The sequence below is a fragment of the Musa acuminata genome, chromosome BXJ2-7 (genome assembly GCF_036884655.1).
Source record: "Musa acuminata AAA Group cultivar baxijiao chromosome BXJ2-7, Cavendish_Baxijiao_AAA, whole genome shotgun sequence".
In the NCBI taxonomy this organism is placed as follows: Eukaryota; Viridiplantae; Streptophyta; class Magnoliopsida; order Zingiberales; family Musaceae; genus Musa; species Musa acuminata.
The window spans coordinates 30,301,859-30,371,516 of record NC_088344.1 but is presented as its reverse complement, the minus strand read 5'-3'; the positions used below and the strand labels follow the sequence as shown (position 1 = coordinate 30,371,516).

Below are 69,658 nucleotides of genomic sequence, written 5' to 3'. Positions count from 1 at the left end.
GCGGTGGCACCGCTTGGCTGGGCGGTGGCACCGCCAGTCCACTGTCAATCTGACACTAACAGGCGGTGGCACCGCCACTGACAGGCGGTGGCACCGCCAGCCTCGGAAACCCAAGAGAATTCAAATTTTGGAGCCCAAATTTGAATCCTCTTGGGGCCTATAAATACCCCTCAATTCTCAGCAGAGAATATAACCTTTTGAGAAGTTAGAAGTTGAGAAAAGCTTTAGGAAAAGTCTTGTTTTCAATAGCTTGAGTGTTCACCTCCTTTCTTTTCATTGAAATCTTTGTAAAAGGGCGAACCACTTGTAAGAGGTTGTAAGAGGGGTGTAAGAAGGAGGTTGATCTTTGCCTAGTAAAGGAAGATCATTAGTGGATGCCGGTGGCCTCGACGGAAGAGGAATCGGAGGAGTGGATGTAGGTCACGATTGACCGAACCACTATAAACTACCGTCTTCTCTGGTTTGCATTTATCTTATTGTCATTTATATTACTGCAAACCATCTTCACTTTGATGCTCTACTTCTTTGTCTCCTTCTTACATATGCCTTCAAGTTAAAACGCAATCGAAATGGTTTCAAACGAAACATTGCTTTTATCGTACGAAGTTTCCGTAAGTGTTTAAATCGTCGAAAGTTTATCATACTTTACCGTTGCACTAATTCACCCCCCCTCTTAGTGCCGCTCCGATCCTAACAGGCTATAGGTTGTTAAAGCCTACTATGGGCTGAACTCGTGTGTTGTCAGCCTAACAAACTCTCCCTTCAACCCATAAGGGAGTTTATCTCACAACTCCTCAACGTGAATCCATGTCGAATAACTGTCAGCATATCTCCTACATTTCTTTCGGTAAGGTCATTGTCAACATATCTACTCCATTATCATCTGTATAAATTTTTTGAAGTTGCAACTGCTTCTCTTCAAGTACATTTCGAATCCAGTGGTATTTGATATCTATATGCTTTGACTTGAAATGAAAATTTGGATTCTTACACAAATGGATGGAACACTAGTTATCACAATTCATCACATAGTTTTTCTGTTTCAGTCCCAATTCATGTAAGAATTCTTTCATCCATAATATTTCTTTGTAAACCTCTGTAGCAACAATATATTCTGCCTTAGTAGTGGAGAGAGTAATACACCATTACAATCTGGATTGTCATGATATAACTCCCTTGTAAAAGTAAGTGCAAAACCTGATATGGATTTCCTTGCATCTATATCGCTTACCATACAAGAGATCTTCTATTCTTGGTTTTAATATCATCCAATTATTTCCATTCAAGCTAGTCATACGAGAAACACTACCGTTTTCCATGTTCGAACGCAAAAATTAAATTATAAAAACCTTGCTCTAATACTTGTTGATGAGATATAAAGAGAGAAATTTTTATATACGAACAAATACTAACAGGTCGTAACACGTAGCAGAATTATATGGAATCATAATAAAATAGAATACTAAGATTTATGTGGAAAACTCATTCAATGTAAAGAGTAAAAATCATAGGATAAACTAGAGAAAATCCACTATAAGAATAATGAATATACAAATCTCAAAGTCTCTTGCCCAAAACTCAAGTAACAATCACAAGAGAATAACTGAGATATAAGGATTACGTCACTATGCATAATATTTAAAATGTCCCCAAGTAATCACAGTAAGAATCTACTATAGATTTCATCTAACTTGAGATGAAAACACTATCTGGATGATTGAGAATAGTCTCTCTACGTTTTCCTAATCTTCTTCCATTTCCTTCTCTTATTTTTTTATCCTTTCCTTCTTCGTTTTAGAATCACATAGTTGTAGTATTCTAGCCCTATTCGTAGCCACCGTAGCTCTCTTTTTCTTTTTCTAGCTGCCACAATATTTTGTTAAAAGGGTTGAGTTTTTAGGTTAAAGAGAGGTGGGCTATGGGCTGTTAAAGCCCACTATGCGTTGAACTCATGGGTTGTCAGCCCAACAACCTCCCCCTTCAGCCTATAAGGGAGGCTATCTCATAACTCCTCAACATAAAATAATATCGACTAACTGTCGACACATCCCTTGTCTTTCTTTCGGTAAGGTCTTTATCAACATGTTTGCTTCATTATCATTTGTATTAATTTTCTAAAGTTGTAATTGCTTCACTTCAAGTATATTTTGAATCCAATGGTATCTAACATCTATATGCTTTGACTTGAAATGAAGAATTGGATTCTTACACAAATGGATGACACTCTAGTTGTCATAATTCATCACATAGTTTTTTTTATTTCAGCCTCAATTCTTGTAAGAATTCTTTCATCTATAATATTTTTTTGTACACCTCTGTAGCAATAATATATTATGCCTCTATGGTGGATAGAGTAATACACCTTTACAATCTGGATTATCATGATGTAACTCCCCCTACAAAAGTAAATACAAAACCTAATGTGGATTTCCTTGTATCTACATCTCTTGCCATGTAAGAGATCTTTCATTCTTAGTTTTCATATCATCCAATTGTTTCCATTCAAGCTAGTCATGTGAGAAACTATTAGGACTCTAGCTAGGAGAGTCCTAATTGAGAGGGACATTCCTGTAAAACTTACCTAAACCGACCCCTATTAAAGAGGTGAAGATGTCGGCTAGGGTTAGGAGGTTGTTGTTTAGAGAAGAATAAGGAGTTGTAAAGGAATAGGAGTCTTGAATATGAGTCCTATTAGGAGTTGGTTAGAAGTAGGAGTCCTATTAGGAGTTAGGGTTTAGAAACCCTATAAATAGTCATGTATTCCTCTTTCTATTGATAAGCAATAGATGAATCTTTTCTGCAGCTTTTGAGCAGCAACTTGAAGGGAGGAACCCCTATAGAGTTCCAAAGAGGCCGATCCCCTAAAGAGATCAACCCCAAGTTTAGAATCTGCAAGGGTTCTAACACCTGGTATCAGAGCAACGTTCTTGGCATCTCGCTGCCCTTCCACAGCTATCTATCAACCCTTCACAATCATTCAAAGCAATTCCCACAATTGCTTAAAAGATCGTCGCCGAATTTCGCCATCATCTCCACCACCGCGGATCATCCTTTGATCTCCTCGTGAATTGCAACAGGTTCTGGTTTCCTACCTTACTACTGCTGCAATTTAGTTATCCTTATTCAAAGATCCCAAAAAAAAAAAATTGTTCCTATATTGCTGCATAAACTTTTTGTCATAAAGTTTTCATCTCTATGACGAAAGATACATTGCAGAATTCCAACCGCATAGCACCATCTTTTTGATCTTACTACTGTGCTTTTTCTATCCAAATTTCTACGAAATTTTTATGACATCTTTGACACTTCCTAACAGTGGATTTCCCTTTGGTTTCATAAAAAAATTCTCAATATAAACTACTGATCTTTTATGTCCAATCTGCTACACTTGAAAATCTATGTTGCAAAAAATTTCAATCGCATATTGTTGCCTTAACCCATCTATTTGCAATATTTTTTGAATGAAATTTCTTATACACTTCATAGATCATCTTGGCTTCCATCTAAGATTAATCTATTGAGAAATTCATCTCTAAAAACGATTTTGTGTTGCTGCAAATTTTCATCGTAAACCGCTGAAATTTTTCGACGAGAATTCTGCAATCGCAACTTGCACCAATTTCCTTGCTATTATACTGCCGAAATTTTCTTGATTAAATTAGGCATCATTGCTGTCATATAAACTGTGATTTTTTTATCAATTCTCTCCTCAATTCTCTCATGTTTTTGGTAGAAATTACGTCGAGAAACTATTGGGAAATCATTGGGGGGCGACATCATATACACAGCGGAAGAACAAGAAAACAAAAATCCCCGATTCCCAAAAAGATGTTCGTCGTCGTGCGAAGATTGGTGCGCAAAAATCCACAAAACACAAAACTGCGTATAGAGATTGTGTTACCTAGGGAGATCGTATATCCTTGTTTCCTTGCAGATCCTTAGGAGAGGGTGAAGGAGGTCAAGCGTCCTCCTCTCTAGCGGTGATCCACACAGCAGGGTTGCGACGACGCTCCTCAAAACTCCAGGCCTGCTCTGAGGTGGAGAGGAAGAGGAGAATAGGAAAGGCAAGCAAAGACTCTAGCCTATGAGGCTGTGAATCCCTCCTATTTATAGAGATCCCGTGTCAAACCCTAATGGGTCCTTCCCTAGTGGGTATTGGATCTGCATCCAATAAGACAAGGGCTCCGTCGGATATCTCATATCCGAACCTCTACTCATCGCAATGCCTACCATATGTGTGTGACCCTCTAGGCCCAATATCGAGCTGGCCGTGAGTCATACCTGTCAGAACTCCTTCTAACTCAGTGAATTATTATCTCTGTAATAATTCACTCGACTCATCGACTACGGACGTACTAGGCCACTACGCCGTAGTCCCCAGACGATACAGGAGAATCCAATCCATTGGACCTATCTGTCCTCAGTTACCATGTACCTATAGTCCCTCATCCATCTAACATCCCAGAGACCGTATATCAAGCATGGTGCTGTCAGACCCATACGGTTTCTACTCGAGTCTCGCTCTAATCGGATTCTCTCGGAGAACTCTTTCTCTCTCAACCCGAATGACCCTGGCCAGGGATTTGTCTAAGCAAGAACACATAGGATATTCCTCTCATAACGCCGAGAGTGGATGATCCTCTATTGACACTCAATAGCCCTCGTAAGGTCGACTACCACTCCCAATGACCAGCTATACTAGATCTGGGGACAGCCAAACCTATAAGTCTGGTATCAAAGAGTGGAGCACTCATATAGGACATCCTTGGTGTCTCAAGTCTAAGGACCAGATACACCACTAGGACTACGGAATCGCTGTCTGACAATAAGGCATCATCAACCATCCAGCATTCCGTAAGCGGATCAATCAGTGAACTCATTCTCCAATGAGCACATGTACTGTATCCCTAGTGTCCCTACACGAGCAGCTATGAGACCAGCTGCATCCATCATATGGACGGGTATACAGCACACCAGTCTATCCGGTTATCACGATGTCCCTCTCGAGTAACCTATGACCGGGATTATTTAGGATATGTGTTTAAAGGTGAATCGATCTCATTATCGTGATCTCATCACGATCCGATTCCCATTGCACAAATCCAAGGACATCACAATATATATATGCATTTATGCAATAGTTATAAAGTGATATACGCCAAAATATAATAAGCAAAAAGATTCTGTATCAAGTCACACGTGCCATCACTCACGTGATTGGCTTGCTGGGCACCTATGACTAGCAGAAACCGTTGTTTCTTCGATGATAATTCTACTCTTACAAGATAGCATATACTTGCTGCAACTTCCACTTATTTCTATCAAACCTTTGCTTCCATCTACCACAGATCCAAAACTTTCATCCACAGCCCTAAAACTCCACTAAACCACACTCTCAAACTGCACCCAAAACAGCCACAAAACAAGCCTAAACCGTAACCTACATCTACCAATCCACCAACCCTTTCGACCATCATCTCTCTCAACCTATACACGCCTTTAACCCGACAACAAAAGAGAGATCATAACATCATAGATTTGGAGGCATATACTATGGCATCTGAGAAGGCAATCAATGCTAAATTCGAAGCCTTTGAGGCACGAATGGAGGATACGATTCGGACACTCTTTACTGAACTCAGATTGGGCCGACCACTAAGTCCGAAGAAATCAAATCAAGGAGAGAGCTCTGCCCAATCGCACCAAGCCCGAAGAGATGACTTCCAAAAGAGGGGAGGTTCTATGATCGATCTCAACTATCCATGCATGAGGGTGGACTTCCCTAGATGGGAAGAAGGAGACCCGATTGGTTGGATTTCGCGTGTGGAGCTATATTTTTGGTACCACAAAACCGCGGACGCATCTATGGTGAAAATTATAGCTATACATCTTAAAGGGGATGTCATACAATGGTTTGACTGGTTTGAACATACTTATGGAGTCCTTTCATGGTGACAATTCAAAGAAGGACTGCTGATCCGCTTCAGACCAACCGATTACAAGAATATTGACGGACAACTAGCAAAGATCCGACAAACCTCTACCATTCAGGAGTACCAAACCAGGTTTGAAAGGTTATCTAATCAAACTCATGATTGGTCTCAAAAACAGCTATTAAGGACCTTCATTGAGGGCTTAAAGCCGGAGATCCGAGGAGAAGTTAAAGAGCGACAACCATATACGCTTATGGCAGCCATATCTTTCGCACGACATCAAGGGGAGCAATTGAACCATGAAGCTCAAAGGACTAGGGTCGCTCCTCAACCAGTAATATTAAAGCCCTCAACCCCCCCTACTGTCGATCGAGTCCTTGCACCAAAGAAGTTGACAAGAGAAGAGCTTCGGGAGCAATCTGCAAAGCGGTTATGTTGGCATTGTGACGAGCCGTGGAGTTACAAGCATTATTGTAGAAAAGGGAGACTTCTTTTGATTGAACCAGTAGACGAAAAGGTCATTGAGCATTCAAAAGAGAGCCTTAAACATAATGAAGAAGATGCGGAAGAAGAGCCACAACCGACCGACGTTACAGTATACACACTAGCTGGCTACTCAAACCCGCAAACGATGAACGGGAGACTTCTTATGATTGAACCAATAGAAGAAGAGGTCATTGAACATTCAGAAGAGAACCTTGAACATAAAGAAGATGCGGAAGAAGAGCCACAACCGACTGATGTTACAGTAAACGCACTAGCCGGCTACTTAAACCTACAAACGATGAAAGTTGGAGGCCTTCTCAAACAACAACCGATCACTGTTCTCATCGACACGGGCAGTACTACTAACTTCCTAAATAGTAAGCTTACTGTTCGGATAGCATTACCTATCGAGAATCGCTGTAGATTTGATGTTAAGGTCACCGACGGACGGATTTTGAATTGTGATCGTAGGCACCCGCAAGAGAAACTATTGCTGCAAGACCAAGAGATAATTGCAGATTTCTTCCTTCTCCCTCTTAACAATCATGAGACCATGCTTAGAATTAAATAGTTGACGATATTAGGTAATATTTTCTGGAATTTTATGAAACTAATTATGAAATTTTACAGTAAGGAGAAACAGGTGATATTGCATGGGAAACGTGGGGGCGACATAACAACGATTTGCACACAACAAATGGAGAAGGTTTTGCATAAAGCATGCAGCGGCTTTTTTGTACAACTTAAGCAGCAAACTAAGGGAGAGCCAACAGAATTTGAAGATCCAAATCTACTTCCTTTGCTTGTTGAATTTTCAAATATATTCAACGAACCATGCAACCTACCTCTTACCCGTCGGTATGATCATTGTATAACGATCCTTCCAGGCAAATCTTCAGTAAATACTCAGCCATATCAGTATCCACATCTTCAAAAGGATGAAATAGAAAGGATTGTAAAAGAGAAGCTTGAAATAGGAGTTATTCGGCCAAGTTGCAACCTCTACTCTTCACCGGTGCTACTTGTACGCAAGAAGGACGGAACAAGGCGAATATGTGTTGATTACCAAGCTCTCAATGGCATAACCATCAAGGACAAATACCTTATTCTAATAGTAGATGAATTGCTAGATGAAAGAGAGTATAAATCTTTACAAAGCTGGACCTTTGATCCGGGTATCATCAAATACGAGCGTGCGAAGAAGACATACCGAAAACCACATTTTGAACACACAACGACCACTATGAATTTTTGCTTTCTTCAACAAAAGGTGGAATATCTTGGGCATATCATATCAGAGGAAGGTGTGGTAGTGGACCCCTTCAAAATTGGAGCAATACAAAACTGGCCGACCCCGAGAAACATAAAATTGCTACATGGCTTTCTGGGTTTAATAGGCTACTACCGCAAGTTCATGAAAAACTATGGAAAGATCAATGCACCACTTACTTCCTTACTGGAAAAAGATGTCTTCCAATGGTTGGACAGAGCCTCCGCTTCCTTCGACAAACTTAAGGCAGCCATGACGACAATGTCGGTGCTAACACTACCAGATTTCAACCGACCCTTCATTATTAAGGCCGACGCATCTGGAGTCGGAATTGGAGCCATTCTCATACAAGATGGTCGACCACTTGTATACACTAGCAAGCAAGACATTATCTCCCTCCTATCAAAATAAGTCAATATATGATAAGGAGATGCTCGCCATTATGCGTGCAGCAATGAGGTGGAGACCTTACTTGATTGGTCGACGATTTCAAATTAAAACCGACCATAAAAGCCTCAAGTACTTTATGGAGCGAAAGATATCATCCCCTGAGCAGCAAAAATGGGTAACAAAACTTCTTTGATTTGATTATGAAATAACTTACAAAAAGGGGAAAGAGAATATTCTTGTAGATGTGCTTTCGCAACTACCCGAACAAGCTGAAGTTTCGGCCGTTTCACTTCTGACCAGCTACTTCCTTGAGGATATTAAGATGGAATGACAGGAAGATTTAGAGACTAGTAAGATTATAAAAATTTGGAGGAAGCACCAAGCTCCGTGGCTCATTACAATTGGGACTAAAAAAATTACACTATAAAGGACGTATTGTGCTTATGATAAATTCTACTTGCATCTTCACAAGCAGATTTTAGACAAAGTTATTCTATATACAGGGTACTAAATTGAAAAGGAGTATGGCATATCACCCACAAATCGACTGCGAGACAGAAGTTGTAAATAAGTGCTTGGAGACAGCCTAAAGCCACTCGCCAAATATGACTATCCAAGGAGAACTTCAGACCCAGCTAAGTACCATTATTGATCGACGGATCGTGACTCGATGACAACGACCCACTACTAAAGTGCTAATACAATGGGTGAACCTACCAATAGAAGATACCACTTGGGAGAACTATGACGACTTGAAGATCAAATTCCCAAAATTCATGAATCGTCAGCCTCGATGACAAGGCTGATTTGAAGAGGGCGGGTCTATTAGGACTCTAGCTAAGAGAGTCCTAATTGAGAGGGACATTCATGTAAAATCTACCTAAGCCGACCCCTATTAAAGAGGTGAAGAGGCCGGCTAGGGTTATGAGGTTATTTTTTAGAGAAGAATAAGGAGTTGTAAAGGAATAGGAGTCTTGAGTATGAGTCATATTAGGAGTTGGTTAGAAGTAGGAGTCCTATTAGGAGTTAGGGTTTAGAAACCCTATAAATAGTCATGTATTTCTCTTTCTATTGATAAGCAATAGATGAATCTTTTCTGCAGCCTTTGAGCAGCAACTTGGAGGGAGGAACCCCTATAGAGTTCCAAGGAGGCCGATCCCTTAAAGAGATCAACCCCAAGTTTAGAATCTGCAAGGGTTCTACCAGAAACACTATCGGTCTCCATGTTCGAATACAAAAATTAAATTACCATAACATTGCTTTGATACTAGTTGATGAGATATAAAGAGAGAAACTTTTGTATACGAATAAATATTAGCAGGTTATAACATGTAGTAGAATTAAATGAAAATCATAATAAAATAGAATACCAAGATTTACATGAAAAACCCTTTCAACATAAAGGGTAAAAACCATAGGGCAAACTAGAGAAAATCCACTATAAGAATAATGAATATATAAATCTCAAAGCCCTTTGCCCAAAACCCAAGCAATAATCACAAGAGAATAACTAGGATATAATGATTATGTCATTATGCATAATATTCAAAATCTCTCCAAGTAATCACAGCAAAAATTTAATGTAGAATTGATCTAATCTGAGATGAAAACACTACTTTGATGATTGAGAACAGTCTCTTTATATTGTCCTTATCTTCTTTCCTTTTCTTCTATTATTTTTCTGTCCTTTCCTCCATTTTAGAATCATATACCTGTAGTATTCTAGCCCTGTTCGTAGCCACTACAGTCTCTTTTTTTTTTTTTCTAGCTGCCACACTATTTTGTTAAAAGGGTTGAGTTTTTAGGTTAAAGAGGGGTGGGCTATGGGCTGTTAAAGCCCACTATGGGATAAACTAATATGATATCAGCCCAACAAAGATCCCTATTGCTCTATCTATGTTAGCAACCTGCAAAAACCAATCCTCTTTGGATCATCACTTGAGAGAAATCTCAGAGAGTAGGTAGATCTGACTATAGTCGGAATCGGTGGCTTCGGTTATGTAGAAAATGGAATTAGAGGATTCGGTTCGCGAAAAAAATTGGAACTAAAATGGGATCGATTCCAACCGATTTCGGTTCGGTTCAATCATCAATTTTTTTTTATTTTTCTAAGTTTACTATGTTTAATTTTTAATTCTTAAAAATAAAATTTTAAATAGCAATAAAAATATATTTGTTCTCTTCTTACTTAATTTGTTCTCTTCAATTATCTATCTCTCATCGACTTTGAGTTTTACATTTCGTCATCCGGACTTTGATTACTGTGTAAATCTAACAGCCTACGTCAATTGAATGATCCAAAGATATAGCATCAATGTTTGATTTCGAAATTTATAATGCTTTTATCTCTGAAGAAATGGTGGAGGAATGTGAGAGAGAGAGAGAGAGGAATTATTGATCGAGATGACGATGGTGAGTGCAATTGATCTGCACAGAATCTTCTATCTTTTAATGATCACGATCTATCACGGAGAGATCTCAATGTCATGGGAGTCGAGGAAGAACTTGAATGTGCTCTGCGAGGTCCCATGAAACATCGACTTCATGACGAAGGCCTTCCGCCACTGTTCCGTTTGAGAAGGACGCAGTAGACTGCAGTTGGAGAGAGGGTGGGTGCAGTAATGACGTTGGAGGTTGTGTCTGCAAGATCTGATGGAAGCGTGAGTGTGTGCTCTCCCTGATCTGACACACATCACCACCTCCCATCCCTCACACGAAAGGTGAAACATGAGGCAAACGATCTGTCGTTCTGTTGGCTTCCTTGGAAATGAGTTCATTGTTAGATCCTGCCGAGGGTGACTGATGGGACGACTGCTCATATCCCCTCCTTTATTATCTGCAGCCAATCCACCCACCGACGCTGGTCTCAGGATTTGGACGACCTTCGTCCCAATCTGCAATAAAAGCTGCAGTAAATTTGCTGCGAAGAACGCAATGCGATGGACTTGGATTCCCTCTTGATCCTTATCATCAGATTGAATACCGGGAAGACATTCCTTCTCGTCGGGCGGGTCTTTGGGAACGTCAGATTGATTTCAGACCCTGGAAACTGAAGGTTTCATCTTCTGCCCTCCCTCTTGCGATGAGGAACAGTTCATGTTATATATGCTTTAGCCAGATCGGAATAGAGTCCGTATCCTGGAAACTTCTGCATGATAGAATAGAATAAGACCGATATCAAATAACTTCACGTAGGCTTCTGTCATCGCCTGCGTGACGATTAGTCCAGAAAAAAAGGGCATGCATTAACTGAGTCACCGGTTGTTATCTTTGTCTCTCTGTGCCCGTGCCTTTGGATGGACAGTGCCTTGACAATGTCCCCTCTTTGCGAAGTGCAGTGCAGTATGCGGAGTCGAGTGTTCTTCCACTGGTGAAGTGGTCCAAGGTACATGGCTTTGGTCTTTCATTAAATGGGGACGACATGGACTCAGTGAGGGCAGACAAGGATCTGTGACTGGTCTGCCTCAGCCTCGGTCTCATGAATGCTGAGGCAATCGGGTTGGTGTAGCATTTCCTCTTTGGTTTTGCGTGTGTGCAGGATAGAAATGCCAAACGAAGATGATCCTTTTTGTTCTATTGTTGACTTCCTTAATGTTCTCATCTCATGAACTATCAGAAATAAGCGTCATTCTGTGCATGCAGCAGCTCTTCTCGTTCATCTCAAAGTGAAGCAGCAAGGGGGCAACGGTAGTAAGAAAGGCCCTCACCTTCATTCCTCTGCATCACGACTGTTACGAGGGGAAGAGAAGAAGCCGAAGGGGAGCACTGCATGAGAGTCCGTGAGTTGCACTGTTTCCGTGTGTTATCCAAGACAGGGGCAGAGTCTACACCGAGTAAAAGCTTCCTCCGGCGTACCAAAGAACCAAAAAAGTGGGACAACAGCCCCGTGATCGCAAGTAAGCGGTGATGCGAACGTCTCGGGCGCATGGCATTCAGTGAAACATGAGCTTACCTTTTCCTGTGTCATCCCCACTATGCGTGACAACCACTGCATGCAGCTTCGTCTCGGGTGTTTACTGTCCATCATACTTTTGACCGAACAGTCACCACGTAATTCACAGCTATGTGGTCCGCACATCATTCAGACAAGTGGGGGTTTAGATTCGATCCGTGCATGTTTTTGTGGTCGTCTTTTTGGACTCATCTAAATTTTAGTACTATCACGAAGAATAATATGATGGTGTTAGGTCCAAATCTGATTGTGATATCCATTCAAAATGAATCGAGGTATTATTTTATATTTGTCTTTTATTGGTGCCGAAACCTATAAAATTGTATCATGGGCATGCCCGACAAAGCATCTCTAATACTCGTAGATGTGTATTGATGTTGTGCATGATTTGACGTATCTCTCGACTTTCATAGAGTTATAAAAATTGAAAATATAAGAGATGTGCAACAAATATGATACGATAGATAACATTCAATATTGATATCATATCAGTTATACTTCGTACTAAACTAAGATAGTTGGTCTCAATCTTTTTGAATCTCAAATGATTAAGATAGTAAATCAAATTATTTAAAGATAGGATTATGAGTCTCTCTGTTTTGATTTTTATAAATCTGAAAATCTCTCCTACAGTGACTCATATGAGAATAAATTCTAAATCAAATTGAATTGCTACAGCAAAATAAGAATTTCTATAAATTCCTATAATCATCATAGGAATATGATTTAAATTAAATATCGAAATACCGGATTCTAATATCCTCTTACTCCTACCGAGAATAGAATTTATCTCCACGAAAAAATTCTTTATTATTGCTTTCCTCAACTTCATTCAATAAAGTCACATCGCCATCATACTCGATATAGCTATTTGTTTTTTTTTTGTCAATTTATGATCATTATTATTCTTATTTTCCTTGCTCTCTACGCTCATGAAATTTATTTCTTTTCCATTAAACAATTAGTTCTACTTTTCAATATATATGAGAGCTCCTTTGATCACATTCTTGAATTCTCCATAACATTAGCAATGGGAAATGTAGGCCACAACGTGGATGCTATCACAATATGGAGTTCTTTTGTTGCTTTTAGGTACTGAGCTTCTCAACCTTTGTTGTTTCTTTTGTTGCATTGGTTGGACCGATGCAATGGCTCAATGAATAAATAAATAAATAAATATATATATATATAGTTAAGATATTTAAAAGTGACTTTAACGAATATGATATAATATATTATGTATAGAATATTTATTGGATTGGATTTTAAGTCTCAAAACTTATTATGTAAAAGTGGCATCTTTGGTTTAAAATTTGAGGGGTAAATATTTGAAACCTAAACATGAGGGTAAGTGAGTGGGTTTTAGGCATATCGAAGAGGAATTTTGCAATTGTTTTTGGGGTGCTCAAAAATATATTTGGTATATGACGAAGAAAATCATCATTCATATATTTACTCTACTGTTACAAAGGTGCAAGGAATTTTAATCTCTTGATCTTCTCTATGTACTTGTCGATGTTGTGACGAACTCTTCCGTCGATGACTTATAATCTGATTTATTGATTGTGTTTTTGACAATCAGCTCTTCGTCAATGTTGTGATCAATTGGACATGGTGTCAAGATCATTTTCATTTCTCTCTCTTTATTTTTTCTACCATTACTTCTCTCTTTAATTTCTCTCTCTAAAAAGTCTCTTTCATCTATCTCTCTCCCCTATTTCTCTCTAACAACATCTTCTCTTCTCTCTCTAATTCGATCTACACTCCTTGATTTTCTCTCTCTCTATCAGTATCCCTTAAGTTTTCTTTCTTTAGTAGTATTGTAGAGAGAGAAATAGAAGAGAGATTCTACGAAGGTAAATAGAAAAGAAAGATTGTAAGTAGAGAAAATATAGAGAGTGTGTGTGTACGATAGAGAGAATAATTAAAGAGAAAAAAGATCTTGAGACATTGCCAATGGAGAATTAATTATGATGTCAACGAGAGCCGATCTAATCATAAAAGAAGATGAGATAGTAGAAACAATTAACAGATAGATGATTAATATAAGAGATCCACATTGATAGAGAAACATCGGTGGATTAAAAGATAAAAGATTGGTCATTTTAGGAAGAGCATATCGAAGGTATGGACGATAATTTTCTTCGATTTCTTATCGTTAAGGATTGAAAAGTTGAGTTACATATATTGGATTTGACTCACAACATAGAATTTTAAACATTATAATATCAAATTATATAAATTTACAGTAATATTATTAAATTATATAACCTTATAATATCAAATTGATTATAAAATGAGTTTATACTACACACAAAATATATAACTTAACATATAAGTGTACAACAATATGATATTGTGCAATACGTCATAAAATATATGTTATAATTATTATATATTATATAAATATATAGTAAAACAATTATACATAATATTATTATATTGGCAAAACCTTTGTGAATTAGCTCCATTCTTTTATATTAAAGTATGGCATCCTCAATTCTTTTTTCCTTCACTTAATGAATTTGAGGACAACTTGGTTGTCAGAAACATAAGACAATTATTAATAGAATACTCGTTTGTTATTTATTGTGAACCATTAATACATCATAAGACACTATTCTCTTGCGTTTTTAATTCCTCTTTCTCTGTAAATTATTTATTTTCTGCACATAATCTTACAACATGATACATGAGTTTTATTCCCATGAATGTTAGAATTCTCAACAGCTTCAAGATCTATTTGGCCCCTTCCTCCGAAGCAGATACTTATACTTTGTTTCCGGAGACATAATGTCATGGCTTTTCGATTCTTACGATACTTCAGGATATACGGGATGAGTGATAGTATATACGGGGACTGTCCATTATGCCTACAGTGAATGTATTCTGTTTGAAGCTATTTGATTGTCACCTCTCAATATCGAATCGGCTTATGATGTTGGGAATATGTGAGCACAAACTATATATTTTTTATAATATTAATCTAAAATATATTGAACAAATATTATTTCTTCCATCTCGTTGACTTTTAATCTTTTTGCGAGAAACGACTTGATTTACAATTCGATCATATTTTGATTAATGAGGGTTTACTTCTATCATATTTTGATGATTTTTTATGAAGATATTTTATTATTATAGGTTTATAGGTCTTATGGGATATAATTATGTTATTTTTAATAATTTGATGCCTTTTGTTATTTATTTATTTTTTAAAATTATCTTCTACTTTTGATAAATCGACTAAACCTATGGGAATTGCTCTTACCATGTTAAATGGACAAAGTCAGCTCATAATTGGATTAAATTAAATTATCATGATTCTTAAGATTCTGATTGTGATGGTGATATTGGGTTCATTGCTAGACCTCGATAGTATTTTTATTTTATTTTTTTGTGCTGTAGATAATTTAACAAGCGGGATAATAATTAATTAATGTGAAGCAAAAGTTGTCTCCGAAGGATTACACTTAACTTATAAGGATGATCTCCATCGAATCAATAACGAGACGTATTACGTGGATATCATAAGTAGAGAATCTCCTACCTCATAACGAGTTTTGAATATAGTTGAAAATATTTTATATTTGATATTTATGATGGATGTTTGTACGATGAAAAAAATCACGTAATTAATTGGTCGAGCACTCGTACAAGAGTAGAAAGAATTTATATTATTCAAACTTCGATGCTCGTACTAATGTCAACAAGGTAATTTCATCAATAATAATATTTTTTTAAAAAAAAATTATTATCAATTTATCAATAAAACTTTATAATTTTTCTTTTAAGAAAACAATCTTACCGAAGAGAGAAGCAAAAGAAGTTCGTTATAGTACTTTTTTATTTCTTTGTCATTTTGGTTATGTGGTGTGATTGTATAATTCATGTTGATTATGCCTGTTCTTCACTGATTTGAATGCGAATTGTACGCGAGGAGCAGTGCATGGTAGAGGTAAAAGACGATCCGTCTCCCTCCCGCCCCCATTTTGTCGCTATCATCTTAATCGTCCATCTATCTGGAAGAAGATAAAACACTAGAGAATTAAATCGACCGAAGATAGGACGAGGGTTCTGGACGGAGCATTGAGAACCCGATGTGTGCAGGGAATTCTCCGGACAACAATCCTCGCCATGAATCCATCAGAAATGGCGCACTTAATCGGTGGCAACATTATAGCATAGGATGGTGTGCTTAGCTTTTTGTTAATTTTTAGGGAGGTGATCCAGCAATGAGAGTACAGCTGCTCCCTCGCCTGCTTCATTCACGGGGCAGGTAATGGTCTTCTCAGTTGTTAACGCAGCCGGATCATACATTCACTACGGGACACTATTGTCTCAGAACTGCGTATGTTTAGTATGACAGTGAAGCTAGAAAGAAGACAGAGAGGGGGCGCTGCGCTGGTTCGGGAATCTTATGAAATCTGTTGATCGGAGAGGAGAGGAGAGGTGAGGAGAGGAGAGGAGCTTGGCTTCAAAGCCTCTCCAGAAATGGTGCACCCTCTGCTATTATATTGATGGCAGCGCCTTTGTTCACTTCTCTATTGTGCAGTACGAAAGAGTACAGTCCTGGTGCACTATTCAATAAACCAACTGCCACTGGGTCATCCCCATTTTACAGAGTGAACAGTGCTGCTGCCAAAGAAGCAAAGGCCCCCCTCCTCAAATGGAGAGGTGTTTTCTCTTTTCTTTTCTTTTCTTTCTTTTGTTGACGTAGAGAGTTGAGCAGTGTCTCAGGCCATGTGATCGCAGGCACGGTACATTCTTCTTATGGAAACATGTAGGCCCTTTGTGTGCTTTCTTTTGGGTGTACTCTGCTTGGCACCTTGCAAGGATTGGGTGTGGCTGTGGCTGAGAACCCTCAATCCCCTGCATTATGTTTCTTAATTCTTCTTTCCGAAGCTTGAATCTCGATCGAGCAGACCGAGTTTTAGATTCAACGGTGGATGGCGGTGGTGGTGAGCTGTTCTGCACGATATCTGCAAATGCTGCAGGGCATTTGTTTTCCTGCTGAAAGGCAATGCCTTTTTAGAGACTGTTCCCCATTATTATTATTATTATTATTATTATTATTATCATCATCATCATCATCATCATCATCGTTGTCAAGCGAGAAATCATACTTACTGCACATGAGGTTGAGACAAAATATATTACTGCAGAGGAGGGGGAGGGGGGAATGGGAAGAGGGGGGGGGGGGGGGTGAGTGATCCTTGGTAAGCGTGGCAGGGATAATACAAACGCGCAACACGGGGATGAGCATGAGTTCTTTTTATCTCTTTTTTGTCAAGGAATAAAGGATCGAGCATTCATTAGGTTAGTTTGAGAAGGAGCAGAAGACAGAGATGAAGTGGAAATGTAAGCATGCATCTCACACAGGTGACGGGAAGACACATCCACACGTGTGAGGCAGAGCTTGGTCCTCTGGAGGACTGGGGAGGGGGTTGTTAAAGCAGTGAAAGCGTGACAGCTGGGCCAACCACGCCGGTGAAATGCGAGGAGGAGCTGTGTGGCTTTTCTGCTGAAGCTCTTTGCTGTTTCTGGGTTTTGCTTCTGCTCCCACCCACGCTTCTCTCTTTCGTTTCTCTCCCCCCCACCCCCCCCCCACCCCTCCCGTCTCTCTCCCTTTCCTTTGTTTCCTTCGTTGCCATATATAGTGGCCCTCGACCTTCTGGTGAAAAAGTACAAGGCATGGCGAGCAGATGTCGTGCCGACTCCTCCTGCTCTTCCTCATCCAAAGGAGTCGTGGCCGAGACGGCCTCCCTCTCCATCAACCCGACCTCTTCTGCGGAGAGCCACCAGTACTGCAGCAAGGGCTCGCGGACTACCTGTTGGACCTTTCCGTTTACTGACAGCTGCCTCAGCTTGCAGGAGAACCGGCGTGAGAAGAGTGAGGTGGCTCACCCCAAGTGCTGTTATGGAGAGAACCTGGTGGCCGAAGGCATCGAAGATGATAGCCCGGACGATGAGAACGTCGTTGGCGATCCGTCCGGTGGGAGCGGTGCTGCTGACAGCGGACAGTCGAAGGTCTGCGCCAGAGGCCACTGGAGGCCTGCTGAAGACTCCAAGCTCAAGGAAATGGTAGCCCTCTATGGCCCTCAGAACTGGAACCTCATAGCAGAAAAGCTAGAAGGCAGATCAGGTAATAAGCAAGTCACCTACACCGACTCCTCTCTCTCTCTCTCTCTCTCTCTCTCTCTCTCTCTGTGCAACTGTTAAGCTTGACATGAAGCTCTCACTGTGCTGCTGTTTGGATGTTTGATCTTATGTCATTTGGGTTCCTCTGCGGGTCTGAAGGGAAGAGTTGTAGGCTGAGATGGTTCAACCAGCTGGACCCCAGGATCAACAGAAGGCCTTTTACCGAGGAGGAAGAGGAGAAGCTCATGACTGCTCACAGATTCTATGGGAACAAATGGGCTATGATTGCGAGGCTTTTTCCAGGTAGAACCGACAATGCAGTTAAGAACCACTGGCATGTCGTCATGGCCAGGAAGTATAGGGAGCAATCAGCTGCATATAGAAGGAGAAAGCTTGGCCAAGAAGTACTGCACCACCACAGACTCGACGAAGCTGCTGCAGCAAAGGCCACAGCAGCACCAAGAACAGCCTATGGCTCTACCAGCGGCTCCTTTCCTTCCTTTCCTTTTCTTGCCGCCGTTGATGCCTCCGCTGGCGCTCATCACATGCCGCACTACTCGGGGGATTCACTCTCAAATTGCAGTGGCTTTTCTGCTGAAGGAACACCCTTCGATTTCTTCTCTGGTACGTGCCGTCTATCCTCACCTCCTCCTCTTCTACGCTAGTGCAACTGCTTGTTCTCAGTCTTCTTCTACCTTAAATACGACACATTTATTGTTGCATGTATGGGTTTCACCGTTAAATTTTCTCAAAATGGGAGTTGAAATCACAAGTAGATCCTCCAAGAAGCTAAGCAGGGAAAGAGGGCAAAACATGAGAAGACTAAGCTTAAACCTAAAAGAAGACCTTATGATGGCATCACTTCCTCTTTCTCTAGTCGTGTTTGGTTCTGAGCATTTGCAGATAACAAGGTTCACGAGAAGGAAAGCTTCTACGGCAACATGTCATCGGACATGCCGACTGTTGAGCCCTTCGTGGGCTTTAACCATCATTCTCCGGTCGGCTCGGCGGTGCAGCGATCGAGCCACTTACCCCACGAGTCTGCCACTGAGACACCATCTGAAGACAACAGCGAGAGCAGCCACGTTGATGCCGCAGTCTCACCAACTTTCATAGATTTCCTCGGAGTAGGAGCCCGATGAGTGGGGGGGATTGGAGGGGGGGAGGGGGGGAAGGACTCAAGGCAGGCAGGCAGGCCCGAGAAGGGAGAGAAGAAGGATGCGGAGGCGAGCCGGGGAAGCCGCGTGGTTGGGGACCAAGACGTCATCATCGTAGAAAAGACACCATTGTTGCTGAGTTAGGAGGCAAAACTTGCTTAGCCTCCACCACTTTGTGAGACTTGAACATGCCACGATCTCGGCAGATCATTTTGAAGAGAATAAAAGAAATGGTTCGAGTCAAATCCCATAATTGACTAAAATTTCCTACTGTTGTGGTCGCAGTCAAAGTCTCAGGTTCCTACTTTGACTTGCCCTGCACAATTTTCTCCATAAAAACCCATTTATATTCTAATTCTGAATTTTTTTGGTCTCTAATACAAATATTACTAATCTCTAAGATCTAAAATATATGTTCGGGATATTAAATTTTGTTGATTTCCTCATGCTGAAAGATTAGATTAAGAGGAAAAAACAATTCATGAAATAAAGACTTATCCCTTGATAACTATCTAAAGAATAAAGCTCCCTAGATATTATTTTGATTCGCTAAAAGGATCTATTAATTCCATCAAATGATGACAGCAGCAGTATAGCCTGTTCTGAAAATTAGAAATTCCCTTAATTTCAATATCACTTTATCCTTTCGGATGCAAAATGTTTAGTGTTCTTATTTTCTTATGTACGCGAGAATGGTGTTGTTGATATATTGTACGAAATAAAAATAAATGAAAAAATTATACCATTTGAATCTTACGAATATTAACTATTTTCAACTATTTATTTTAATACAGATTATTTTTTTTAAGAACTTCCCAAAGTCTTTTTCATTATAAAGATAAAATATTTTATTTTTATCATACATATAATTATATTTTATTTTTTTAAAATAAATATGCGACGCGATCAACCAAATCCGAGACTCGACCAATCTTATTCTAGTAACAGGAAAAAAAATTAAAAATATAGACATGATACAGGTGCTTCAAATCATAATCAAAATGATAAGCCAAATTAGCTACTCAACATTATTCCTGAGGATATAGATATCTAAAAAATGTAATTATAAAAACTGAAATATACATTAAGTGGAGTAAAATATGCAGCTTTAAGACATAGAAGTATCAAAATGAGTGAAAGTTGTATCCATTTTAGCCATCGACAGAAGAAATATAAATCATGCTCTCATGTACTGCTGCTGCCTTTTACGTTGTTCATTCTGTAGTAATCTGATGAATGCATATAAATTTAAACCACAAAAGATATGGTTTATAATGTTTGAAAGAGAGAGAGAGAGAGAGAGAGAGTTGAGAGGACTGATAGTTCAATCGGATCAACCTAAAAATGAGAATTTAAAGATAAATTGTATACTTATGGATCTAAAATAAGATAAACAGTGCAAAAAAAAGTACTTGTGCATGAAATTATGATCATTGTACCAAAAAGTTCATACACTCTGTTCACAATCTCAGCTGGTGGTGTCCACCAGATCAGTCTGCTAGATTGGGAGCAGATCACCCTACAGAAAAAAATAATCCTTTTCATGTTTCTCATCGATTATTCCACATTACAACAACGCCAAGAAAAAAGTTGTCAGTAACAGGCAAATAGAAAGCTTGAGCAAATATGGGAGAGGAGATGATTAATTCCTGCTTGTGGGTCTCCTGCAGCAGGATTCAGATGTCAGACACATCTTCTCCCTCTTGTAGAACGGCAAATTGACATGCATTTAAGGCCAAGGGTGGGCAGATGCTGTGCATGCTCAACAACTAGACAACCATGGCAGGGTGTCATACCACCACCTTTCCTCTTCCTCTTCCCCTTCCCCTCCCCTCCCCTCCCCTCCCTCCTCTCTAATCTCTCTTTCTCTCATAAAGCCGGCAAATCTTGTCTTGTAGCCGCTGCGTGTGGGAACAGAACAGTGATCATGATCTTGCAGGAGTGGCTGGGCACACACGCTATGAGCTCCGTGGTACAACATGATGAGATCGTCTACAGTTGTTCTTACACTTGCAGATGCCCTCTCCCTATGCAAGTGTAAATGAATAGCATGCATAAGCTCAATAAGCATATGAAAACATTCGTACACCGCAGAGTCATGTCCCTTTTCATTAGTCAGGTCTCAATTCGATATCCAAAAATACTTGAATTTGTTACTTCAATCAATGCTTCCCCTAATTAATTATGATCTCGTGATAAACGTCCTACTTAATTAAAATCAGAGTCCCTGTTAGGCAATTAAAATTAACTTCGTTCCCCTTTCTGTGAAGTGTGTTCATCGACAATATACAGACTGCATCCACAATTCTCCTCGTTATACCATGATTCGGTTCTTGCTTCCTCTTGAATACGCCACTGTTTCTTTCTATCCACACACAAATAGCACATCGTATCACTGGTTCCTTCATCAATCTACCTGCATATGACAGTGACCCACTGGTCCAATTAGAACTTTTGGTAGTGACTACAGCTTCAGGAGAACCAAGCTTTCATGCTAGCAGGAATCCACAGACCTGAAAGAACTTCTTAAGATCCATTTTCCTGGTTTACTGTAACTGTTCATCACAGGAAGACATTTACGAGTCACACATGTGTTGGTTTCAAAATCATGGCAGTAAGCTTCTTCGGTATCTGAGACAGGGAATCCCATTTCCACGACGAAAAGTTCGGATGAGTTCACAATAATACAGGAACCAAACAGAACTGTAGAAGTGACACATGTTTCCACCATCCATCAATCTCCTCGAGCAAATCTAAGTGATGTAGCTTTTCTTCCCATGGTGTCATAATTGAGCTTACTTTAGGGCCCACAGTCACTGCACACCCGCAAGAAAAGTCTTTCCTGTGTTCATTCGTGATCCGTTCATGGGTTATCAGCACATTATCTCATGTGTTGAGTTCTTTTAGAAGAACACTGGGGCTGAAGAAAATTTAGACTAATTTTATGATACCCTTCCGGCTATTATGGCCAAAATGATCACTTGGATTACATTGTCTTCCACAGGCTGAACAACTAACATTCTTCTGTCCTCATCATTCAAAACAATTCTTGGATCCAACAAGGACAATATATAGTCTTGGGAGAGCATATCATGCTTCTGGATTCATTTTCCTAACTCTCTTAATCAAATCATGTGCCGTTCTGATCTTGAGACCCGATCAACTCGTCGTCTTCCACTCCTGACTGACCATAGAAAAAAAGCATCGCCTTATGCTCCATTTATGTGCATTTAGTTGTTCTTCACCTTTTGGCACTCTTTCGGCAACATAACATACATCGAGGCAAACTTTTCTATGTTAAGCCACCTGCGTTGCACATGGAACTGGCAGAAGAGACAGGAAGTGTACCTTGTGAATCTTCAAAGTTAGGATATTATATGCACACAGGCTTGTCGGTTCGTACATATAAAATATACTTTGACTATGAGTGAGTGATACACTGGACAAGATCACCGATTTTTTATATTGCATCAATACCACTTTTTAAAGATGAAGATTAGCAGATCATTCATGCATCCCTTTCTTTATTAAACGTGAAGTAGATCGATGCATCTGCACTTCCTCAAATAGTTATCTATATCTGCCGCTGCAATTAACAAATTGGTTTCTATGAGTGCTGTGTTATGCACGATGAGAGATGATCAAGCGGCGCCCGGGGATGCTCACCTTCTGCATGCAACAGCTGCAAGGTGATGGATGGAGGAACTTGGATAATTCTTGTGCCCCATTACCAACTCAATTTACAAGATCGAAGTAGCAGAAACACACAGATTAAACCACTGGATATTGTGATGAAGGCATCACTGAGTACGTCACACACAAAATTATTGTTGAGGGAAGAGAGAAAGAAGAGATCACATCTCTGAAGAGAGAGAGAGAGAGAGAGAGAGAGAGAGAGAGCAGATCTACTGAAGAAATGTGGAACAGCTAATGGACAGGAGGTGGTGTGAGGTTGTTGAACAGTGCTCCGTTCCTGGGGTTTGTATTGGCTCCTGGATCCCGGTAGTCCATCTCCGTCTCCATCATATTTCTCCCTATCCTTGTCTCTTCCTGAAATATCCCCAACAACATCGAGAATAAATCCAACGAAAGAACTCGAAATTACAAAGAAGAAGCTAAAGAGATCACTAACAGTATCAAACGGGGCAGGAGAATTCCATGTCTCGTAATGCCTCATGACGTGCACCCTTCTCCCTAGTCCTTCACAGCCGAAGCATGAAACAAAGTAGAACCATGATGAGCGTATGATCACGACAAGAAACAAGAGAAAAAGGAGCAGCAAACCGTAGCACCTGCAGGGAAGGAAAGGAAGACAAGGGCTGAAGCGAGCACAAGTGCAAGAAGAAGAAACCTCGCCATTGCTTCTGCTGCTGCCGCTACTTGAGGTGGGTTTAGTGAGAGCTCAGAAGGTGAATAGATCAGGCCATGGACTGTGAGAGTTGGGTGGAGGCATTGAATGAAATGAAGTAAAAGAAGCAAGAACAGGTGGACGGGCAGTAAAGCAGTCGTACTCTAAAGAGGATGATCCTATAAATGCGGGTTCGGTGCGGTAGAAGCCGGTATCGCCCATATATTATGAACGCCACCGGGTCAACCGCCTCGTTTCTTGAGGCAACGCTCGCCAATTACGGATTCGGAACCCTTTTTATTGTGCACTGTACAGGGATGAAAATCTTGTGGTTCATAGCGCCAAGCACGAATCTTAATGGCATCATTAATCAGAATAATATATGTTTTAGTGTGACTTGGTGTGTGGGTTTGCTTAGCCCGTGCTCACAATAATATATGCACGATTTGGATTGACTTCAGAAATACGTTTTGCAATTAGCTTTTGACATTTCTTTCTTTAAAATTAGTGCACTCGTCTAAGACTCAACATCTAAACATGTATGAACGTCCTGATTAGCTGCATCACGTAGTGGGCGGCTATTATCACATCAGGTTAAGCAAAAGCTTTCAAAATGGAAGGGAAAGAAGAAATCATGGAGTAACAGCTTCTCATTTAAAACTACAACTCATCACTCACCACTCAAAAAAAGTACATTAGAAAAAATAGATTGCAGTCAGGTAAAAGATGTGCTTGAGATGAACTGGCTCGCACACAATCATTCAAAGCAAGAGAGATTGAGATGTAAGCCAGGCTTTCAATAGGGGTGTTGATGGGTCGAGTAGGGTTGGATTGAACCTTATTGTATATCAAGAAAGAACCAGTTGCTGTGAACGCGACCTGACGTAGCTGACACCATGTAAACCCAAATGAACTGCAGCCGAACTCACTCAGGTAGACGACATGATGCGTTTCTTGATATTGTCATTGGGGTAGAAGGTGGCGTTGAGAATTATATTCAGATGAATAGATTCATCTCCTTCGTGAGCACCAGTGGCCAAAAGACAAGGAAGACTTTTGTTAGGTCCATGTCCATTTGCATTGACACAGGGTGTTTGTCGTCCAGCTTTTTGACTTTTTTATCACCCAAGGGAGGGAAGGTAGGCGATCAGACAGAGAGTGCCAGTGGCAGGGAACATAGTTTAAAAGGCGACCATTTTGGCTTTGTGCTTGGAGAAATGGAAAGGGTTTCGCTTCATCTTCTTGTGATTCTATTGGCCTTGTCTCACCTCCTCGTCTCCTCCCAGGCTATTCCAGCCACTGGTACTCATCTACATCTCTTTCTTCTTCTTCTTCTTCTTCTTCTTCTTCCGATGAGTCATCTGGTTTTTCTTTCTGTTGGTGCAGAGGAACAAGCCAAAGACCTTGCAACAATCAGTGAACCACTGAAGGTATGTAATATTTGACCACAAAAGATGTAAACTTATGACATCTGACAATCTCCTTTCTCATACGATCTCCTAGTTTTATAGCAGGTTTACAGGTATCGTGTTCATGACATGAAACGATAAAAGCATAGGCAAATATCCTATGTATGCTCCAGTAAGCAGTATGTGAACTGTCATCTGCGTGTCTTATCCTAGAATATATACCAAAAATAAGACAATCTTTGAAGAGATCTTGATTCTTATACGGAAAAATACAAACTCATGGTCATATTTGTTTTTTATGATACAAATGTGAAGGGAGGCCTATGGTTGGTTCGGAAAAGAACACAGCTTGCCTTCATATTCTTCTCGTCAGTAGTTATTCGAGTTTGAATTAATGTGAATGTTATCTTACCAAACTTGACTGATGAGATATGGGAACCGATCGGTCACAGGTGGTGGAAGACGACGCCGCGACAGAAGACGTCGTAGGCGGCAGGATGAACGTGGAGATCAGCGATTACCCAATATCAGGTGCTAATAATCGCCATACTCCACCGGGAAGGAGCTAAACCTGTTAACTGATCTAATTATATACATATCTGGCTGATGTGTTCTAAGATGAACCGGCATGGTGATAGATGGATTGTAAACTGTCTCAGTTTCTGTCATCAGAATCTGTAATGGCGTCTGTTATCATATACGGGACAATAGCCTTTTGCAGATCTATTTGACTTGAGTACCGGCGGATGTTCTATTCAACAGCCGTTATAATGAAAGGAACTTGTTACAACAGTTGTCACGTCATTCCTACCCGACGTAACGTGTATATAACGAAATCACTATATATTATTATAAAGTGTGTTATTTCGGCCGTTACGGTCTATCACCTGTCATCCGCCCCCTTCCTCACGTAGCAAAACACGATTTGGCAGTCAACCGGACAAGTTGGCTTGTCGATTTATTCTGTTTCCAACCTCGCTCTTCTCCACGCCAAAGAGGAAGCAGAGGAGAAGCGGAGATTTCTGTCGCCCTCGATCGCTCGGCCTCCGCCGCCAACCGCCCTTCCACGATCTGCAGGTGATCCCGATCCCTCCGCTTCTTGATTTTGGATCACGGAGATCCTCGATCTGCTTCCTCTGTCTTAAATTTTACATTGATCTCTTCTTTTGTGGTCGGTGATCATCGAATCGGGACTCTATCCGTGTAGATCTTGCTCTTTTTAACCTTGAGGAATATTAGTCTCTTTTTTCTTGGTTTTGTGTATAATTCGAGATCATATATGTTTGTGCTTCCGATCGGTGGTCTTTTCTGTTGGATCTTTGATCCACACATCTGTATATTTGGTTATTTATTTATCTTGATGTTTCTCTGATGATAGCTGAGGGAACGATGGGGCTCACCTTCGCGAAGCTCTTTAGCCGCCTGTTTGCGAAGAAGGAGATGAGGATACTGATGGTCGGTCTTGATGCGGCTGGTAAGACGACCATCCTTTACAAGCTCAAGCTCGGAGAGATTGTCACCACTATTCCAACCATCGGTGGGTATTATTCGTCTATACTGAGATTGCTCTTCTCTTTTTAACATTGATATCCTTCAAATCAAAATTGTTCTTATTTGTTTCTGTGATGGCTGGATCTGTTGTAGAACTTGGATTCCTGTTTCATGTCTGAATGATGACTTGGTGATCTTGCAATACTTGTGATGTTGAAATATTCAGTATGTGGATGTGAACATTAATTGTTTTGTACCATAATTATGTGGTGTTTATGTTACGTTTCTATCTGCTCAAAAGCAAAGTTACAGATTTCTGACACGAGTCATTTTGATGCATAAGAATACACCAATAACCTTCAGTTTACCTGCATGAGAATGAGAAAGAAAAAATCGAGGAAAAAATTCATGTTACACAAATTTGAACTGATGAGATTTCTTTTTATCACACCCATCGAAATGAATTTTTTGTTTGGGGAAAGGTCTTTAAGAAAATTTTACTACAAAGACACTAGCAACCTTGGGTATGACTCCGATACATTATTTCTGTCTTTTAGGGATATTCTATTTGAACTGCTAGGAAAGAAATTGCTGAAGGTGATGGTCTTCTATGGAACTTCTATATATTTAATATTTTCGTCCCATTGCTCATGTAAGTGACAAACATAGCTGAGCACCTCTTATATATTGTTTTCCTGTATGATTTAATTAAATGATTGTATCACTGATTTTAATAGCTTTTGGAGCTTTCTGTTCATATTTTTTGATACCTCTTGGATTGAGTGGACTGTAGGAAATGTAGATGGAATATTTAATTATCTTAGAACTTCCATTTTATTCCTTATCTAAATATGAATTTTTTATGCGTAACTTTTTAATTTTCAAACAACCCTATATTTGAAATGATCAGTTCTAGAAAATTTTAATTTAGTACATGAGGCTTTTTGGGGATGAGGGTTTGTTGGTGTTTTAGAACAACTAAGATGTTATGGTTACAAAATTATAAATCTTGAATTTATTTATCAAATTACTATGTTGGATTTAATGCAGGCTTCAATGTTGAGACTGTCGAGTACAAAAATATCAGCTTCACTGTCTGGGATGTTGGTGGTCAGGACAAGGTACTATTTTGATTTTGTTTGCTTTTTGTCATCTAAGCAACTATGAATATTCAACAAACTGTTCATTTTAGATATTGTTGTTTTATTAGCTTAATTTGCCTACATTAGATTATTGTTTTTGGATAAGCGATCAAAATTGGGTGTTCTAGGGTATGCTCATCTTCATGTGTCGCATAACATGTTAAACACTTTACATGCAGAAAGTACCTTCATTCTTTCGGTATGATTGGTCTATTGATGAATAACTTGTTTGTATATTTCTTAATTACCTTTTTGGTGATCTTGCTGTTTGCAAGAACAGATTAGACCACTGTGGAGGCATTACTTCCAGAACACACAGGGTCTTATTTTTGTGGTTGACAGCAATGACCGAGATCGTGTTGTTGAGGCAAGGGATGAACTCCACAGAATGCTGAATGAGGTAACCTCTTTTAGTGATGATAAATGCCACATAAAATTTTTGGTAAATCTGTTGTTGCATAACAGTTCCTGGAAAGTCTAATTTATGTAGAATTTCTCCACATTCTTATGGAGAACATCCCATTTAATAACTTTCTACCACCAAATTATTCACAAGTGAAGAGAACTTTGTTGTTTGGCACTAACATTTTGTGTGTCATGGTACTGATAGGACGAACTAAGGGATGCTGTCTTGCTTGTGTTTGCTAACAAACAAGACCTTCCAAATGCAATGAATGCTGCTGAAATCACGGATAAACTTGGTCTGCATTCCCTGCGCCAGCGACACTGGTAAGATCTTCACTTTATGAATTAACATTTTTCTTTTGATTTTATAGTAGTCAAGTAAATTACTATTCATTTTATGGAATCTATTTTGTAGCATGGGTGCATATAAGTTACAAGAAGTAGATCAAGTATACGTTAGATGATGAAATAATGTTAAATAGCCTTCTGTTGATTCTTTCAGTAAAGGACGACTTGCATTCAGTTGCCCATTCCAAAGTTAAGAGGAATTAGGTTGGATCTGTTGTTCAGAAAATCTGGAAATTGAGGTTTCAGTCAAAAATTAACTAGAAAGATCACTAAAAATAAAACTGCAACATGGTCCCTCTCTCTCTCTCTCTCTCTCTCTCTCTCTCTCTCTCTTCAGAAAAATGATCCATGTGCCTGTTAAAGGAAAAAATAGAAGCCTTACGAGAGTTACAGACCCACATGTTCCTGGCACATTTCATGCCACATAATTAGACAATTCCTGGCACAGTATCTCAGTTTATGGCTCCTTACAGTGAAATTATTATGGTCAACTTTCAACCTTTTGATGGAATCAATGCCATGTCGTTGGTTTCTTTAGTTCTTCGGTCTGCATCTTTGAGATCATGCTAAACATATCTGAATTTTGAAGAGCCATTTTCTTATGTTTGATAATTTGAGTAATTTGTTAATTGGAGATCAACTAGACAGCGTACTTTGACACAATGCAACTGCAAAGTGCCCAGTGTCTGTCCCTGTTGGGTGAGGAAAAGAGGAGAACGTGGAAAGCATCCATATCTTCCATTTACTTTTGCTTAGCATGGAATTCGTTGATTCTTGTGTTTCATTTCGTTCACTTCCATTGCCTTTCCTCTCGGTCTTTAATGAATAATGTTTGTGTATTAATGGTCATGTTTGTCTGCCATTCCCAGGTTATCTCCTGTGTGTCAAACTCCATTATGACCTCCCATAGTACATACCATAGGCATGTTTCTTCAGTATATCTGCATGCATCTGTTCAGCACCTTTCTTATCTGTATCAATGAAATGCCAATAAATTATTTATATGTAAAAGTTGTTGTCATGGTGTCAGAGAGGGTATGTATATGCAATGCAGATTACATAACTTAGTGTCTGTCTGTCTGTCTGTCTAGAATGTACGTTCATTGATCATGCAGTGCTGACCATCTTTAGTTAGAAAGTAGCATTTTAACCAACAAAGTTTGTGATTATCAATAGACTTGGATATCAGAACATCCTTAGAATAAAAAGCTTCTGAAAGCTGTATCTGGTTTATATGCTTAATTTTTTTGTATTGATTTGCAATTCTAGACCTTGTCTTTCCGAAAGAGTTTCGACATTCTAATGTTAGATATCACATATGATTGACTGGATAATTAAGGTAGCTCGTGCTACTAACTGTTTATGTGCACTTATTACGGTCAGGTATATACAAAGCACTTGTGCCACATCTGGTGAGGGGTTGTACGAGGGGCTTGATTGGCTCTCCAGCAACATCGCCAGCAAGGTATCTTATCTACCTTCTCTTTTGTTCATCCTTGTGGTTTGTTTAATTCTTGTGTTAGTCTATGCATGCATGCGGTGAGCTGTCATATTTCTTTCTACTTGCTTTGGAGAAGAAATATCTCTTACATGAATAATGTGTGTGCTGACATGAATTTTCATGACAGTGACCATGGTTGCTCCGAGGAACTTAACAGCGGGTAGTAATCTACATTTACGGTTTGTTATATGTTTTCGTGGCATGGTTACCAAGGCCTTTTGCATTTAGAAGAATACCTTCAAGTAATAGATTGCAGTAAAACAGGGACGTCCTGACTACCTTATACAGGTTTTCATGTCTTCTGTATTCTTTTTTTCTGACATTGTTGGCTTTGTTGATGAGAGAATCCTACTTCTGCTAGTAGACATTATTATCTGATAATTCTTTCCGACATCCAAGCTGCTCCCCTTGAATGCCATGAAATATGGCCACCTACTGGTAGTAGAAACTTTTAACATGGATGAGAGTTCTCAATATTGATATGGAACACTTTACGTGCATGGCTCCTGCGACATCGGAGATATGTGACCTCCAGTGCATGTTGACAATCCAGTCCTGAGCCTGGCTCAACCTCGTTAGGTCTTTCTAAGCATAGGAAACTAAGCAAGAGGTCCAAATAAGACGAGGATATTTTATGTTCCTCAGTAAATGAATACCCCCCACCTATGTACATGTTTACAATCTTATTTATGTTCATAACCACTCAGGATCCTATCTAATGGTTTAATATCAATAAAGACATTTTTGAGATTTAGAAGATTTTTTGAAACTCCATCAACGAAAAATACAAAGAAAATGTACACAATTTAGAGACCACAAAAACGAAATAAAGAAACTAAATTATAATATTCCATTTGGATCATATCAAAGAGGTTTGATTGCTTTGATCTCTCTTCCATTCTCATTCACATTCATTCCCACACCACCATCACGCTCTGAAACTTTTGTAAAGCTATTCTAATCCAGTGGAATTAGAATATCTTCTTCGATGTCAAGAAATTCATAAATTAATAATAAAACATAAATTAGAAATATCAATGCAAAATTTACACGGTTTGATAATTCGTATATACATCTATAGAAAAAACAAAGAATTCTCATTATATAAGAATAGTTAAATATAAGGAAAAATAATAATTCTTATGTTAACCCGAACCCAAAATATCCTCCAGCATCTTATCATATAGATCTTGATCTCCAAAAAAAACTCAAACGTCTCTAAACCTACTAAAGAATATTTGGTATACCTACTTTGCACCGAAAGATTTTTTTTTTGTTTTTGTTTTTTCTCTATACCTCGCCTAGCTAGACATTGAGATATATATGATTTTATAAAACAAATAAATCCTAATGCACAACAGGTTCCTATGGCACCTAATTCAAAACAAATAAACCCAAAATAATTGAATTCCTAATGCTCCGACTAACAAAATATCTCATTCTTCTACCCACTCTTTTTAAACGAAAAAGTTGGTGTCTGAATCTTTAACTATGATTTTTTACCGAAACAACTCAGCAGTGGGGATTCTAAACCATACTTTTGGACATATTGTTGTTGGCTTCTCTGACTCTATGTTATTTGTTTTAGTCATTTTGATAGATACTTAAATCTTATAGCTCATGATCCTATCATACTTGAGAATATCTAAAAGCATATGGTCATGATGTGACACCTTATGTTTCAAAAACATATAAATATATAATAAATCATTCAAAACTAACTTAATCATTGATACTTAGATAATTTATCTAGAAAAAATTTAATAATAAGGTTTTATCATACCCCCATATTTGATTTTAATCATGGACATGTTTTTTTGTATACTATAATCAAAATATCTTTTACAAAGTAAAAAAAAGGATAGCTAATGATTGTTGACTCCATTTTAATCATGGACATCTCTTTTTTTATACTATAATCAAAATATCCTCTATATGGTAACTCTATTTAACTTTTATTTTTTGTATTCAATCAATTTGTTTGACTTGAATCGGACTAGATTCTTTTTTTTCCAAATCATCCTGTCCCTATTCCACTAATATAACAACAATGTCTGCTAACTTTTTTTATCTATCGTGATCTCTATTATCGTCATCATTGCCTAATCTTTGTTCTAACCTAACATAGCACAATTATGAGAGTATTGTAGGAGAAGAGAGGAAGGGGTCCCATCGAGCCTTAGTGATGGCGCCATCGTTATCGACTTCCTACCCTATCGATTCTTTTGTTGGTCTCCTTCGCACCATTTTTTTTTCCTTCAAATCATTAATTTTTAATCGAATGCATTGATAATATCCTTATAATAGAAGATTTAGAGATTAATCTTTTGTGCTTCAAATGGATTAGTGAAGTCGAAATCTTTGGCTCCAATAATTATCGTGTTGCAATTAGTGAACAGTTGTATGCTTAGCAGAATTTTTTGGATTCAATTGGCTGCAGATTAGTCAATTTATGCATGACTGACTTTTTTTTACTAACAGAACTATGTTATTGATGAATTTTAACTCGAGATACGGACACGACAGGATTACAATCTAAGATTTAGATCATCTTAGAATAAAATTTATTAATTACTTTAAAATTATCAAAAAAATACTGATCAATTTAAAATCATATCATAATAGTTTTCTATAAGTTTTTATTAATTATTGTTATCGTAACTCCAGTTAGATAAATTATAGTTATATTCAATGATTGTTCAAACCCCAATGTTACAGTTTTATAAATAAATAGTTAAAAACTAAATTAATCAAATTTAATGTTTTGAAAAATACATCTCAACTGACATGATTTCAGACAGAAACGCTACCATCCACTGACACCCCCCTGCTTGAAAGGTTGAGGCTCACCTGCCACAATAATTAAGAGCGAGCTCATCATTTTCCCAAATTCATTGAATGCAATCAATACGAAAGATAAATCTATCAGCGCTGTCGAACACAACACAATGATTCACTAGTATTCCTAATCTTCTGTCTCTCTGCTTCCCGGTGGTTGAGCGAGAAGCATTCAGTCCCCTATCTGTTCCTCGTAGAGAAATGAGCTCTCTGGTCAAATGACACCAATATGTAGTTGACAGGTAGATCGATGTGGATGCCGGAGACCATAAGATGGCCTCCACATGTGGACATGGAGATGGAGGAGGAGGCAGGTGAGGTGGGCTGTCTGGATTCAAGAGAAAGCCGAGCAAACAAAGATTTGCAGTCGGAAAACAAGGAGGAGATAAAAAGAAGAACAGCTTTCACAGTTCATTTGTATAGTAACCGCACAAATAGGAAATGACAGCCCACGAGTCAATAGTCAATCTATCGGGACGGAGGAGAACCATTGGTTTTGCTCCTCCTCTCCTCTGACTTCCGCCCTCTCCACCACCGAGCTCAATCCATCCTTCCGGCCTCTGCCCACAACTCCACGGGTATTTCTTTCCTTGTGGTGTTTTCTGCTCACCAAAACATTCCGTCAAAACTTTCCCTTGCCACTGGCGCAATTGCGTGACTGATCCTTCTGATGCCATGAGTCTTGTCTTCCGTCTCTTCTTGGGCACGTTTTTGATCCATTTTCGCCTCCTGTTTGGCTCAGAATAATCTTCAACAATCATTTTTTTGCGTGTTTCAGTGGTAAAAATTTGATCTTGACTTGAATTAATTGGAGAAGACGATGCTCCCTTCATGGATGATATCTGCGAGGAGACTTAGATTTGGCTGGTGAGTTGCTTGGGCTCTGCTTCGTATCTTTCTGGATCTTCCTTTTCTTACCGATCTACCATCTTGCTAAGATTGTAAGCTTCTGTCGTTTCCTTTTCCATCCGTTGCATCTTGTTTTGTTGTGGCATTATAGATTCAGGAAGGGGCGTTGAGGAGAAGGGCAGGAAAGATGGGTGAGAGCATGGCTGCTAGATATTGGTGCCACATGTGCTCTCGGTTGGTGAATCCGATCACGGAAGTGGAGCTCAAATGCCCGCACTGTGACAGTGGATTTGTGGAAGAGGTGGACGGCAGAGAAGACGTGGACGATCAAACCCTCTCCCCATGGGCTCCGATCTTGCTGAGAATGCTCGGGGGTGGCTCCCTGCGCCGCCGGAGAATCCACAGGGAAGTGGAAAGGGAGAGTTCGGACCGAGAAGTCGAGGCCTTTCGCCGAAGGCGGAGGAGGACCCCCGCCATGCTTCAGATGCTCCATGCCCTCCGGGAGGGGAACCGATCGGAGCCGGGTAGGATCGACGTCGAGAGGGAGCACGGAAGGGGAACGGAACATGTCATCCTCATCAATCCCTTCGCCCAGGCATTGATTCTGCAAGGATCATCCGATGCGGACCAACTGCAAGGCCCTGGTCTGGAGCTCTTGCTGCAGCACCTGGCGGAGAACGACCCAGACCGGTACGGGACGCCGCCGGCTCTGAAAGAGGCGGTGGATGCAATGCCTACAGTGAGAATCGAGAAGAACACGAGCTGTTCCATCTGCTTGGAGGATTTGGAAGTTGGCGGAGAGGCCACGGAGATGCCCTGTAAGCACAAGTTTCATGGCGGCTGCATCTTGCCGTGGCTGAAGCTCCATAGTTCCTGCCCTGTTTGCCGGTTTCAGATGCCTGCCGATGGACCGAAGGCTACAAGTGCAGGTGGTAGTGGCAACAGAGCGGCGGTCGGGGATGGGAGAAGCGTGCCATGGCCTCTCGATGGCTTCTTCCCTTTGTCAGCTTCTCGAAGCAGTAGCAACTCCTCCTTCTCACCACCGCCATCATCATCGACGTCGGGAAGTAGCTCGCAGCCAAATGAGAACTGAAGACGTGCGCTCAATCTCTGCTGCCGAAATTGCTTCGTTTTCTGATTTAGCAATCTGAAAGAACAAAATGCTTGCAATTGCATTGTCCTTTGGATTCTCGAGTGTCTGCTGTCTGAGGATTTCAATCTCTCGTCGTTTAGTAGTTCTCTTCGAACAACTGGTGAAAACTCTGCAGCTTCTACTTCGATCAAAATCATTACTCCAACATGACATTAAACTGCAGAGACCACTTCATTATTTGTTTCTTATCCCACTTTGGTCACTACCATTCCAGTATCAAAGAACAGTCATATCCACAATGGTAGCCATGATCGAAGCTTTTAGGAATGTTCTACTAGAGATACATGAAGAGGCTTCACCATTGCACCATGGTATCAAATCAGGTTAAAGTTCGATGAACTTATATGAAAAGCATTGATGGGTTATATCCTCAAGCATTGATGGCTCTTCCTTACCTAAACTTCTACGACAAATCATTGGTGGGGCTCGTAGGCTCTTGATAAATTATCAATATAATTTTATTCTTTCGGAGCATGTGAACTTCAAAATACGTCTCATAAGATAAGAGAGATCTGACGGACTTATGAGCTCTTGGTTCCAATACTCCTTAATCAATGTGAGATTAAATGGTCTTATCAGTGCTCATTCCCGTAGGAAAGCTAAGGGCTCATAAACGAGGTACACAGCTCAGGAGCGAGTTTACTCGGTTGAGGTGCAGGCATCGAGGTCTCCTTCTAGCACCAATTTAATAAGGGACCATTTAATCTCACGTTGATTGAGGAGTATGGGAACCAAGGGCTCATAAGTTCGTCAAATCTCTTTTACCCTCATAGGTACCTTTTAGAGCTCACATGCTCCGAAAAGATAAAACTGTATAAATACGCCCAACATGCAAAGCAAATAATTCCTCGTAAGCTTAATGATCATACCAATGACTGAAAGTCATAATGGATCGACGGTGGTCGGAGGTGTAGTTTCATACCAATTTTTCTCTTAATATTCTACAACACTATTAGCGGTACAAAAACGTAGCATTGAGGATCAAAGGTTGCTAATTTCACGTTGCTATTTGGCTCAAAACCATGAAAAATTAATGTTTAATAATTACTATATATCAGCAATAGAAAGTAACATAACATTTCTATTAATTACAAGGGAAGGTGAGATTAATGAATTAGGAATTAAGTGCTTCCAAAGACACTCTCATAAACAGGGGTGGAAAACAAATAGTGTCTCATCCATATTTAGTTGCTTAATCTTCAAGAACTTGTAATAGTTCCTGTCAAACATCTTGTACAGCAAAAAGTGCAGGGGAAGACATGACATATATAATTAATTGATTGCAATCATAGTTTCTTCTTTGCAGAAAGCAATTTACGCTCAGAAAACATGATTAATTCCAAGTGAGACAGGCGTACGCACACGTTAAATATCAGCATATTTGTGCAGGCAGATATCTGGTTGTGGTAAAGAACATGAATGGCTTGATGCAATTATAATGGGTTTCCGTGAATCTCGGCAACACACCATGAACTGATGCTGCTGGTTCCCATGGAGAGGTTGCTTGCCACTGCATCTCCGTGCAACTCCTGATCTACTCCAACTCAGAACTCAATATAACCTACACCTAAATTTTTTGGTTTCCTTGGCATCAAGTGAGGGATATATGAATGTTTCTGAAGGTTGACTGTGCTACGTATAGTGCAGTATTATTCTTAGGTATGGCAATTACTGAGAAGACAGTCCAATACAGAAGTCTCGTGGTTCATTAAACCCGAGGATGGCTGTCGAAAGAAGACAGATATTTCGATTTCTTTCTTTTCTAGTGTTCAATGCATGAAAGCTTGGCGTAGTTAATAGTAACCTCGTGAGATATTAAGCCAAGCAACTCACATGAATAGAACCCTTCTCAAACCCTCCCTCCTCTTCCTCCCTTCCTTCCACTTTAGCTGACTCCAGAAGTTTTGTTCTTCTGACTCCAGAAGTTGTTCTTCTTCTCTTCAGGCATAGTTGTTGGGTCCAGCCCATACGTGGTTTCGGGCCTATTAAATCTAAATCATTAATTAAAGGTAGCAAACAAGAGAAAGAGCAGTTCGCGTGTGCAGGAGAGCATGCAGCTTGCGACGACATGCAAAGAAAAGAGGAGAGAGAAAGTAAGGTTTCTAGTTTTATGCTTGACAATCGGTGGCCAAACGTCGTCAGTTTTGACCCAAATTTTATGTAAAAAATCCTTGCAGCAAACTCTACAATCCTAATGGTATTGATCTACAGTTTACCCTCTCTAAGGTACTTTCCTACTATATCCACTTTGTGAGATTTAAAATCCTCGTATGAGGAAATCCATCGTATCCTACAAAGATATGCTATTCTTGAGCCAAGATTGATGATCTTAATATTATTGTGATCCTCTAGTTATTCTATAGAAGACCTATTGTAAACCTATTATCATTACTATTGATAGTGAAAGTTTGAGGTGGATTTCGGTCCCGTGATTTTTCTCACATTAAGTTTTTCACGTTAAAAGATTTGGTCTGACTATGTGATTGATTATTTGCTTTATTGTTTATGCTATGCTGGTTGATATTTACATTTAGATATCAAGTTGATATTTTGATGAGGAACCCATTTTGATACACAAAGAGGGAAAAGAATATTCCGTTTTAACATGTTTTTTCCAAACAAGTGGTATCAGAGCAATAGGTTATTTGGTGCTAGTTTTTCTTGTGTGATTGAAATGGAACAGTCAGATGATATGATTAAATTAAACTCATCAAATTATTCCACTTGGAGGCATTTGATGGAAGATTTGCTTTATTGCAAAGATTTGTATAAGCCTATCAAGGTTAAAGATAAACCTTCTACTATGGACGATGAAGAATGAGAAGTTCAACATAGAAAAACCATTGCATATATTAGAAGATGGATGGATATAAACTTACATTAGTATATTTCAGATGAAACGATGTTGTTTGACAAAGGTTAGAAAACTTATTTGTGAAAAAGACAGTAGGAAATAAAATTTTTCTCCTTAGAAGGCTTGTAAATTTTAAGTATAAAGATGGTGGTAACATTGTTGAGCATATAAGTCTATTTTAGAGTCTTGCAAACAAGTTGGTTGCTATGAAAATGAATATAGATAATGAGATGCAGGGATTATTACTTCTTAGCTCTTTACTAGAAAGTTGGAAAATATATGTGGTGACAATTTGTAACTCAACGCGAGAGGGGACTTTAAATATAGATATGGTTAAAGATAGTTTGCTAAATGAAGATGTCAGAAGGAAAGAACATGGTGAATTTTCTTCTGGGACATTTATTATTGAAAAACAAGAAAGACGTGGAAGAAGTCATAGTAGAAACCCATATGAATATAGAGGAAAATCTAAGTCTAGAAGAGATATCAAATGTTTTCACTGTAACAGGCCAGGTCACATGAAGAAAGAGTGTAGGTTTTGGAAGCAAAAACATAATGAAATGAACAAAAATGAGAAAGAGACCAATACAGTTGCTACTGAAGGTAATATCACTATTGTCTGTAATAAATGTTGTGTTAGTCTTATAGCTTAGGACAGTAATTGGGTAATTGACTCCGGTGCTTCATTTCATACACTGTTGGTGATTTTGGTAATGTCAGAATGGGAAACAGTGGTACATCTAAGATTGTAGGTATTGGAGATATCTGCTTGGAGACCAGTATTTGGAGCAAATTGATACTCAAAGATGTAAGGCATGTTCCAGATATTCGTCTTAACTTGATATCTATAGGTAGACTTGATGATGAAGGCTTTGCACGCTATTTTGGTGAAAGCAAATGGAAACTCACTAAAGGTTCTCTGATTATGGTAAGAGGAAAGAAACTTAACTTTTTTTTATGTCATTAAAGCTAAGCTACATAAAGGAGAGATTAATGTAATTCAAAAAGGTGAAAGTATAGATCTTTGGCATAAGAGGCTTGGACATATCAGCGAGAAGGGATTACAAACTCTTGCTAGAAACCAGTTCTTACCAGAGTTGCAAGGTACATCTCTTAAATCTTGTGATCATTGCTTAGCTGGAAAAACACAGAGTTACATTTCATACATATCCATCATCTAGAAGATCAGATGTTATTAATTTAGTTCATACTGATGTCTGTACTATGCAAACTAAAACTCTTGGAGGTGCTCTTTATTTTGTTACTTTTATTGATGACTATTCTAGAAAAGCGTGAGCTTTTGCTTTGAAATCTAAAGACCAGGTACACGATGTTTTCAAGGAGTTTCATGTCAGTGTTGAAAGAGAAACTGACAGAAAACTAAAGTGTATTCGATCAGATAATGGTGGCAAGTATAGGGGTCCTTTTGAGAATTATTGTAGGTTCCATTGTATCAGGCTTGAGAAAACTGTTCCTAAAACTCCTCAACAGAACGGTGTGGCAAAAAGGATGAACAAAACCATTGAAGAAAGGATTAGGTGTATGTTTTCCCACGCCAAGTTACCAAAGTCATTTTGGGGGGAGGCTATGAAAACTATAGTTGATCTGATAAATCTTTCTCCATCAGTTCCTCTGAGAGGAAAAGATATATCTTATAATCACTTAAGAGTTTTTGGGTGTAAAGCATTTGTTCATATTCCCAAAGATGAGAGGTCCAAGCTTGATAGTAAAGCAAAAGCATATATCTTCTTGGGATATGGTCATGAAGAGTTTGGGTACAGATTATGGGATCCAGTGAACAAGAAGATTATTAGCAGTAGAGATGTTGTGTTTCTTGAAGACCAATTGTTTGATGATGGTGATACTATTGAGAAGCAAGAAACCTCTGTTTATATTCCTTGGAGTCTGGGTCCAGTTCCTTCACCTGTAGTTCATGATGATCATGGGAGAGATGAACAAAAAGATTGTGGTGAGAATACCAGTGATGATACACCTACAGTTGATGATGCTGAACCAACTGAACAAGCACCTCCACCACCAGTTGAGATTCCATTGAGAAGATCCACTAGAGAGCGACAACCATCTACCAGATATCCTCCACATGAGTATATTATGCTTACTGATTGGGGAGAGTCAGAAACTTACCAAGAAGCTATTCTACATGAGAATAAGAATGAGTGGGTTAAAGCCATGCAAAAAGAGATGAGATCCTTTCTTGAGAACCACACTTATGACTTAGTAAAATTGCCTAAAGAGAAGAAAGCTCTCAAGAATAAGTGGGTTTATAAATTGAAGACTGAAAATAATAACTCACAACAAATATACAAGGCACGACTAGTTGTGAAAGGATTCAGTCAGAAGAAAGGTATTGACTTTGAAGAAATATTTTCTCCAGTTATGAAAATATACTCTATCCGAGTTATTCTTAGTTTGGCTGCCCGCTTGAATTTAGAAGTTGAGCAACTTGATGTAAAAACAGCATTTCTTCATGGTGACTTAAAAGAAGAAATTTACATTGAGCAACCAGAAGGTTTTAAAGTCAAGAGAAAAGAAAATATGGTGTGTAAGCTTAGGAAAAGCTTATATGGACTCAAACAGGCACCTAGAAAATGGTATAAGAAGTTTGATTCCTTTATGATAAGCCAAGGGTATGATAGAACCACATCTGATCATTGTGTGTTTACGAAGAAATTTTCAGATAATGATTTTATTATTTTACTACTATATGTTGATGATATGATGATTGTTGGCCATGATGTTGGAAAAATTGGAAAGCTTAAAAGAGAGCTAAGTAAGTCTTTTGTCATGAAAGACTTGGGATCGGTGAAACAAATACTTGGCATAAAGATTCTTCGTGATAGGAAGAAAAGGAAGATTTGGCTATCTCAGGAGACTTACATTGAAAAAGGTTCTTGAAAGATTCAACATGAGTAAAGCCAAAGCAGTTTGTTCTCTACTTGCATGTCATTTCAAGTTTAGTTCGAAACAATATCCTACAAGTGAGAAAGAAAAAGAAGAAATGTCCAGAGTGCCTTACTCATCTGTAGTAGGCAGTTTGATATATGCTATGGTTTGTACTATGCTAAATATAGCTCATGCAATTGGAGTTATCAGCTAATTTCTCTCTAATCCTAGAAAGAAACATTGGGCAGCAGTGAAATGGATATTAAGATATCTAAGAGGTATTTTCAGGTTATGTTTATGTTTTGGTAATGATGAACCTGTGTTAGAAGGGTACACAGATACAGACATGGTAAGTGATACTGATTCCAAGAAGTCCACTTCGGGATTCTTGATGACATTTGCAGGAGGAGCAGTCTCTTGGCAATTTAAGTTACAGAAGTGTGTTGCTCTATCAACCATAGAAGCAGAATACATAGCAATTACTGAAGTTTGTAAGGAAACTTTATGGATGAAAAAGTTTTTACAGGAATTGGGCTTGAAACAGAAAGGATATACTGTTTACTGTGACAGTCAGAGTGTCATTCACCTTTCCAAGAATTCAACATACCATTCTAGATCCAAGCATATTGATGTTAGATATCACTGGATTCATGATGTGCTTGAGTTGAAAGAATTACAGTTGAAAAAAGTGCATATCAATGAGAATGGTTCAGATATGTTGACAAAGTCTTTACCCAAAGAGAAGCTTGAAGCATGTAGACAAAGAGCGGGCTTGGTATAGTCGATCATATGAGCTGGAGGGGGAGAATTATTGGATCCAGGCCATAAGCTTGGATAATTAGGCCTATTGAGCCCAAATAACTAATTGTGGGTAGCAAACAAGAGAAAGAGCAGTGCGAGCGTGCAGAGAAAAGAGGAGAGAGAAAGTAAGGTTTTTGAGTTTTTTGCTTAATGATCGGTGGCCAAATGTCGTCAGTTTTGGCCTAAATTTTATGTGGAGAATCCTTGCAGCAAACTCTACAATCCTAATGGTGTTGATCTACAATTTACCCTCTCTAAGGTACTTTCCTGCTATATCCACTTTGTGAGATCTAAAATTATCGTATAAGGAGATCCATCCTATCCTACGAAGATATGCTATTCTTGAGCTAAGATTGATGATCTTGATGTTATTGTGATCTTCTAGTTATTCTATAGAAGATCTATTGTAAACCTATTTTCATTACTATTGATAGTGGAAGTTTGAGGTAGACTACGGTCCGTAGTTTTTCCTACATTAAGTTTTTCACGTTAAAAAATTTGGTCTCACTGTGTAATTGATTATTTGCTCTATTATTTATGTTGTGTTGGTTGATATTTACATTTGGATATCAAGTTGATATTTTGATGAGGAACTCATTTTGATAAATAAAAAAAAAAAAATTAGTCCGTTTTAACATATTTTTTTCCCAACAATAGTTATAGTTCATCTCAGCTTCCATAAATGGCTGAAAAGTGGAAATATGATGGCTGAAAAGTGGGAATATGATGACAGATAAGGTCGTATCACGAGATACCGTCGAAGGCATTGATGTAGGACTTGGAATCGAACTGACCTTATATGGGTGGTCTAAGAATGCATGAACATAGTAATGTAAGGGCAGTAACAGGTCCAGTTGCACCAACGAAAACAATATACAGGTGAAGATTAAGACGCCAAATATGCTGTTGTAGAACATTTCCAAAATGACAAATCAAAATATATTCGACACCAGGAAGTATAACAAATTTCCAACACTAGCTTGATCTGACACAATGATCTATGATGCAGGAAGCCTGCAGAGACGACAAAAGAATAGACCTTCACGTTGGTGTTCTTTGCGATCTATGCGTATAGATATACTATACAATTGGGAATCTATATCAGTAAGAGTTCAGGCAGTACATGATTAATAACATCTGAGAGGAGTAGGAGATGAATTACTTGAGATCCCAAATGCTATCCAAATCCATCACTGGTCCAGATGAAGGATGCACAAAGTCACCGAAGCGTGCCGACGCCATCGAAGATATCTCGGTGGTGCGACCGGTACTGTGGTCTGTGTCTTGCGAGGGGCAGGAAGAAGATGCATCGTTGACAGCAGCTAAGGCTCTCAGCATTGCTTCTTGTTGGTGCAAATAATAAGAGCTTTGAGGAAGAAGGTGTGGATGGGAGGCTGAATTCTGAGGTGGATTTGAGATCACTAGCTGATTCATGACTTGTCTATCCTCCATCCCCATCATGGCGGAGAAGGTAGGAATCGCGTTGGTTTTCGGGTAAGGAGGATCCATGAGAGGGGGCAATGTAGTAGCAGTGTCAAAGAAACCTTCTGCAAGAGAATTAGCCCCTTGTGATTCAGGTGGTGGTATGCTGCTCTTCGTCCCCATCTTCTTGTGAAAGACTTTACAGACGACCCATTCAGCCTGCAACGATAAAGTTCAATGTTTGTGTTTTCTCCTAAAAGAACCGAAGAACAGAAAAAGAAAGAAAAGAAAACGATAAGTACCTTTGCAGATTTTGGGATATTGGGGAATGGGAACTTGCCATCGAGCCTGAATTCATGCATCACCCAATTAGTCTTCTGTCCTTTGGGAGCTCTTCCTCTGTAGAACACCAGTGTCTTCTTCATGCCAACGAGCTCTACTCTCCCCTTATATATCTCCTTATCTTTTCCTGTGGCCTTCCAATAGCCGGCTTCTGTGGCCCTGTTGGTCCTCATGCCAGTCGGGTACTTCCTGTCCCTCTGGCAGAAGAAGTACCATTCCTTCTCTCCCATCCTTGCCTTGGCTGCAACAACATCGAATAGAATCAAGTTTCACAACTCAGACCAGAGACTCCGAAACCAAACACCAAAGAAACCACATGAGAAGCATCAGCTATCAGTTACTTGGAAGATCCCATGGCTCGCACTTGTTGAGGTCCACCTCTCCCATAGCTCTTGCACTGAAGCTCTTGTCGATCACCTTGGGCGAGAGGTAGTGAGTTATGATCTCCTCATCCGTGGGATGGAATCTGAAGCCAGGGGGCAAGCCCATGCAGTCGTCCTCCATGTGGAATTGCACCTTCGGAAGAGAAGATAGAAAATTCAAGAGAACAAATAAAACCTCCTTAACGTCACGAATCCCAATACAGGAGAACACCACAGACAGGAAGCGAGAGGAGGAAGGAGATGAACGGAGAACACACCAAATTGTGCTGTAATTTCGAGGTGGATCTAAGAAAGGAGAAAATAGAGGGCATGGAGATATTTAAACAGCGGTAGGGTTCCTTCAAAGCCTAAAACATCCGTGTCATTTAAGTCGCTTCAAAGAGAAGCCACATGGGGAAGGGGAAGGTCCCAAGTATTTTATTGCCGCAGTTACTGGTCTTAGTCTTATTACTCATACTATTCCTTATATGAACGAAATATACAGTTTAATTCTTCTTATGATCACGCCATTCTCACTGTTATATATTAGATTTACGGGAGATAAAGCAGCAAGAATCATTCTTCATGCAGTTGAACTAACCATTACAACTTCAATATGATATCTACCAGTCCTCGTTCCAAGTTGTGGAGCTGTCTGTGACACGTGACCATAGAAAAGCATCGTCAAAGTTGGATATGCATGGCAGGTGGTCCGACTTTGGCTAATCTCTTTGGATCGTCTTTATCGCTCCATTATTTATCTCTTCACCCTCAAAATTATCTCTCAAAATGACACTGTTATGATTTGCATAATTGTTGATCAACTGTAGCATACATGTCTCTCTCTGTGACATTACTCGAACTCATGTCATTATATTTCTCAGCCTCTCTGGCTCACCTTTGATCGACAACAAATCCAACCCGGAAATAGGTGGAATATTTCTCGAATTATATATATGAAGTAGCGGTCAAAAGTGAGTATTATCGCTGTATTGTATTCTTTAATGTTATATGTTTATATTGCACATGTAGATGCATGTTTAGATTTGACTGTTGGCTTGTTGGCAAAGAATATAAAATGAAAGTGTATTGATTCAACTTATATTACTGCACCTTAATATAAAAACAGAATAGTAGTAGTAGTAATAATAATAATAATAATAAGCTCTTAAATGCTTTTGACTCTTTCCCTCTTCAATGCAAGTAGGTTCGTTCTCATGCTGATGCCTCCAATGTCGTCGGATGGACCCACGCCGCTGTTCAACAATAGCGGCCGCTCTCGATCTCATCAACGCCGTACCCATCGGCCGTCTGACCAATTGCCGAAGGCCGCTCGTGACTGTCTGAATGGTTTTAGAAGCATTTGAAGTCGACGCAAAATATTGCATGGGCTATTAGTTGGATGAGTACGACTATTGTGGTGTCTTATTTGCGTGTGCATTTGAAATATTAGGTGGGGTGCACCAGTCTAAATCAAGTAGCTCTTCGTCTCCCTCGAGGCATGATTTAGTCCATGGATCAATGCAAGAGTACCGTAGTTGATTCAACCAGCGATGCCATGTCTTTAGAAGCTCTAACCATCAGAAGCACCTCATCTCGGAGCAGTGTGCTTCAAATAAGCATCAGTTGTTTGTGCCACAAGTTCTTCGATTCAGTGACATGCTCCGAATGGGCAGCTAACGTTCATACTATGATTCATGTGGGTCTTCTCTACACTGTTTCCTTGTGATCAATAATATGTGCGGATTGCATGCATCTAACTTTAGCTGGTTGATTCCGCTTACGCTACTTTGCCAGCTTGTCATCTTCATATTTTTGGATTGAGAAAGTCAAACCCGAACGCCTTGCAACCACTATCCATTATTTCCTTATAGTGAAGAGTACCTTTTCTTTTACTGAGTTCTGACAAGTTCTGAAGAGGTGTTTACGCAATGTAGTAGCACAATGTTGTCATTGGATTTGAATGGACAACAGACTGTGTTCTTATGGGTGCATGTGAAAGCTTTAATGTCCTAGATTCCTTCACATGCTTCTTGAATGCGCCAGCCATGCATGGTGGCAACCCTAGATAGAACTAGTTCGATCTTCACATGCAACCCATCACAGGAGATCATACAAGTGTAGATAACAAAATATCGGAACCAGAACTTCACTATAAGAACCTGCTTCAAGTTCGATTCGAAACAATCGAACCATTGACCCGATTCGATTCTGATTTCCGATTGATTTACTTTCGGTTCAATTCTGATTCGAACTCGAACACCTGTGAAGGTCTCTTCATCAAAAGTTCTTGTGGGCTTTGTTTAACCAGTTCTTGGAAGCCTGCAATGGTGTGACTATGGCCTTCCCTATAATTCAAATCAAATCTATAATCCACATCGAATCACATCGCTAAAAGGTCTCTCTGCTGCGAGAGATCTAATTGTGTGTTCAGTGCGAGGAGCTCCCGTGTGTATTGTGATACCTGCCGGTCAGCAACAGAAACCTGTGCGCAGGTTCATTTATTGGCATGCATACTGTTCACCCGAATTTGACAAAGTACGTATACATGTCGATTGTATTAAGATTGCAAGGATAAGTTTCATGTCGTGTAAATGTGGCTATATATATATACTATTGATGAGTCTGGCTCACCTGTTTTGATCGAGCAACCAACTGGAGGGTGACGGGCAGATAGAGGCCATCCATCAATGGAGGAGCTCTTGTTTGGTTGATGGTCACGGGAGCACAGAAAGGAGCCTCACCTTTTTCTAATCAACCTAACATTGATCAATAGATTAGAAGTTTCTTCCATCACATTCAGAACTTTATTTATGGTCTCGCCAAATCAATTTGACTAGAGTTGTACGTGAAAATAATCTTAAGCCGTGGCTACAGTACCGACGCGACTTGGTTCGGGTTCGGATGATGGGGATCTTCACGAGACGACCCTCGAGCCCACCGAGGTGGTCAGGTGCGGTGAGCGTGGATGGTGTCGTTGTCTCCTCTGAGTAGGAACTCCTTGCCTTCGAGTCTCACGGGGACCTTCGGCTTCACCCCTGCACAAAGGTCGGGTCAGGGTGCTCGGCCCGACCCCTTCGACGATCAAGTTAGTTGATGTGAAAGGAGATTCAGATGAAGAAGTCTTTTATGTCTTTTTTCCCCCCCCCCACCCCCCTCTTTCTCCTTACGAACGAGGGGGTATTTATAGGGAAGCTTGCTACTTCCTGAGCTGCCCGTTTACAAGGGGCAGGCTAGTAGCGTTTGACACTGGTGTTGGCGTGGCGTGAAGAACCGAGCTTGAGTAGGCGTTAATGCGCCTCGGTCGGCATTATGGTTCATTTAATCAGGTGCTGTCACGTTAATCGAGGCATGAGGCGTCATCTGACGTCAACCGAGTCTTATCATAATTACTATCCTCATCATATTCCCCCCTGGAAAGAAGTTATGCGTCGGTCATTGTAACGGGAGTCCGAGGCATGGCTTCAGCTTTTGGGCAACGCAGCGCTTACTGCTCACGCATTGGAGTCGACGAGCGCAACGCAGGCAGGCTGGCCGTGCAAGTGCGTCTCGGGGAGCATGGAGTTGAGGAGCACAACGCAGGCGGGCTGGCCGCACAGGTGTGTCTCAGGGTACATGGAGCCGAGGAGCACAACGCAGGCGGGCTGGCCGCGCGGGTGTGTCTCGGGGAGCATAGGGCCGAGGAGCACGACGCAGGCGAGCAGGCCGCGCATGTGTGTCTCGGGGAGCAAGGAGCTAAGGAGCACGACGCAGGCGGGCTGGCCGCACAGGTGTTTCTTGGGGTACATGGAGCCGAGGAGAGCAACGCAGGCGGACTAGCCGCGCGGGTGTGTCTCGGGGAGCATGGGGTCGAGGAGCACGACGCAGGCGGGCTGGCCGCGTAGGTGTGTCTCGGGGTACATGGAGCCGAGGAGCGCAACGCAGGCGAACTGGCCGTGCAGGTGTGTCTCGGGGAGCATAGGGCCGAGGAGCACGACGCAGGCGGGCAGGCCGCGCAGGTGTGTCTCGGGGAGCAGCCAAGGAGCACGATGCAGGCGGGCTGGCCGCGCAGATGTGTCTCGGGATACATGGAGTCGAGGAGCGCAACGCAGGCGGGCTGGCCGCGTAGGTGCGTCTCGGGATACATGGAGCCGAGGAGCGCAATGTAGGCGGGCGGGCCACGTAGGTGCGTCTCGGGATACATGGAGTCGAGGAGCACAACGCAGGTGGGCTGGCCGCGCAGGTGCGTCTCGGGATACATGGAGCCGAGGAGCGCAACGCAAGCGGGCTGGCCGCGTAGGTGCGTCTCGAGGTACATGGAGCTAAGGAGCGCAACGCAGGTGGGCTGGCTGCACAAATGCGTCTCGGGGATCAGGGAGCCGAGGAGCATGACACAGGCAGGTTGGCCGCGCAAGTGGGTCTCGGGGTACATAGAGCCGAGGAGCGCAACGCGGGCGGGCTGGCCGCGTAGGTGCGTCTCGGGTCACATGGAGTTGAGGAGCGACTTGGTTTTGATCAACAATCCATTGCTTAGCTGTGCGCGGGTGCGAGTGGCCAGGTTACTTCCTTCCTAGGTAAGCTCAAGGGACCGTCACTTTCGGGAGTCGCTGGCTTTCGAGGCTGAGAAGATCAGCGCTTCCGTACTCGCACCGTGCGATAGTTAGCTGCCATGTCATGCCATATTTATGGCGAAGTGACGTTTTGGTCTGCCTGACGCAGCGCACTTCGGGAGAAGAAGGGTCACCGTTTTGGTGGGATGTGGCCTATAAATAGCATGCAGTTGGCTATCAGCACGCCTTGATACTTGCATTTGTTCGATTTTCTCTCTGGGCAACCTTGTTTCGCACCCATCAACCGTCCCACTTCCCTTTCCAAGATTTGGTAAGGATGGCTTCTCCTCCTTTGCCCTCTTCTTCCTTGCATTCTACCTTCGGTAATGTCGGAGAGAGGACATTGCCGGCGAGTCCCCACTCGTCGTCCAACGAGAGGGCTGCCCGGGCCCTCAAGTCGTTAATGTGGCCGCATGATCTCGACTCAACTGTGAGCAAGTCGTTGCTCAGCTCCCTCCGGGATCGCTACGGTATCCCGAAGGAATTTTCACTCATTGCCCCTAAGCCAAAGTAGCGGGCGTACGAACCTATCCCTAGGGGCTTCGCCCTAACCCTGGACGCCTTCGAGGTAGAGTTACGCCTCCCTCTTCATCCAGTCATAAGTTCTTGTGTCTCGTGGTGGTGCATTTCTCCTTCTCAGATGGCGCCGAATTCCTGGCGCTATCTGGTGGCGTTCCTCGGGGAATGTCACTACGCTAGTGTTACCTTGAGCCGGTCCCTTTTCCTCTCCTGCTTCCGTCTTTCCAATGGGTCGGGGGGTTACTATCTGTCCGCCTGACCGGGCTTCCGGGTCAGCGGGGCTCCTTCCAGCAACAAAGGGTGGAAGGAGTGTTTCTTCTACGTATGCCATCCAGAGGGCTGGAGATTTGGGCTTCGGTGGGCGGCGCACGCGGTCGACAACATCGTCCCGGCCTGAACGACGAGGAGCGCCAAGCCATTCGAAGACTTAAGGAGATTCTTTTGGCCTCCCGAGTCATCCGGAAAATGATCGAGGCGTGGCTGGTCGAGGCGGGTCTGAGTCTGGTGCCTCAAGGTACGCCTTTAGTGGGTAGTTGTAGGGTTTCGTGTTTTCGGCGTTCTGATCGATGTCGATGTTTTTATGCAGAGATTGTGAATCTCGTTGCTGTGCATGGGGGGCGCTTTTCGTCGACCACATCCCCGCGTCATCCGGCTGGCCCGGGTATCGGCTCGAGGGAGGCGCCGGTGGAGCTTGAGGCTGGCCGTCCCTGGAAAAAGGCCAAAATCACCTACCAGAAGAAACCAAATCCACCAGGGACTCGGCCAAGTGAGGTCATTATTGAACCGGGCATGTGCGATTGGCGACGGGGCCTTGGTCGGGCGGAGGCCGGGCCGAGCAACGAGGGGGCAGGGAAGGCGCCTAGGGGGCCTTATATCCGTGATTTGTGCCGCCTCCCTACAGGGGTGCAGAACGAGTCTTATCAGGCTTGTGTGATGGGCGAGCTTTCGGAGGGCCAACCCTCCGATCCGTTGGTGGCCCGTTGGGCGGGATTGACCCGTGGGACCCGGGTATGGGCCGACAGGGAGGCTGCAGCCATGTTTGTCCGAGGTGGGCTTCACCCTGACATGGCTCGGGAGCTGTACACCATGCCCTCGGATGTTTTGCTGGGTAAATCTGTTAAATCGTTGCTGTGGGTAAGTGTCTCACCATCGGACCCCGACTTTATACCCGGGCGACGTTTGTTCTGACCTTTTTCCTTGCAGGGTCAACATTACACTATGGCATTGGCGGACCGCGTGCGCGACGTGGGTCAGGCCCTCGGTATTCTGTGCGACCAGAACGCTGAGTTGCGCAAGAAGATCGAGGAGGTCCGTGTAGGAGCGGCTCCAGAGGCCGTCGCGGCAGCCGAGCAGCGCTCCTCGAAACTGGAGGCGAAAGTGACACGCCTTAAGTCTAAGGCGACGACGGCCGATCAGCGTACCTCGGCGCTGGAGGCGGAGGTCCTGCGCCTTAAGTCTGAGGTGAAGGCGGCTGAAGAGAAAAATGAAGAGCTCCAAGGGCTCCTAAGGGTGACTCGGACCGAGGCACGTCAGGCCCGGAACGAGGCGGTCATCCTTATGCAAAAACTAGAGGGGGCCCTAGCTGAGGCAAAGGGGGCTTCTGAGGCACTGGCTGCTGAGCGGGATCAGTGACTAGAGAAAAACAAGAAAATAATCGAGGACTACAAACAGTCCTCGGGCTTTCAGCTTGGGCTGGTCTGGTCAGGGCAGGTCACTTATGAGTACAGGTACCGGATTGCCCTGGGCCGATTCAGAATGCGCCATCCCGGACTGGAAGTTGAGGTGGATCCCTTCGCCTCATTCCCCGAAAACCTAGACATAGGTATGCCGGACGAAGTTCCCTTCGACGATAATATCGGGGGCTCTAACGGTTAGGGTAGAAACTTATAATAATCTAGAGTGTTGGTCTGGTCCTGTAACCCGATTTTGATTTAAATGAAAAATTTGCTCAGACTTCTGTTTTGCTTTTGACTATACAAAAAACTTTTTAAGATTTCGAACGTTCCATATCCTTGGCAAAGGACAGCCAACCATCGTCGTGAGCTGGTATGTGCCTGTTCGGACAATCTTGACGACCCGATAAGGTCCTTCCCATCACTATGTTGTCTAGCTTGATAGGACGGGGGCGGACCTTTCTGTTGTAAATCCTGGCGACAGCTCTCTTGTAGGAGAGGGCCTTTAGGTGCGCGTTGGCTCGCCTTTCCTCGAGCAAGTCCAACCTGGCCTGGAGTCTATCGGCCAATGTCCTTTCGTTATAAGATTCTGTTCGTGGGGTGGTAATATCCACCTCAGCGGGTAGGACGGCATCAGCTGTAAGGGGATTCCCTAGTTGCGGTTTTAGGTGTGGTCCGCAAGGACCATAAGATGCTCGGGAGCTCGTCAACCCAAGTGGATTGAGCCGTGAGCGTCCTTCTCCTGAGTCCACCCAGGATGGCTCGGTTGGTCACCTCGGCTAGCCCGTTCGTTTGGGGGTGCGCGACCGAGCTGAACCTCAGCTGTAGCCCGTTAGTCGCGCAGAATTCTTTGAACCGAGCACTGGCGAACTACGTCCCATTGTCGATGATAATGACTCTGGGCAGACCAAACCGGGTAACGATGTTCCTCCACACGAATATTTCCACCTGACGCTCTGTGATCGCTGCCAGTGGTTCGGCCTCGACCCATTTGGTGAAGTAGTCTATCCCGACAATAATATATCTTCGTTGCCCCGAAACAGGGGGGAAAGGGTCGAGAATATCCATCCCCCACTGTGCGAAAGGCCATGCGCAGTCCACGGGCATCAGCGATACTGTCGGTTGCCGGGGCGTTAGTGCGTGCCTCTGGCATGCATCGCATCTTTGCACATATGATTTTGCGTCTCGGCACATAGTGGGCCAGTAGTACCCTTGACGAAGTACCTTAAACGCTAGGGTGTGCCCTCCTATGTGCTCACCGCAAATGCCGCTGTGGACCTCAGCGAGAACTGACTGAGCCTCTTCGGGCTCGAGGCAACGCAGAAGGGGGCGTGAGTATGACCTCCTGTATAACCGTCCGCTGACTTCACAGTACCAGGCTTGGGTCTGGCACAGGCGCCGAGCCGCATCTTTGTCCTTATGAAGTGTCCCATGACGTTTGAACTATAACATCTCCTGCACCCATGTTGTTAGCGAGCCGGCGGTGGCCACCGCTACGACCGCGATGGCTCGGGTGAGGAGTACTCCACGTCGGGTTCGCCCTCGGGACCCGATATAGAGGCCAATTTTGCCAAGGTGTCCGCCCGATCGTTCTGGTGTCTTGGCACCCTGGATAATGTGAAGCGAGAAAATCGGGAGGCGAGGGCCTTTACCTCCGTCAGATATTTTGACATGATTGGGTCCCGGGCCCTATACCCGCCGAAGAGTTGCTCGGCTACCAACTGCGAGTCGGTGAGGACTTGTATGTTGCCGACTTGCATTTCCACGGCTAGTCTGAGCCCCGCTAGCAGCGCCTCGTACTCTGCCTCGTTGTTGGTGGCCTTGAATTTGAAGCGAAGGGAGCGCTCGAACGAGCGCCCGTCGGGGGCTTCTAGCACTAGCCCGGCCCCCGCGCCTTTTCGGCCAGATAATCCGTCAATGCGGAGGAGCCATTCCGTCTTCACGCTTTCTGGCCCCTCGACCTCAGTCTAGGTCAGTTCGGAGATGAAGTCGGCCACTGCCTGTGCTTTGATGGCGGTCCTCGGGACGTACTGAATATCGAACTCACTGAGCTCTATTGACCACTTAAGGAGGCGACCTGCAAGGTCAAATTTAGACAAAATCTACCGGAAGCTTGCGCTGATTGGTGATTACCTCGATCGGATGAGCTTGAAAGTAGGGGCGCAGCTTCTGGGCGGTCAATACGAGCGCGCAGCGCAAGCTTCTCGATCGGAAGGTATCGCTCCTCGGGTTCGTTAAGGACATGGCTAGTGTAGTAAACTGGTAACTGCTCTCCAGAATCCTCCTTGATCAGGACGAAACTTACTGCATGCCGAGAGGCGGCCAGGTGGACACCCAGCTTTTCCCGAGGGGACACCGAAGCAAGGCGAGGGAAGGACGTCAGATGCTCCTTCACGTGGGTGAAAGCCTCCTCGCATTCCACTGTCCATGCGAAGTCCTTGGGGTCCTTCAAAGCCCAGAAGAAGTGGAGGCACCGGTCGTCCGATCGGGATAGAAACCTTGACATTGCAGTGAGCCTCTCGTTCAAGCGCTGCAACTCCTTAATTGTCCGAGGGGCCTACATGTCGACGATTGCCTGTACCTTATCGAGGTTCAAATCAATTCTCATTTCATGTATGATAAACCCGAGGAATCTGCCCAAGTTGACACCGAAGGCGCACTTGGCAGGGTTAAGTCGCATGTTGTACCTTCGTAGTGTGTCGAAGGTCTCAGCCAAGTCGGACAGGTGAGTCATAGTCGTGCGACTTTTCATAATCATATCATCGACGTAGACCTCCATGTTTCTCCTAATCTGGTGAGCGAACATTTTGTTCACAGTCCTCTAGTACGTAGGCTCTGCGTTCTTCAGCTCGAATGATATAACTTTGTAGAAATATACCCCTTGGTCGGTGAAGAATGCGATGTGCTGCTAGTCCTCGGGCGCCATCCTGATCTGGTTGTAGCCGGAGAAGGCGTCCATGAAAGAAAGGCGGGCATGACCGGCCGTTTTGTCAACCATCTGGTCGATCCATGGTAGGGGGTAGCAATCCTTCAGACAAGCACGATTAAGATTGGTGTAGTCAATGCACATCCTCAAACTTCCATTGGGTTTTTTTACGAGGACTACATTGGATAACCAGCATGAGTACTTGGCCTCTTCAATGAAGCCTGCTACCAGAAGTTGCTCTACCTCTCCTCTGACAGCTTGCTAGCATTCGGGAGCAAGACGTCGGGGCTTCTGCTTTACCGGCCGCACGTCAGGAGAGATGCACAAGTGGTGCTAGATACCTTAGGGCTGACGCTTGGCATTTCAACGGGTGACCAGGCGAAGACATCCACATTCTCCTAGAGAAGATTGATGAGCTGGGCTCGCTCCCACTCAGGAAGCTCCGACCCGATCTTCACCGTTCGATCTGGGCGTCTCTCCTGTAGTGGCACATCCATTGTAGGCTCGGTTGACTCGGGGTGCTGGGACGACCTTTTTGCTTCTCGGGGGTCTTCGAGGGGTGGTTCATCTCTCCTCCTCTTATGCAAGGAAACCGCGGTCAGGTAGCACCGCCTTGATTCGCAGGGGCTCCCACTGACTTCCCCGACCCCCGCACGGGTCGGGAACTTCACGGTTTAGTGGTAGGTGGAGATAACCGCTCTGAACATATTGAGGGTGGGGCATCCTAGAATCGCATTGTAAGCGGTAGGGAGGTCGACTACCAAGAAGGTTGCTATTACCATCTTTGTCCTTTGTACTTCCCCGAGGGTTAAGGGCAGGGTGATCGCGCCCAACGGTGAAATTGACTCACCGATGAACCCGGTGAGCGCTGAGCTCATAGGATCCAGGGCGTCGCGGAGGAGCTCGAGCTTTTGGAAAGCTTCCAGATAAAGGATATCGGTCGAGCTTCCCGTGTCGACCATGATTCTTTTTACTCGGGCATTGCCGATCCTGGCGTTCACCACCAACGCGTCATCGTGTTCGGGCTGCTCGGCTCCCTCTATGGGAAATGTGACCTCGGGATCGAGCCTGCTCCCATAGTCTTTGGCTGCGGTGGCGCGGGTGTATGCTTTCTGCCCCGACATATTGTTTCCCCCATACGCCGGGCCGCCTGTGATCACGTCGATCTGCATTTCGATTAGGCCCTCAGGCCGTGGGGAACGTTCTTTATCCTGTCGTAGATAGCGGTCGAGGTGCCCTCTTCGAATCAGCTCCTCGATCTGTCACTTCAACTCGCGGCACTCCTCCGTGTCATGCCCATTTTGCCGGTGGAAATGATAATACCGCATTTGGTCCGCGAGCTCCCGTGGGTTCCTCATCGGGTTGGGGGTTCAGAGCAGCCCCTTCTCCTTTATCTGGAGAAATATCTGCGTCCGGGATGTTCCTAGGGCGGGGAGTGGCGACTTTGGCTCGGGCAGGTCGGATCGGTCCAAGCTAGGAAGTTGAACTCTAACTCCCTGGCGAGCTGATCGAAGGAGGCGACTCCCCCGGTCTTCAAGCCGCTGTACCACGCGCGAGCAAGCCCCCTCAGGGTTGTATGAAATGCCCTACACATCAGAGCATCAGAAGTTCCGTATAGTGCCATTTGAGCCCGAAAGGCGGACACATGGTCCGCTGGGTCGGTGGTGCGGTCGTAAGCGTCTAAGGAGAGAAGTCGAAAGTTCACGGGCACCGGCTGGTCCCATATTTCAACCGCGAACGGCGACCCCCGGCGCGGATCGTCTCCTAGCTCTCCCTTTGAGGTACGTGCTAGTCATAGGTGCCCAGCAAGCCAATAACATGAGTGATGGCACGTGTGACTTGATACAGAATCTTTTTGCTTATTATATTTTGGCGTATATCACTTTATAACTATTGCATAAATGCATACATATATTATGATGTCCTTGGATTTGTGCAATGGGAATCGGATCATGATGAGATCACGATAGTGAGATCGATTCACCTTTAAACACGTATCCCAAATAATCCTGGTCATAGGTTCCTCGAAAGGGATATCGTGATAACCGGACAGACTGGTGTGCTATATACCCATCCATATGATGGATGCAGCTGGTCTCATAGCTGCTTGTGTAAGGACACTAGGGATACAGTACATGTGCTTATTGGAGAATGAGTTCACTGATTGATCCGCTTACGGAATGCTGGATGGTTGATGATGCCTTATTGTCAGATAGCGATTCCGTAGTCCTAGTGGTGTATCTGGTCCTTAGACTTGAGACACCAAAGATGTCATGTATGAGTGCTCCACTCTTTGATACCAGACTTATAGGTTTGGCTATCCCAGATCTAGTACAGTTGGTCATTGGGAGTGATAGTCGACCTTACGAGGGCTATTGAGTGTCGATAGAGGATCATCCACTCTCGGTGTCATGAGAGGAATATCCCATGTGTTTTTACTCAGACAAATCCCTGGCCAGGGTCATTTGGGTTGAAGGAGAAAGAGTTCTATGGGAGAATCCGATTAGAGCGAAACTCGAGTAGAAACTGTATGGGTTTGACAATACCATGCTTGATATATGGTCTCTGGGATATTAGATGGATGAGGGACTATATGTACACGGTAACTGAGGATAGACAGGTCCAATGGATTGGATTCCCCTGTATCGTCTGGGGACTACGGCGTAGTGGCCTAGTACATCCGTAGTCGATGAGTCGAATGAATTATTACAGAGATAATAATTCACTGAGTTAGAAGGAGTTCTGACAGGTATAACTCACGGCCAGCTCGATATTGGGCCTAGAGGGTCACACACATATGGTAGGCATTGCGATGAGTAGAGGTTCGGATATGAGATATCCGACGGAGCCATTATCTTATTGGATACAGATCCAATACCTACTAGGGGAGAAACCATTAGGGTTTGACAGGGGACCTCTATAAATAGGAGAGATTCAGAGCCCCATAGGCAAGAGAACTCTTGCTTGCCTTTCCTATTCTCCTCTCCCTCTCCACCTCAGAATAGGCCTGGAGTTTTGAGGAGCGTCATCGCAATCCTGCTGTGTAGATCACCGCTAGAGAGGAGGATGCTTGACCTCCTTCACCCTCTCCTAAGGATCTGCAAGGAAACAGGGATACACGATCTCCCTATGTAACACAATCTACTCTATACGCAGTTTCATGTTTTACGGATTTTTGCGTACCAATCTTCGCATGACAACGAACATCTCTTTGGGAATAAGGGATTTTGTTTTCTTGTTCTTCCGCTGCGCATGTGATGTCGCCCCCAAAGATTTCCCAACAGTGGTATCAGAGCCAGGTTATTCGTGTGAATGATTGGTTTTAAACTGCGTGTGTTGTGTTTAGGAATAATTTTGACGTCAAAATTGTTGATGCAAAAACAAGGAAGGGCAGCAACAGTTGCTGCCCTCGATCTACGTGCGTGCAACGCAACCGAAGGCGGGCAGCACAGGGGCTGCGTCTGCTGCAGCCGGTCGGCGGCCTACTTGCAGCAGGCTTACTGCCGGCGGGGCTGGCAGCCCACGGGCAGAGGCGCCGCAGGGGAGCGACGCTTGCCACCGCTGCTCCCGCGGGCGAAACCCCCCCTCAGGGGCAGTCGCCCGGCAGGACAGCACTGCCTGCGGAGGCGGCGACGCACGAAGGGGGCGCCCACCCGCAGCGACAGCGCTGCCAGCGAGCGTGCCGCCTGCAAGCGAGGGCAGTGCCCTCGCCCGTCGCATAGGTCGCCGCCGGCAGGGTGGCGGCGGCGGCAGCAGCGAAAAGAGGACAGGGCATTACGGTTTTCTGGGCAAAAGATAGTTTTGCCCTTTGGTATTTGAGAAATTCCAGTTTCTGTCTTTTGTCCAAATTATGAAAATACCCCTATGAATTCAGAAATTCCCTATAATGTCTCTGATTTCAGAAAATATTAATTAATTAAAAAATTTAGTTGATTATTATTTTTATTATTATTATCTAGTAGTCCTACATGATGATGATTATTTATACATGTGATGTATGATGTGTGGACGGATGATCATGGACCGTGTGATGTATGTACCTGTGATTATTATTATTGAGGTATGCGAGCCTCCATTATATTTCTCATTTATTGTCGGGCCTGTGTGCCTATGATTAAGTTGTAATCACATGAGGAGGCGCAGCGGGAGCGTGGATGCGATAGCGGGACCCACGAGACGGACGATCGTGATGTATGAAGATGCATCAAGATGTCGACGGAACCGACGAGGACGAGATGGACGATCACAGGGCATGGAGATGCACCGTTGCACACATAGATCTTGATGTGAGTGATTAGGCCTACTAGCTCGGGCCTAATCATATTAGGTTGTGGTCTATGATCATCTGGTGTAATTGCTTATACACATACTAGATATGTATATATATTTGTGTGCGATGTAGATATATATTAAATATGTATATGTGTGACATGTCATATTAGGAGACCAAATCATAGAAACATCTCTCGATAATATTAAGTCGGTAAACGTGAGGCAATTAGATTGACCCACGTGGCCTTCCATCGTTATAAGTAGGAACTGATTCCCGGTGTAGGTTGAGTTGGTCGAGTCCCTCGAGACTCACCTATATCGCGATTTGCTATCTTGCTTACGACATAGAGATGTCACCGGTGACCTGAGGGCATGGTATACTTGGTCGAGTCCCTCGAGGGTATATCATCAAATCAGACTCATCTTGTAACGAAGGTGTTGACTTAACCGAGCATCATGGTTGGTCGAGTCCCTCGAGGCCATGGTGATTCGGAGGCCGAACAGGACAGGAATCACAAGGAGTTGTGATCGACAAGAGTTGCCTACCGTTTAGGTTTAGTGTGATTGGTCGAGTCCCTCGAGGTTACACTAAGATGCTGATTGGATCCTAATCCCCACTAGAAGTCTGCCGGAGACTTCCGTTTCACGTGCTGAGGGTGTCGCGTGACTCGTTAGTAAAATAGTGGGAGCATATTAAGATAGAAGTCCATATCTTAATAGTTTATTTTTTGCAAAATCTGCATGTTATTCATTTCTGCTGCATCTTTATTTTCAGAAAATATCGCTTTCAAATCCCTTACGTGGCATACTTGATGTCAACCGCCTCACTGGTCCAAATTATACGGATTGGATCCGTAACTTGAGAATTGTTCTCACAGCGGAGAAAATCATGTACGTCCTTGATATAGTGATGCCTACGCCCGAAGAAGGGGCAAACGATGATGAGATCGCTCGCTACGTGAAGTACATTGATGACTCCACTCTTGCTCAGTGCTATATGTTGGGCTCTATGACTCCTGAGTTACAGAGAAAACATGAAAAGATGGATGTCAGATCCATTCTCCTACATGTCCGTAAATTGTTTGAGGAACAGGGAAGGACTCAGCGATATGAGATATCTAAGAGCCTCCTCCGCGCTAGGATGACTGAGGGGACACCGGTTCAGAACCATATCCTAAAGATGATTGAGTGGATAGAGAAACTCACAGGTCTAGGAATGGTCCTAGAGGATAACTTGTGTGTGGACATTGTGCTTCAGTCCCTACCAAATTCCTTTTCACAGTTCATAATGAATTTTAATATGAACAAGCTTGAAGTGACTCTCCCAAAACTTCTCAATATGTTGAGGGAGGCAGAGAGTACTATCAAGAAAGAGAAGCCAGTTCTCTACACTGATGAGACCAAAAGGAAAAGGAAAGCAGAAAGGTCCCTTAAGAAGGGAAAGGGCAAGGGCAAACCGGGTAAAGCAAAGGTTGCTAAGAAAGACCCAGCAAAGGACAAAGGCCAGTGCTTCCACTATGGTAAAGATGGGCACTGGAAGAGAAACTGCAAAGAGTATCTTGCAGAAAGGGCAAAACAAAAGCTTGATGAAGCTTTAGGCACATTCATGATCAGTCTCCATTTGTCAGACTCTTATGATAACATATGGGTATTGGATACCGATAGTGCTTATCATATATGCAATTCGTTGCAGGTTCTGACAAGGCCTAGGAGACTAGAGAGAGGCGAGATGGACCTCAAGATGGGTAATGGAGCAAAAGTTGCTGAAGTAGCTGTTGGCGAGGTCACCCTACATCTGCCTAGTGGAGCTTTTATTGCATTAGATACATGTTATTTTGTTCCTTCTATTATCAAAAACATTATCTCCATTTCATGTTTAACAGTTAGTGGATATAAATTTATTTTTGAGAACAATGGTTGTTCAATATTATTAGATGATAAGATCATCACGAAAGGAACATTGCATAATGGTTTATTTATGTTAGACACCACTCCACATATCATGAATGTAAATGTGTCCAAAAGGAAACGAGATGAGTTGAACAGTGCATACCTATGGCATTGTAGGCTAGGTCACATCCATGAAAGAAGGATTCAAAAGTTGCTAAATGATGGATATCTAGATCCCTTCGACTATGTGTCATATGCAACTTGTGACCCTTGCATTCGTGGAAAACTAACCAACTCTCCATTTAATGGAACTGGAGAGAGAGCCACTGAGTTGTTGGAACTCATACATAGTGATGTATGTAGACCCATGTCAACTCATGCCATTGGAGGTTACTCCTACTTCATTACATTTACTGATGATTTCTCAAGGTATGGATATGTGTACTTAATGAAGTACAAGTCTGAGGCTTTTGAGAAATTCAGAGAGTATAAGAATGAGGTAGAGAACCAGACTGAAAAGAGTATCAAAACTCTTCGATCAGATCGAGGAGGTGAGTACTTAAGTACAGAGTTCACTCAGTTCCTCAAGGACCATGGGATATTATCCCAATGGACACCTCCTTATACACCTCAGCTCAATGGTGTCTCTGAAAGGAGAAATCGTACATTATTAGATATGGTACGGTCCATGATGAGTTTCGCTGACCTACCCATCTCATTTTGGGGATATGCCCTAGAAACCCCAGCTTACCTTCTGAACAGAGTTCCAACTAAGTCGGTAGTGTCTACACCATATGAGATATAGAAAGGGAAGAAGCCCGATCTTAAGGTTGTTAAGATTTGGGGCTGCCCTGCCCACCTTAAAAGACACAACCTCGATAAGTTAGAATCAAGGACAGAGCGATGCAAATTTGTGGGATACCCCAAGGAAACTTGTGGGTATTATTTCTATCATCTCGAGGACCAAAAGGTCTTTGTAGCTAAGAGAGCAGTGTTCCTTGAGAAGGAACACATTCTTGGCGGAGACAGTGGGAGAATGATAGAATTGAGCGAGGTTGGAGAACCAAGCTCAAGCACCACTTTACAACCCGAGTCTGTTCAGGTACCTAATACACAAGTTTTAACTTTACGCAGGTCTGATAGAGTATCCCATCCTCCTGAGAGATATGTGGGACATATTAGAGGAGAGGATGTAGAGGATATTGATCCTCAGACCTACGAGGAGGCTATTATGAGTATAGACTCTGGGAAGTGGCAAGAAGCCATGAATTCTGAGATTGATTCTATGTACTCCAGTAAGGTTTGGAACCTAGTTGATGCGCCCGAAGGTATTATACCCATCGGTTGCAAGTGGATCTTTAAGAAAAAGATCGAAGTAGATGGAAAGGTAGAGACCTATAAAGCAAGGCTAGTGGCTAAGGGGTATCGTCAAAGGCAAGGTGTTGACTATGACAAAACCTTCTCACCCATAGCAATGCTAAAATCTATCAGAATTCTATTGGCTATTGCAGCACACTATGATTATGTGTTAGAACCCTTGTAGATTCTAAACTTGGGGTTGATCTCTTTAGGGGATCGACCTCCTTGGAACTCTATAGGGGTTCCTCCCTCCAAGTTGCTGCTCAAAGGCTGCAGAAAAGATTCATCTATTACTTATGAAAAGAGGAGGAATACATGGCTATTTATAGGGTTTCTAAACCCTAACTCCTAATAGGACTCCTACTCAAGACTCCTTCTAACCAACTCCTAATAGAACTTCTAATCAAGACTCCTACTCAAGACTCCTTCTTCTAACCAACTCCTAATAGAACTTCTAATAAAGACTCCTATTTTTTTACAACTCCTAATTTATCTCTAAGAAACAATCTCCTAACCCTAGCTGGCCTCTTCACTTTGTTAATAGGGGTCGACTTAGGTAGGTTTTACATGAATGTCCCTCTCAATTAGGACTCTTCTAGCTAGAGTCCTAACAGACCCGTCCTCTTCAAATCAGCCTTGTCCTCGAGGCTGACGATTCATGAATTTTGAGAATTTGATCTTCAAGTCGTCATAGTTCTCCCAAGTGGCATCTTCTGTTGGTAGGTTCACCCTCCGTATTAGCACTTTAGTAGTGGGTTGTCGTCATCGAGTCACGATCCATCGATCAATAATGGTACTTGGCTGGGTCTGGAGTTCTCGTTGGATAGTCATATTTGGCAGGTGGCTTTGGGCTGTCTTCAAGCACCTATTTACAACTTCTGTTTGGCCGTCGATTTGTGGGTGATATGCCATACTCCTTTTCAATTTAGTACCCTGCATATAGAATAACTTTGTCCAAAATCTGCTAATGAAGATGCAAGTAAAATTTATCATAAGCACAATGCGTCCCTTATAGTGTAATTTTTTTGAGTCCCAATTGTAATGAGCCACGGAGCTTGGTGCTTCCTCCAAATTTTTTAAAATCTTACTAGTCTCTGAATCTTCCTGGCATTCCATCTTAATATCCTTAAGGAAGTCGCTGGTCAGAAGTGAAACGGTCGAAACTTCAGCTTGCTCGGGTAGCTGCGAAAGCGCATCTGCAAGAATATTCTCTTTCCCCTTTTTATAAGTTATTTCATAATCAAATCCAAGAAGTTTTGTTACCCATTTTTGCTGCTCAGGGGATGATATCTTTCGCTCCAAAAAGTACTTGAGGCTTTTATGGTCAGTTTTAATTTGAAATCGTCGACCAATCAAGTAGGGTCTCCACCTCGTTACTGCGCGCACAATGGCGAGCATCTCCTTATCATATATTGACTTATTTTGATGGGAGGGAGATAATGTCTTGCTAGTGTATGCGAGTGGTCGACCGTCTTGCATGAGAATGGCTCCAATTCCGACTCCAAATGCGTCAACCTCAATAATGAAGGGTCGGTTGAAATCTGGTAGTGTTAGCACTAGCGTCGTCGTCATGGCTACCTTAAGTTTGTCGAGAGTAGCAGAGGCTCTGTCTAACCATTAAAAGACATCTTTTTCCAGTAAGAAAGTGAGTGGTGCACTGATCTTCCCATAGTCCTTAACAAATTTTCGGTAGTAGCCCGTTAGTCCAAGGAACCCCCGTAGTAATTTCATGTTTGTAGGTTTCGGCCAGCCTTGCATTGCCTCAATTTTTGTTGGGTCTACCGCCACTTCTTCTTCTGATATTATATGCCTAAGGTACTCTACTTTTTGCTGGAGAAAGCTGCACTTTGGTTGCTTTACAAAAAGAGTATTCTCCCGAAGGTTCGTCAAAACAATCCGTAAATGCTGAAAGTGAGTCTCAAGAGAAGGGCTGTAAACGAGAATATCATCGAAAAATACCAGCATAAATTTTCGAAGAAAGCTTCGAAAAATATCGTTCATGAGACTTTGAAAGGTTGAAGGAGCATTAGTGAGTCCAAAAGGCATTACCAAGAATTCATAATGGCCATTATGTGTGCGAAATGCAGTTTTTGGAATGTCATCGTCACATACCCGAATTTGGTGGTAACCGGATCGGAGGTCCAACTTCGTAAAGACTCGAGCTCCTTTTAATTCATCAAGAAGTTCATCCACCATTGGTATTGGGTACTTGTCCTTGACGGTGATGCTATTTAAAGCTCGGTAGTCGATGCACATCCGCCAAGTTCCGTCCTTCTTGCATACAAATAGCACCGGTGAGGAATAGGGGCTGCAACTTGGCCGAATCACCCCTATTTTAAGCATCTCCTTTACGATCTTTTCAATTTCATCTTTCTGGAGGTAAGGATATCGGTACGGTCGAGTGTTCACTGGTGGCTTGCCCGGAAGGATTCGAATTCGATGGTCATGTTGCCGAGAAGGAGGAAGACCGCGCGGTTCAGCAAATATGTCTGAAAATTCAGCAAGCAAAGGAAGTCGGTTTGGATCTTCAAATTCTATTGGCTCTCCCTTAGTTTGCTGCTCAAGTTGTGCCAAAAAGCCACTGCATGCTGCTAGTCATAGGTGCCCAGCAAGCCAATCACGTGAGTGATGGCACGTGTGACTTGATACAGAATCTTTTTGCTTATTATATTTTGGCATATATCACTTAATAACTATTGCATAAATGCATACATATATTGTGATGTCCTTGGATTTGTGCAATGGGAATCGGATCGTGATGAGATCACGATAATGAGATCGATTCACCTTTAAACACATATCCTAAATAATCCCGGTCATAGGTTACTCGAGAGAGACATCGTGATAACTGGATAGACTGGTGTGCTGTATACCCGTTCATATTATGGATGCAGCTAGTCTCATAGCTGCTCGTGTAGGGACACTAGGGATACAGTACAGGTGCTCATTGGAGAATGAGTTCACTGATTGATCCGCTTACGGAATGCTGGATGGTTGATGATGCCTTATTGTCAGACAGTGATTCCGTAGTCCTAGTGGTGTATCTGGTCCTTAGACTTGAGACACCAAGGATGTCCTGTATGAGTGCTCCACTCTTTGATACCAGACTTATAGGTTTGGCTGTCCCCAGATCTAGTACAGCTGGTCATTGGGAGTGGTAGTCGACCTTACGAGGGCTATTGAGTGTCGATAGAGGATCATCCACTCTCGGCGTCATGAGAGGAATATCCTATGTGTTCTTTCTCAGACAAATCCCTGACCAGGGTCATTCGGGTTGAGAGAGAAAGAGTTCTCCGGGAGAATCCGATTAGAGCGAGACTCGAGTAGAAACCGTATGGGTCTGACAGCACCATGCTCGATATACGGTCTCTAGGATATTAGATGGATGAGGGACTATAGGTACATGGTAACTGAGGACAGACAGGTCCAATGGATTGGATTCCCCTGTATTGTTTGGGGACTACGGCGTAGTGGCCTAGTACGTCCGTAGTCGATGAGTCAAGTGAATTATTACAGAGATAATAATTCACTGAGTTAGAAGGAGTTCTGATAGGTATGACTCACGACCAGCTCGATATTGGGCCTAGAGGGTCACACACATATGGTAGGCATTGCGATGAGTAGAGGTTCGGATATGAGATATCCGACGGAGCCCTTGTCTTATTGGATGCAGATCCAATACCCACTAGGGAAGGACCCATTAGGGTTTGACACGGGATCTCTATAAATAGGTGGGATTCACAGCCTCATAGGCTAGAGTCTTTGCTTGCCTTACATATTCTCCTCTCCCTCTCCACCTCAGAGTAGGCCTGGAGTTTTGAGGAGCATCGTCGCAACCCTACTGTGTGGATCACCGCTAGAGAGGAGGACGCTTGACCTCCTTCACCTTCTCTTAAGGATCTGCAAGGAAACAGGGATATACGATCTCCCTAAGTAACACAATCTCTATACGCAGTTTTATGTTTCGTGGATTTTTTGCACCAATCTTCGCACGACGACGAACATCTTTTTGGGAATCGGGGATTTTGTTTTCTTGTTCTTCCGCTGCGCATGTGATGTCGCCCCCATTGATTTCCCAACAGTGGTATCAGAGCCAAGTTGTTCGTGCGAATGATTGGTTTTGAACTGCGTGTGTTGTGTTTAGGAAGAATTTTGACGTCAAAATCGTTGACGCAAAAGCGAGGAAGGGCAGCAACTGTTGCTGCCCTCGATCTGCATGCCTGCAGCCACCCGCAGCGGCAGCCGCAGCCGTAGCTGCAGCCAGGCAGCACAGCGCCGGCGCATGCGCAAGCGCTGTGCCTGCAGCAGTCGGCCGGCGGTCTGCTTGCAGCAGGCGCCTGCGACCACTGAGCCCGCGGGCAGAGGCGCCGTGGGGCAGCAGCGCGGGCTGAGGCACCGCAGGGCAGCGGCGCCTGTGGCCGCTGCTCCCACGGGCAAAAACGCCCGCGGGGGCGCCCACCTGCAGCGGCAACGCCGCCAGTGGGCGTGCCGCCCGCAGGCGAGGGCAGCGCCCCGCCCCTCGCCGCATAGGCCGCCGCCGGCAGGGTGGCGGCGGCGGCAGCAGCGAAAGGGAGAGAGGACATTAGGGTTTTCTGGGCAAAAGATAGTTTTGCCCCTCGGAATTTGAGAAATTCCAGTTTCTGTCTTTTGTCCAAATTACGAAAATACCCTTAGGAATTGAGAAATTCCCTACATGTCCTTGATTTCAGAAAAATATTAATTAATTAAAAGGTTTAGTTTATTATTATTTTTATTATTATCTAGTAGTCCTACATGATGATGATTATTTATACATGTGATGTATGATGTGTGGACGGATGATCATGGACCGTGTGATGTGTGTACTTGTGATTATTATTATTGAGGTCTGCGAACCTCCATTATATTTCTCGTTTATTGTCGGGCCTGCGTGCCTATGATTAAGTTATAATCACATGAGGAGGCACAGCGGGAGCATGGATGCGATAGCGGGACCCACGAGACGGACGATCGTGATGCATGGAGATGCATCAAGATGTCGACGGAACCGACGAGGACGAGATGGACGATCACAGGGCATGGAGATGCACCGTTGCACACATAGATCTTGATGTGAGTGATTCGGCCTACTGGCTCGGGCCTAATCATATTAGGTTGTGGTCCATGATCATCTGATGTGATTGCTTATACACATACTAGATATGTATATATATTTGCATGCGATGTAGATATATATTAAATATGTATATGTGTGACATGTCATATTAGGAGACCAAATTATAGAAACATCTCTCGATAATATTAAGTCGGTAAACGTGAGACAATTAGATTGACCCACGTGGCCTTCCATCGTTATGAGTAGGAACCGATTCTCGGTGTAGGTTGAGTTGGTCGAGTCCCTCGAGAATCACCTATATCGTGATTCGCTATCTTGCTTACGACATAGAGATGTCACCGGTGACCTGAGGGCATAGTATGCTTAGTCGAGTCCCTCGAGGGTATATCATCAAATCAGACTCATCTTGTAACGAAGGTGTTGACTTAACCGAGCATCATGGTTGGTCGAGTCCCTCGAGGCCATGGTGATTCGGAGGCTGAACAGGACGGGAATCACAAGGAGTTGTGATCGGCAAGAGTTGCCTACCTTTTAGGCTTAGTGTGATTGGTCGAGTCCCTCGAGGTTACACTAAGACGCTGATTGGATCCTGACCCCCACTAGAAGTCTGCCGGAGACTTCCGTTTTACGTGCTGAGGGTGTCGCGTTACTCGATAGTAAAATAGTGGGAGCATATTAAGATAGAAGTCCATATCTTGATAGTTTATTTCTTGTAAAATCTGCATGTTATTCATTTCTGCTACATCTTTATTTTCAGAAAATGTCGCTTTCAAATCCCTTACGTGGCATACTTGATGTCAACCACCTCACTGGTCCAAATTATACGGATTGGCTCCGTAACTTGAGAATTGTTCTCACAGCGGAGAAAATCGTGTACGTCCTTGATACAGTGATGCCTATGCCCGAAGAAGGGGCAAACGAGGATGAGATTGCTCGCTACGTGAAGTACATTGATGACTCCACTCTTGCTCAGTGCTATATGTTGGGCTCTATGAATCCTGAGTTACAGAGACAACATGAAAAGATGGATTCCAGATCCATTCTCCTACATGTTCGCAAATTGTTTGAGGAACAGGGAAGGACTCAACGATATGAGATATCCAAGAGCCTTTTCCGCGCTAGGATGACTGAGGGGACACCGGTTCAGAACCATGTCCTAAAGATGATTGAGTGGATAGAGAAACTCACAGGTCTAGGAATGGTCATAGAGGATAACTTGTGTGTGGACATTGTGCTTCAGTCCCTACCAGATTTCTTTTCACAGTTCATAATGAATTTTAATATGAACAAGCTTGAGGTGACTCTCCCAGAGCTCCTCAATATGTTGAGGGAGGCAGAGAATACTATTAAGAAAGAGAATCCAATTCTCTACACTGGTGAGACCAGAAAGAAAAGGAAAGCAGAAAGGTCCCTTAAGAAGGGAAAGGGCAAGGGCAGACCAGGTAAAGCAAAAGTTGCTAAGAAAGACCCAGTAAAGGACAAAGGCCAATGCTTCCACTGTGGTAAAGATGGGCACTGGAAGAGGAACTGCAAAGAGTACCTTGCAGAAAGGGCGAAACAAAAGCTTGATGAAGCTTCAGGTACATTCATGATTAGTCTCCATTTGTCAGACTCTTATGATAACACATGGGTATTGGATACCGGTAGTGCTTATCATATATGCAATTCGTTGCAGGTTCTGGCAAGGCCTAGGAGACCAGAGAGAGGCGAAATGGACCTCAAGATAGGTAATGGAGCAAAAGTTGCTGTATTAGCTGTTGGCGAGGTCTCCCTACATCTGCCTAGTGGAGCTTTTATTGCATTAGATGCATGTTATTTTGTTCCTTCTATTATCAAAAACATTATCTCCATTTCATGTTTAATAGTTAGTGGATATAAATTTGTTTTTGAGAACAATGGTTGTTCAATATTATTAGATGATAAGATCATTACGAAAGGAACATTGCATAATGGTTTATTTATGTTAGACACTACTCCACATATCATGAATGTAAATGTGTCTAAGAGGAAACGAGATAAAGTGAACAGTGCATACCTGTGGCATTGTAGGCTAGGTCACATCCATGAAAGAAGGATTCAAAAGTTACTAAATGATGGATATCTAGATCTATTCGACTACGTATCATATGCAACTTGTGAACCTTGCATTCGTGGAAAATTGACCAACTCTCAATTTAGTGGAATTGGAGAGAGAGCCACTGAGTTGTTGGAACTCATATATAGTGATGTATGTGGACCCATGTCAACTCATGCCATTGGAGGTTACTCCTACTTCATTACATTTACTGATGATTTTTCAAAGTATGGATATGTGTACTTAATGAGGTACAAGTCCGAGGCCTTTGAGAAATTCAGAGAGTATAAGAATGAGGTGGAGAACCAGACTGGAAAGAGTATCAAAACTCTTCGATCAGATCGAGGAAGTGAGTACTTAAGTACAGAGTTTACTCAGTTCCTCAAGGACCATGGGATATTATCCTAATGAACACCTCCTTATACACCTCAGCTCAATGGTGTCTCTGAAAGGAGAAATCGTACATTATTAGATATGGTACGGTCCATGATGAGTTTCACTGACCTACCCATCTCATTCTAGGGATATGCCCTAGAAACCGCAGCTTACCTTCTGAACAGAGTTCCAACTAAGTCGGTAGTGTCTACACCATATGAGATATGGAAAGGGAAGAAGCCTGATCTTAAGGTTGTTAAGATTTGGGGCTGCCCAGCCCACGTTAAAAGACACAACCCCGATAAGTTAGAATCAAGGACAGAGCGATGCAAATTTGTGGGATACCCCAAGGAAACTTGTGGGTATTATTTCTATCATCTCGAGGACCAAAAGGTCTTTGTAGCTAAGAGAGCAGTGTTCCTTGAGAAGGAACACATTCTTGGCGGAGACAGTGGGAGAATGATAGAGTTGAGCGAGGTTGGAGAACCAAGCTCAAGCACCACTATATAGCCCGAGTCTGTTCAGGTACATAATACACAAGTATCAACTTTACGCAGGTCTGATAAAGTATCCCATCCTCCTGAGAGATATGTGGGACATATTAAAGGAGAGGATGTAGAGGATATTGATCCTCAGACCTACGAGGAGGCTATTATGAGTATAGACTCCGGGAAGTGGCAAGAAGCCATGAATTCTGAGATGGATTCTATGTACTCCAATAAGGTTTGGAACCTAGTTCATGCGCCCGAAGGTATTGTACCCATCGGTTGCAAGTGGATCTTTAAGAAAAAGATCGAAGTAGATGGAAAGGTAGACTACGATGAAACCTTCTCACCCGTAGCAATGCTAAAATCCATCAGAATTCTATTGGCTATTGCAGCACACTATGATTATGAGATCTGGCAGATGGATGTGAAAACCGCATTCCTCAATGGGAACCTCGAGGAGGAGGTGTATATGATACAACCTGAGGGATTCGTGTCCAAGAACTGCCCAGATAAGGTGTGTAGGTTGCTTAGATCCATTTATGGACTAAAGCAAGCTTCCCGAAGTTGGAACATAAGATTTGATAAGGCAATCAGATCTTATGACTTCGTTAAGAACGAAGATGAGCCTTGTGTATACAGAAAGGTAAGTGGGAGCGCTATCACCTTTTTGGTGTTATATGTGGATGACATCGTCATCATTGGGAATGATGTAAGAATGCTATCCACAGTAAAGGCTTGGTTATCTAGACACTTCTCCATGAAGGACTTAGGGGAAGCATCCTATATCTTGGGGATTAGAATCTATAGAGATAGATCCAAAAGGATGCTTGGCTTGTCCCAGTCCCGGTACATAGAAACCATTGTCAAAAGGTTTGGCATGGAAAATTCCAAGAGAGGTCT

The 69,658-nt window shown here is 42.6% G+C and overlaps 4 protein-coding genes and 1 long non-coding RNA gene across 6 annotated transcripts; 3 read left to right on the top strand and 2 right to left on the bottom strand.

The window, feature by feature from the left end:
• Positions 1–17,696: 17,696 nt before the first annotated feature.
• LOC103992249 (transcription factor MYB54-like) lies at positions 17,697–19,314 on the top strand. Its single transcript, XM_009411885.3, has 3 exons — positions 17,697–18,176; positions 18,332–18,796; positions 19,076–19,314. Exons 1-3 carry the CDS (start codon positions 17,726–17,728, stop codon positions 19,312–19,314), a joined length of 1,155 nt encoding a protein of 384 aa, XP_009410160.1. The 5' UTR covers positions 17,697–17,725.
• Positions 19,315–23,068: 3,754 nt separating this feature from the next.
• LOC135616194 (uncharacterized) lies at positions 23,069–23,816 on the bottom strand. The gene is made up of 3 exons (XR_010488293.1): positions 23,622–23,816; positions 23,462–23,529; positions 23,069–23,379 (listed from the first exon to the last, which is right to left on the bottom strand). It is a non-coding gene; the product is annotated as an uncharacterized LOC135616194 (long non-coding RNA).
• A 2,174-nt stretch (positions 23,817–25,990) lies between these two features.
• Positions 25,991–30,366, top strand: LOC135617538 (ADP-ribosylation factor 1-like). The gene is made up of 7 exons (XM_065117878.1): positions 25,991–26,163; positions 26,465–26,623; positions 27,628–27,698; positions 28,000–28,119; positions 28,330–28,448; positions 29,856–29,937; positions 30,101–30,366. The coding sequence occupies exons 2-7, from the start codon at positions 26,476–26,478 to the stop codon at positions 30,101–30,103; spliced, it is 543 nt and encodes a 180-aa protein (XP_064973950.1). The 5' UTR covers positions 25,991–26,163; positions 26,465–26,475; the 3' UTR covers positions 30,104–30,366.
• Positions 30,367–32,938: 2,572 nt separating this feature from the next.
• Positions 32,939–34,854, top strand: LOC135617537 (E3 ubiquitin-protein ligase SIRP1-like). 2 transcript variants are annotated; one of them, XM_065117877.1, is made up of 3 exons: positions 32,939–33,389; positions 33,590–33,678; positions 33,812–34,854. In XM_065117877.1, the coding sequence occupies exon 3, from the start codon at positions 33,848–33,850 to the stop codon at positions 34,751–34,753; it is 906 nt and encodes a 301-aa protein (XP_064973949.1). In that variant the 5' UTR covers positions 32,939–33,389; positions 33,590–33,678; positions 33,812–33,847; the 3' UTR covers positions 34,754–34,854. The 2 variants fall into 2 exon arrangements, with proteins under 2 accessions (XP_064973949.1, XP_064973948.1); XM_065117876.1 differs by having other exon boundaries at positions 33,000–33,514.
• A 7,443-nt stretch (positions 34,855–42,297) lies between these two features.
• On the bottom strand, positions 42,298–43,889 carry LOC103992161 (NAC domain-containing protein 92). Its single transcript, XM_009411765.3, has 4 exons — positions 43,777–43,889; positions 43,478–43,652; positions 43,097–43,377; positions 42,298–43,013 (listed from the first exon to the last, which is right to left on the bottom strand). Exons 1-4 carry the CDS (start codon positions 43,828–43,830, stop codon positions 42,531–42,533), a joined length of 993 nt encoding a protein of 330 aa, XP_009410040.2. The 5' UTR covers positions 43,831–43,889; the 3' UTR covers positions 42,298–42,530.
• Positions 43,890–69,658: the final 25,769 nt, after the last annotated feature.

Coding starts and splice junctions, on each gene's coding strand:
- LOC135617538 (XM_065117878.1), top strand. CDS start 26,476: ATGGGGCTCACCTTCGCGAAGCTCTTTAGCCGCCTGTTTGCGAAGAAG. Junction 26,624..27,627: donor CACCACTATTCCAACCATCG/GTGGGTATTATT, acceptor GATTTAATGCAG/GCTTCAATGTTGAGACTGTC. Junction 28,449..29,855: donor TCCCTGCGCCAGCGACACTG/GTAAGATCTTCA, acceptor TATTACGGTCAG/GTATATACAAAGCACTTGTG.
- LOC135617537 (XM_065117877.1), top strand. CDS start 33,848: ATGGGTGAGAGCATGGCTGCTAGATATTGGTGCCACATGTGCTCTCGG.
- LOC103992249 (XM_009411885.3), top strand. CDS start 17,726: ATGGCGAGCAGATGTCGTGCCGACTCCTCCTGCTCTTCCTCATCCAAA. Junction 18,177..18,331: donor AAAGCTAGAAGGCAGATCAG/GTAATAAGCAAG, acceptor GCGGGTCTGAAG/GGAAGAGTTGTAGGCTGAGA. Junction 18,797..19,075: donor ACCCTTCGATTTCTTCTCTG/GTACGTGCCGTC, acceptor GAGCATTTGCAG/ATAACAAGGTTCACGAGAAG.
- LOC103992161 (XM_009411765.3), bottom strand. CDS start 43,830: ATGCCCTCTATTTTCTCCTTTCTTAGATCCACCTCGAAATTACAGCAC. Junction 43,653..43,776: donor CGAAATTACAGCACAATTTG/GTGTGTTCTCCG, acceptor TCTCTTCCGAAG/GTGCAATTCCACATGGAGGA. Junction 43,014..43,096: donor ATATCCCAAAATCTGCAAAG/GTACTTATCGTT, acceptor TTATCGTTGCAG/GCTGAATGGGTCGTCTGTAA.